The 72,089-nt window shown below is 43.3% G+C and overlaps 1 protein-coding gene and 1 long non-coding RNA gene across 4 annotated transcripts; one reads left to right on the forward strand and one right to left on the reverse strand.

The window, feature by feature from the left end:
* Positions 1-13,487: 13,487 nt before the first annotated feature.
* LOC127395912 (uncharacterized) lies at positions 13,488-21,205 on the reverse strand. 3 transcript variants are annotated; one of them, XR_007891873.1, is made up of 5 exons: positions 21,119-21,205; positions 20,507-20,731; positions 19,769-19,958; positions 18,404-18,520; positions 13,488-14,485 (listed from the first exon to the last, which is right to left on the reverse strand). It is a non-coding gene; the product is annotated as an uncharacterized LOC127395912 (long non-coding RNA). The 3 variants fall into 3 exon arrangements; XR_007891872.1 differs by lacking the exon at positions 13,488-14,485 and adding an exon at positions 17,905-18,277; XR_007891871.1 differs by lacking the exon at positions 13,488-14,485 and having other exon boundaries at positions 17,905-18,520.
* A 72-nt stretch (positions 21,206-21,277) lies between these two features.
* On the forward strand, positions 21,278-26,406 carry TOPORS (TOP1 binding arginine/serine rich protein, E3 ubiquitin ligase). Its single transcript, XM_051643384.1, has 2 exons — positions 21,278-21,467; positions 22,971-26,406. The coding sequence occupies exons 1-2, from the start codon at positions 21,315-21,317 to the stop codon at positions 25,974-25,976; spliced, it is 3,159 nt and encodes a 1,052-aa protein (XP_051499344.1). The 5' UTR covers positions 21,278-21,314; the 3' UTR covers positions 25,977-26,406.
* The last annotated feature ends 45,683 nt before the right edge of the window (positions 26,407-72,089 follow it).

The raw sequence follows: 72,089 nt of genomic DNA on the forward strand, positions 1-72,089 counted from the left end.
GAAGATGGTCTCATGTTACACAGTGGCAGAGTCTCCTCCAGTGAAGACCTGCCCTCAGTCGCTCTTTGCAATTAAATTCTCTTCTGAACAAGGTGGCAAGACCCCAGGGCTGGCAGGTCTGCACCACACAAGCCTCATCAGATCCCAAGTGGGTTCTGGTGGGAGGATCAGCATCATTAGCCTGTCTGGTCTGCACGTGCCAGGCTGATGGGTTTGCTGAAGAGTATGTGGAGCTCAGGCAGCTCATGATTTACATAGGTTTGCATAGACAGCTATATTGCTGAAATGGCACCTGCTTCAGATGAGGTGTCTGCTGAGACCCTTCTGAAAAGTGAGTCTCAAGACTGTGTTTGGGCATGTTTCTCTTTGTCTAAAGATAAAAGCATGATCAATTGAGCTTGCTTCACTTACATGGTTTTTGTACTACTTAAAATTTTTGTACGATATTCTTTCAGCCTAATTGTGGCTTGACTTTCTCTGTTACTTTAATATTATTTTTTTTAAATAGCTCAATTTAAATAGGAAACATACATCCAGTGCAAAATTTGCTGAGTAATTGAGATATGGGTCTGCTCAGTAGCACATGGTCTGACATTAGGTCTAGGTCACTTCTCAATAGACTTCTGAGGATCCACAACATGACAGCTGCCTTCAGGGTAGCCAAAGGAATGAAAAACTTAATGTGTATTTATTTTAAATAACATTCTCACGTTGTAAACAAACTAATAAAAATACCTTAGCCAGATGTGCAACTTTATAAATCAATATAAGCAGCTCAATTCCTCTGATAAAGTCAATTGGTGTATATTGATTTGCATCTTACACTGATCAGATCTGCCCACATGAGATTAACCCACTGAAATTATCTGTCTTTGAAAAGTGAATTTGGCCTATTTCTTTGCAGCATGGGGTAGCTTTTAATAGGAAATGTTAACCCAGCATTCTGGGTTGTTTTGGACAATGAGTTTCATTATGGAACTTCCTAAAATAATTTTTTCCAGGAATAAGCTGTTTTTTTCAGGGTGGAAAAATGCCAGCTCAAGTAATTACACTCTGCTTTCCTCAGTTCCCCCAAAGGTCCAATTAATTCAGGCATTCTTAGCATAAAACTGTTAGATGCTGTGACTGTACATGGCTAAACAGCTGTTGTATTTCCCCCGAATGACGCATACATCTCAGTGGTGCGTGAACGGATTCCCTTACATCACTCTGCTGTGGTGTGCCCAAATTGCTTCAATGCTCACAATCCTCCAAGGAAAAGTGCATTTGTTACTCACAGTTTTATCATGGTCTTCCTAGTCCTTCTAGTGTTGCTCGTCCTTCTTCACTGACTTTCTCATTCAGAAGATGGGAAGAGGCAAAAAAGTCATGCTGGTTGGATTATCTTCTGGATCTTGAGCCACATAGGTGGAGAAGGTCTCCAAGCAAAGGCTGGCATGTTGCCAGAGGTGCCAGGTGCACCAGGAGGTTTTTCTCACATGGCACATGTTGTTCTGAATATCTAAGAGGTCACCTGCTACTGTGGAGTAGTTAGTCATGGCCAGGTTGCTTAACAGACCTGTGACACTGATATGTTAGCTGTGGTCCATCTGTAGTGAAAGTGGGTTTTAAAAACCCAGAGAGTTAGGGGAGATGAAAAGGCTGCAGTAGTAGTAGTACCGGTTCTGCTTCTTCTTTTGAAAGTGTTTTTACCTCTGCTTTTTGGCCAGGACTCTGTGTGATTGTTGCAGTAGGAGTGAAGTGCTTTGATGCCCACTGGTTCCCAGCTCTGCTGATAGATGTGCTTCCCAGGGTTTGTAAAATCGGTTGCAATGCTTGTGCCTGACCCTTGTTGGCACATCTGAGCCAGCTGTCCCATAAGTGGCTCAGAGCTTATGAATGGAGGGCTTTTCAGGCCTTGTCCAGCTTTGGAAAGCTTGCCACCATCACAACTACTGCATTATGAGGCAGTTTCAATATCAGGGTTGAAAGGCACAGTTTCTTGCTTTTGTAGTTTGGACAGCTGAAGAGCAATGTGCTGCCCAGAGGTGCCCCCCAGGCTGCCTGGTGGGACCTGTGCAGTGCTGGGACAGCACCTCACCAGAGAGGGTCTCAGGAAAATTAAGCTGAGCATGAGAAGAACCAGAGGGGGAAATTTTCTCTACCATGTGCTTTGCTGTAGGGTTTCCAGTTTTGTGTGCCAACCCCCAGCAGCTACAGTGGGGTCAGTTTGTTTTGTGGAGCAGCAGTAGGCCACGATAATCCACACTTCTGTCTCTTCTGTGCCTGTGGCTGTGTTTGTCTTTCAGCCTTCTTGCATGGTGTGAGGGATAGGATTTCAACTGGCAGCTTCTGGGTCAGGCTGCCTTTGGCAGGTGGAGCAGATCTGGGAGGGAAATGGTTCCGTGCAGGGTGTCCTGCATTGGTCTGTCTCTGATGTCCATCGGGGTCTCACTCAATACTGGTTTATAGCTTCCTTCCTGCACGGCTAGCAGGGATAGCTATCATCCTACCAGGCCCTTCTTTCAGTGGTGACACCCACACCCTGCAGCTACAGTGCTAGGCACAGGCTGTGGCCACGGCGGTGGCATGTGCCTGGCCACTGGAGTTCCTGACTTTCCTCAGTGTTCTGCCAGAGTCAGCCAGCTCATGTTTCCTCCGAGCTCAGTCTGGAGGTGGACACAGTCAGCACATCCTTCCTGGGGAAAGGCTGTTGGCCTGAGGCTTTGCTTCCTCCAAGCCTGTTGACTTCCAAGGCATGATGGGGAGCAGCTGACCCAAGGGTAGAGAGCTAATTATAGTCATTACAAAAACAGGTTTACATATGTAACTGAGAAAATTTACTCTCTCCAGATTTTGTCACACAAAGAAGTGGAATTATATCATCTTTTTCTTAATCTACCTGTTTTCACAAACACAGATACATACAGATCTTGGGTACTCTGATGTTGCAAAGTCAAAACATTTCTGATATCTTGACACTAGGGATGTGGTCTGTTTGCCCTTGGAGAACTTTGCCCCAGCACCCAAGAGGTGTGAGACTAGCACTCCTCAGGATCAGAAGCACATTTACCTGCCAGGAAGCAAGTTGGCCAAGCTGCAGTTTGGCTGGCTACACTTGTGGTCAGGTCCTGGTCAGGTCCTTTACTGATAACAGTGGTTGTGAAGCTGGAAACAAAGACCTGCCCCTCCTGTCCCTGGGGAGATGCCTTGATGCTGAGTGGTACTGCTGGCACCCGTGGTGCTGAATTCCAGCTGCAGACAGAGACATCTCTGCCCAGTCTGGTACCTCATCAGTCCTGACTCTGACCCTGACCTCTGCCTCTGACCCAAACCCTGACCCACACTGGCCATTCTGCATCCCAGCAAGGTCCCTGCTGGCATCTTCCCTTTTGTTGGACCTGCTCCCTGCTCATCCTGCAGTGCCTTTGCTGCTGCCCAGCTCCCAGCTTTCCATCCGTACCCATAGCATTGATTTCTGTCCATGAAGACTCCCTCATGGAAGTGTGTTCCTGTCGGGGCAACCTGCTGATCCCTGAACATCCAGGGACTTTTACTGGGTCTCTGTGTTTTGCTGTCATGGTTTAACCCCAGCTAGTAACTAAGCCCCACACAGCTTGCTCAGTCACACCCCTGGTAGGATGAAGAAGAGAGTCAGAAGTGTTAAAAGCTGAGAAAAGTAATGAGTTGAAACAAAGGCAGTTTAATAGGTAAACCAAAAACCATGTGTACAAGCAAAGTGAAAAGGAGTTCATCCACTCCCTCTCATCATCAGGCAGGTGTTCAGCCATCTCCAGGAAATCAAGGGTCCGTCATATATAATAATTACTTGGGAAGACAAACACCATCACCCTGAATGGCCTCCCTTTTTTCTTCCCACAGCTTTATATGCAGAGCATGACATCCTATAGTCTGGAATATCCCTTTGGTCAGTTGGGGTCAGCTGTCCCAGCTGTGTCCCTTCCCAGCTTCTTGTGCACCTACAGCCTGCTTGCAGGTAGGGTGTGGTGAGAAGCAGAAATGGCCTTGACACTGTGTAAGCACTGCTCAGCAGTGACTAAAACATCCCTGTATGAGTAAGGCTGTTTCCAGCACAAATCCAAAACATAGCCCCATACCAGCTCCTATGGAGAAAATTAACTATTCCAGCCAAAACCAGTGCACGTGCTGTCTTCTTCAGCTTTTTGTTAGATGCCTACATAAATGATGACAAATGATGGCCTCCTCCCCACACCACCCCCTGGCCCAGCTGGGGCAGCAACTGGGGACTGCTTCTGCAAAGGAAAAGGGGCATGAGGAGCTGATGCTGCATTGCCCTGGTGCTTGGGGTGCATGTCAGGGCCTGACAGCTCTTGGGCTTCAGAAGGTGGCTGATGCCTAGAGGAGATGCTGAGGGCTTAGTTTTGGATCATGGTCTGCTCAGCCAGAGCTTAAATTGATCTTTACCATGTTCCAGATGGGGGATCAGACACTGGAACCAGTTTTTCCCCCTGTGCCAACAGTGTGGGGTATTAAGTTGCCATTTTCAGGATAACCTCCTGCCTCTGTGCAATAGTCATGAGAATCCAGTGGAGACAAATCTCCCCTCATCCTCCTCCTCAGCTTTCCCATTCTCTTGTCTTGGTTTTCTTCATCTCCCTGTCCTCTTCTCCTTTGTCCTTAGCATCTACATGACACAGATCGATGCTGCTTTAACCAGGATATCATTAACTTACAGCACCACAGAAGGCTGATACTTGCTTAAGAACACGCCACTTTCTATTTTCAGCCTCTCTGAGCTACTGGTGCCTCAGACCGAGCTGAGGAGGTCTGACATGCTGCTGTACACTGATCTCTGCTGCTGTGTTCCAGCTCAAGCCTTATCCTGCTGGTGCTCCAGAAGTGGCTTGGAATTCTGGGTTGCATCTGTTCAGACTGGTTCCCTGTTACAAGTTTGTAACAATTCTGTGCCTAAAAACAGTGGGAGGAAACTTGCATTTTCAGGTATGCATGTACAAATGGAGGATGCTGGGAAATTTAAAAAGTATGGGGTTTTGTTCTGTTTCTATATTTCAAAATCCATTCTTCCCCCACCCTCATGTATTTTTTTATCTTTCTGCTTTCACATGTGCTGCAGGAAGTGAGATCACTTGCCTTACGACACTGAATTTGATATGGTGCAACTTGTGTTTCCCCTCCCACCGCACTGTAAGTTTGTCTTGTTTTGGCTTTTTTAAGCAGGAGTCTGGTAATAGTTCATATCATAAGGAAAAAAAAAGGACTCTCCATTTTTGCTTCCCTCAATCTAGGCTGTCTTTTCCTTATTTAGTAGCTGGATAAGAAAATATTTACCTTATAAGCATTAATTTAATGTGGCTGCTCTTCTGCTCAGTAATAATAGTAATATCTTCATTGTAGTACTTCGGTATATAAACCTGGGGGGTGGGTGTGTAGTTTGTTTTACCTTGCAGGCTGATTGCAAACCTTCTAAGCATTTACTAGCCCTTGTGCAGGCAGCCAGTTTAATTGTGCCCATTGTAAGCACTGAAGGTCCAGCACTTCCACTGGGAAGCATGTGGGGCTTTGAAGCTCTTTGCAAACTGCATTGTTGGGAATGTCAAAATAAGTTATTTTGCCTGATAGTTTAAAAAAAGTGTGGGATCCAGCTGGACGCCTAACTTTCCAGACTACAGGAATTGTAAAATTAAAATTTTAACTGAAATAAAATTCAAACTTTGTAACCTTCCCAAGCACCACCTTGAAAGACTGCCTTAGCTTCTCAACTGTCTGAAACTCAAAGTATGGGGATTGTACTGGTGTGACCGAAAAACATGGATTTTGCAGCAGTTTTTCACTTGCATGTTCAAGCTCTGAAGCAGAGAAACATAAGGCATAGAACCAGATTTGGGCGTTTAATAGGACTGCTTACATAACTTAAACGTATATACTCTACACTGTTCATGCCTTGCAGCATCAGCCTGACTGTCAGAGCTCACCACGGTTGCAGAGCACGGTGGCTCCCAAAACCAGGCTGCTCCAGATTGGCTGTTCGTCTAGAATGTAATTCCTTAAAAAAAACACACAAACAAACAAACCTAAAACTAGCAACAACAAAAAAACCCTGAAAAAACCCAAAGAAACAAAAAAGCAAAAAAGAACTAATTGGGCAGGTGGCAGATCTCTGCTGCTTGCCTGGAAATACTCTGTACTGATAGAGAGCTGTGGTTGTTATTTCTGCCATGGTCTAATTGTGCAGAAATAGGTAAGAAAAGGGCTTTTTTTGTTCTTTCTTCAGCTGCAATATAACAAGGTGACATACAACAAAATCTGCACTTCCACTGTGGATGAGGAGATGGGGTGAGCCCCAAAAGCCTTGCTGTGCACAGGGCTCAGCTGCCATGGCAGCAAGCAACGATGCAAGTGATGGCACACATTTGTTTTTCTCTCCCTTTATGTGTCTGTCAGACCTGGTGTATCGTCTATGTAAGGAAATGCTCTTATAGCAGGGTCTCACTCCATCCCTGTTCACAGGTGTCATTTCACAGCTGTTGGTTGTGGGGTTTTTTGCCATAAGATAATCAAGACAGAAGCACAGATAATTTTATGGCTTTGCCTGGCTAAGTCTTCTGATAAAATCCTTGTGCCTTTTTTATTACTGTACACGTTTCCCACTAAATTCTTCAGTGTGGAGTTCTGCTCTTACCTCAGGATCTTACTCAAGCGCTGCAGTCATAGGGATGGAGTGTTTTTTTTCTGATTGCACCCTCTGGGGAAAGCATGGGTGTCTCAGCAGTGTTCATGCTTGCTGTACAGCTCCTACGGCAAGGCACTGTGTTTCTGCAGTTAGGGCTGTGCCTTCTGAACATGTTGCATTCAAGCACCTGATGCTGCCCAAGGTCACACAAAGTGATGCCTTGCAAATTTTGAAGTGCCCTCCTAAAGGCCACTGCAAGGAGCCTTGCAAGTACTGTCCTGCCAGCATCCCTCTTTGAGGAGGCTGGAGTCATTGCCACGTTTACTCCACTCCTTTTGAGGCATCAGGCACAGTCATTGTGTGGGTGGGCTGGCAGCTGAGGTGTTGTGAGCTAGAAGGACAACCTGCATTAAATTCTTGGAAGGTGAAAAGTTACATGTGCTTGTTTTTACCTCTTTGTGGAAGTCTGTCCCTGCTGTCCTTGCCTGCCTTTGAAAGTATGTGATTTAATGCCTTCCCTGTATCTGGATAGTTGCTCTTGCTTTTCCCTCCTTGCTTTCCAGCATTTGTAATATGGCTGCTGTTCCAAATACAGTTATTGCCTGCTTCCTACAACCCTTGCTATCATCCAATTCAAAACTGCCTTTGGCCTTGAGCAGAGCGCACAACCAAAAGCAAAGCACATCACAGCCACAGAGCAATACTGCCTTGTGGAGGAGCTTTCAAATAACAACATTGGTTTCACACTTTGCTGAACAGCTTCTGTTTCAAACCCTTTTGACCCAGTTTTTCCGAGGCTTGAGAACTCATTGCCTGCTTTACTTGGTGTCTGCTGTATGGATGGCTCTGTTCAGTGATTTCTGCTTGACCTTTCCAGTTTCTCTTGCTTCTTTGTGGTCAGCCAACTGAAGGGCAGGTGTTGAGTATGTTTAAGACAGCAGGTTGCTAACGCAGGCACTATTCAGCCGCTAGATGTGCATACCTGCAGAGCAGTGAGAAATTACAGGAGGCTGTACAGCTAGCTGGTAGAAGGCAGCTGATGTCAGAACCTGAAGGGCTTTGCATAGGAGAGACTGTGCCAGGGAATATTAAATATTACTCCATTTCTAGAAGGCAAACACTGCAGATACTATCATGCTGAAAGGTATCTGTCTGTATCATCCCTTTTAGTTGTTACCCAGAGAGCTCCTCAAGGCCAGCATGTAATTTTGAAAACATTCAATCCCTTCTGTAAGTGCCTGCATGCTGTGCACATCTTGTCTTTTTGATTATGATGTGGGCTGTATATAGGCTTTAGTATGTAAAGGCTGTATATGTGCTTTCATATCCAGAAGACTGAATCTGTGTGGTTTTGATTAGAGAATAATAACTTCTAAAGTTAAAGATTAATTCTATTTTTAAATCCATTTAATTTTATCCTTTTTCCCCAGAATATGATTATTTTTAAAGGAATAAATAGCTCACTAGACTATAGGGATGGACCAGCTTAAAGAAGCAGTTATAAAAGTTAAACATTTACTTCCCAAGTTGCTGACTCAATTCCTATTCACATGTTAGTGAGCAATGTTGCCATCTGACAGCTGCCTGCAGCTCATATCAAAATGAGGTGGTGGTTGAAGCCCAGTCCTCAAGGCTGACTGGAAACTGAAGGGAAGCAAAATAAATAACTAATTTCTCCTGCAGGTTGGGACCCTGCGGGGACCCTTGACTGAGTGCCACAGACAGCAATGGGAGATACAAACAAGTCATGCTTGGCCTGGAAAGCCTTGTCACCTCAGTGAGGAAAGTCACCCCAGTCTCCATGGATCAGGATGTGATTCATCTTCCAGGGTGCTTCTCAGCAGGGATGACCCAACTAGACAAATCATTCAACCTTATCTTAGCATCATAGAATGGTTTGAGTTGGAAGGGACCTTCAAGATCATCTAGTTCCAACCACCCTGCATGGGCAGGGACACCTCCCACTAGACCACGTTGCTCCAAACCCTGTCCTACCTGCCCTTGAACACTTCCAGGGATGGGGCCTACACAGCTTCTCTGGGAAGCCTGTCCCAGTGTCTCAGCACAGCCATTGTGAAAAATTTCTTCCTAATGTCTTGCCTAAATTTCCCCTCTTCCCATTTAAAGCTATTATGCCTTGTCCTAGTGGTACATGCCCTTATAGATGTCCTTATAAAAAGTTGTAATCTTAAAATATGGTGCGTGCTTGTGCTTTCTGTTAGCTGAGATGTGTACCTGGTGGCTCAGTTTCTTTGAAAAGACTTATGTTTAAAGAAGCCTGTAATTTCTGCAAAAACATGTAGTTACTGTATCATTCCTGAAACTCCTTGTGTCCTACAGGTGTAACACATTTCAAGGTTTTGCAGGCATAAGGAAACAACATTTGACCTCTTAGATGAATCAGCTTCTATGTTTTCAGAGGCACTACAAGTTTTTTAGATCAATACAGTGCTAACTTGGTACCATTATAAGCCCACATGGTACCTTCAGAGCTTCTCTGAAATCAGATTATTGCTGATTTCATACTTTGATTTCTAGTTAATAAAAAGCTGCATATGCCCTCTAGGAGATAAGATGGAATGGAAAGACTGGAATGGGCAACACAGGGAAGATAGTCAGCAATGCCTGAATTCCAGGAAACAGAAACTGCCCTGGGAAAATGTCTTTTCAATCACTTAGTAGGTAGAGGTGCCCACTGATAACCCCAAGGCCAAGATGAGACATTAGATTATGCCTCTCAGGTATATGGGATGGCACAACCTGGCTGATTCAATGAGTTGTTTCAATAGGTGTTGTACGTGATGTGAATTAATCTCTTCACTGCATGCCTGGATCTCACTGTTAGAAATACGTTGCCTGTTTTGGCAGATGGTGCAGCCTGAAAGATGAGCTTAACAAGCAAAAAACCATATTTTTTTTAGGCAAAAACACGGTTCTCATCTATTCATTCTTTCTCTAATTTATTAGGATATTAGGGGGTGCTGCCTACTCTTCACAGACATACAAAATCAAAGTTTGTTACAGTGTTGGTATTCTCTTGGTGAAGAACAAGGCAGAAAAACCTACCTCGTGGAGTTTGCCCATCTCCTGTGTCCTCACAAGTTTTATTTAGAGCTACACAATTCACATGCCAGCTGTCCCTTGTGAATGGTTAGTGGCAAATGCATGTCAGCCCACACAAGCGCTCCTGACATTTTCTTTTTATGCTGGCTCTGTCCTCAAACAAGGCACCTCTCATGTCCACAGGAGGATTTGGGAGTGGAGGGAGCCACAATCAGTGTTGGGAAGGTGAGGTGTGGGATGAGACCACAAAGCAAAGGACATGCCTTTTTGTTCAGCTTACAGTCTGCTTACTATAGCATGGGCAGACCCTGTTGAAAGAGTAGAAAAAACAAAGAGATTGATTTTTGCACTGTCAGTTCAGACTCTCTTCAGGAAACGATATATTTTATAAAATACAGTTGCATACATACTTAACCATATCTCGCTTGGTTAGTGCTAAAATATACCTTCTTGATTCTTTGTTACCTTTTTTCTAACTGTAAACTAACTGATGAGTTTGTCTTTGAACAACTAAGCTATCTGATGATTCTGCAGCATTAGTCAGCTCTGTGGCCAGTTGCCATTTTTCAAGGTCAACAGGAGGAGATGAAGGACATTGACTGATGCATAACTCTTAGGATCAGGCACCAGAAGCAAGTCAAGAAGGTAAATCAGAAGGCTAAGTTGCTGATTGTACTTCATATATTAAAAATTCTCCTCAAAAAATAAAAAGGCATTAGACATCAACAGGAAAAGTGTTGGTACTCTCACACGATACACAAGTTAAATTTTATGTTGGTCTCTGCCTCTTCACATACTCTGTTTCATAAAGGCCATTGTTTAAGGTTAATTAGAATAGTTTCACACATCTTGAAAGCCATGGATAAATGAAGAGGATCATGCAGATGAGATGCTCTGGAGAACCTCCCTTTCTATTTCTGGCTTGGAGGTTGCCCCATCCAGGTGACATCTCTCTGCCTTGTGTTACTTGTGAAAAATTCATTAAATCCATGATCTTTGCCTGTCACAATACAATCCTCTTGCCTTGCAGCTTCTGCATGAGCAATGTTGGGCAGTTTCAGAGAGAAAAAGTATAGGTGATGGCCCAAACTCAGACAGTGGTTAACAGATAATTTGTAAAACTACTTAAACTGAAATCACTGATATACGTTGGAGTTGACATTGCTCTGGTGTAGGCAGATCCCCTTGTAACTTCTGCCTTTGTATGTCTGTATTCTCATGCAGGCTTAAATGCAGTGAAGATTTATGTCTGGTTCACATTTTTAAGGCACTCCCAAGAAATTATAGAGGAAAGCATTAATTCTTTGAGCCGCATGCCATAAGCCAGCCAAGGCTGTCACATGGGTGAAAACCAGGAAACTAGACCATCCAGAAAAAAATGGGTGGCCTGAGTTGTGGAGGTAAACCTAACTGGCTAATTTAAGCTAGATACCTACGTTTTTGGTGGCTTGTGTTATGAGACAGGAGGCTGGTCTTGACACTCATTTGTTGGTTTCATACCAGAGTATTTAACTTATCCATGCAGGGGTGAGAGGAAAAGGAGGTCTTTGAAGACCTAAAGATTTGTAAACATGGAATGTAATATAGATGCTATATTGTAGCTTTTAATCACCATTTTAGTTCTCTGTATTGCTTGGATGCTTCATTTAAGACTTTTAATAGCAGTAAAAGACAGTATTGCTGTTCTTAAGTGTGAGGCTAAATATGATGACTCTAGAGTAAGAGTTTGTGGCCTCTTTCTTACTGGCATTTGAAAGCTTTTATTATACTATTTTCAAAGGAACATAGTGTGGATTCAGCAAAAGCCTGACTTCAATTTTAGTTTTTAAATTTGAATTTGTGGCAAGATGTGCTTAAACTTATTATAATTGAAGCAAAGTAAGGAACTTTTTTCTCCTAAATCTTTTCAAGGTGTGATGTTGTATATGCTGAGCTAGTCATGTCAGGAAAGAGAGTCAAACTTTATCTGGTTGAGGTGGCCTCATTTTCCAAGTGGCAGGTGGTTTCAAAAGTCTCTACTGGTGCACTTTGTCCCCTAGCAGAGACAGGGAATTTTAATTGCTAATTTAATTCTGACACTTCTCTACATTCATATGCATACCATCAGTCTTAATATTTCTTTGTCTGGGCCATTCACACAACGTTAGCAGGGAAAGACATGTTTCTTCAAGTGAAAAATGTGATTGTGAAAATGTAAATTACCAGCAGGCTGCAGGCATAGCTTGCTCTCTTCTAAAACTAATTGTAATTCACTTTTGTTTAGAGCTTGACATCAGTTTAATTCAGCACTGAAGTTTTAAACAAGTTCTTAAAGTGTCACTTACAGTTTGATTATCTGACTTAAAAAAGCAATATAGGTGAGTGATGTTTAACCCAAAAGAAGCAATAAAATAACATACGCTTATAACCAATAATAGAGAAATTCTACTAAACTGTTTCTAAAGTTCCTTCCCAAACTAGAAGTATGCATTTGCTGAATAAGTACTGGGAACTCTTTTCCCAGAAGGAGCCAGTTAGTATTTCTTATCAACAGTAATGTGGCTGAGAGAAGTATTTTGGCCAATAACAGACTGCAGTATGAGCAAAGTAGTTATGAGATGTAGTTAAGTATCTTCCTGTGGGATACAGTCTTCCTAATCTGAAATTATCTAAAGAAAAATTGACTGAGCAATCAATGTATTTTACTGACAAGCTGTGCGTGAATCTTGCACAGAAAACACAACCAAGAGTTTATATCAAGTTCTACTGAGATCTGTGTTTAGAAATGTGTTTTTCTGGGCATTTACTATCTAGAGAAAATTGAAAATTATGTTTATTATCCATTCAAATGAAGAGTTAGGGATCTGAAATACAACCACCTTATAAAACATGTTAAATTACATATTTGTACATAGAATTTGTGCTAATATACATAATACATCCTGCTCTATCTGAAAAAACTAATGAAATTGTTTCTGAATTCTCAAATCTGTGCTAATGTTTGTTGTAAAAAATTTCTTTTTATCCAGAAACAAAATTCCCTTGGCAGCATTTTTTTTTTTTTTCCCCTGCTGGAAGGAAGAATTAATGGACCATTCAGAAGGAAACAATCTCTGTGAGGAAAGATGCAAATCCATCATCTATGAGTGGCTGATGTCCTGGCACGCTCACTTGTGCTGGACTGCCTAGGGGGATGGAAGAATAGCTCTCTGCTGACCTGCTTCACCCTGAGGAAGGCAGTTTGCCATTGCCTGCCCAGTGTTGTCTCCCCTCTTATCCTACCTCTCAGACCAGGACTGACCCTCTGTCCATCTTGCTCTCCAGTGTACTACGGGCTCAGAGTGAAAGGCAAGGAATATGTTAGCGGAAAAACTCACTGTGGGCAGAGAGAACACCAGGAGAGACAAAGGACTGACAGAAATGTCATGTTATTACATGGGTGTAAAACTCCCTAGGATTTACAGACAAGAGAACAAATATTTGCAAGAGAAAAAATTTGCTCCTTTCTCCATGAAGTGTAGGTGAGCTGTCTGTGGTAAAAGAAATTTGCACAAGTTCTTGAGGAAAAGGAACAATTTGTCAGTGGTTGTGAGAAAATGGTTACACTGGTCTTGGGACAGCAGGATGACTTTCCTGCTACAGATTGCTGGTTTAGGAGCAAAATCTACATATGCTGTCATAAGCTGACCCTGCTCTGCTCCTGTGAGAGCTGGGTGGAATGATCACAAGCACTTGTCCCCTCGACACTTTTAAAGAAAGAGGCAGATGGTTGCATATTTCAAGGCAACAAATTTATTTCTCTGTTTTTCCAGTTTATTGCAGTGGTAGCCATCAAATACTATTGCCTCAGTTTTTTAAACATCAGACTCCTTGCCTTTCAGTCTGGGGAAGTCCACTGTGACACTACAGGTTTTTTTCCTGTTAATCTCTACAGTCCTCCACTGCCATCCATTTGTAGCCCACCAATCCCATCAGCTGTTGCAGTTGCAGTAAAGCTTTAGAAGGCTTTAGTCAAAAGTATATGTTAGCTGTTTATTTTAAAAGGCTCTTTGAAACCCTCTCTGGCCTGGAAAGATGCTCTGGCATGGAACCCTTGGGAAGACTGCTGTCAGCTGATAGCTCCCAGCTTGCTTGTGAGCACAGCCAACTCTCTCCTCAGCTACTGCTCAGGGAAACAAGTATGATGGGATTTCCCTTCACTTCTTTTGGCAGCGCTTCTATGTAAGGCTGTAGACGCTATGGGATGTATGCTGTCTTTACACTCCCACAAAAATTTGGCTCTCAGTGTTACAGTTACTCAATGCCCCCAACACAAGAGTGCTGATGGACTTCCTTGAAGTCATTACCTGCACTGTGCTTTGGATCAAGGCCCAGTTGAACTACAATTTTTTGAGGAGGGGTCTATTATGAAACTGACTCCTTTAACACTAGACCAAATCCCCGAGTTCTTTTCTGAGGCAAAACCCTCCTGGTTGCAGTCAATAAAATCTGTAGCCTGTGGCTGGATGCTGCATGTCTGAAGCAAAACATAATAGTTTAACTGACTACCTTTTGAATAGGTTCTAGTAGGTGCCATCAGCACAGAGATGGAAACAAGGGCTGAAATGTTAACATTGCTTAGTTTTGTTCTGTCAAGGTAAAATACTCCAAAACTTTTCTCTGTGGGGAGGAGAGCTCAGCATTTCCAAGCAGAGGTTGTTGAAGTCATGGACCTTCTTCTTTTAGTCGGTGGATGGATAATAATGGACAAAAGCATTCAGCTGCAAGTTTCACACAATGTTGTCCACAAGCCTGTGGAATACAAACACTATAAAAAAACAGTTTGAAGTGAGTTTGCTGCAAGCAGAGCCCAGCTGTCAGGGCCTTGGGGCCCACTGCTACATGCAGGACTGTGCACTGGAGCGCACTGGAGCCCTTCAGGGAGAGAGGAAGTACATGGGCAGATCTTGTTCATACCTGTGGTTTGATCCTGCAAACAAGGTATGGCACATGAATGTAAGATAACCAAGTAGAAGGTACCTCAAAGTGATACGCAAATATTGATAAATAAATAGCAGCCCTGCCAGGATTTTAGTCTGGAGCTGGAATTTACTCTCCTTGGGCAAGTGTCCTTTTCAATTCCTTCCCACTTTCTTCTGCTACAGATTTCTTCTTGCATTAGGCATTTTTACCTGCTGCAAATGGTATTGTCCACCCACAGTTACATCTGAAAATGTCAGTAGGGAAGACAGGGCATGATATCCTGTGCTTGACAGCCTCTGTAGAAATGTGGAGCAGCTTATGAAAAATGGTAAGGTGTGGTCATCAAGCTGCATAGCTAGAAAATTATTTCAGTAATTTCAGTTTAAATCTTTTTTCCTTTTGGGCTCTATTGCTGGCACTGAGTCTTTGGTTCATGATACAATACATACCTAGTCTTAATTACAGTTAATCACTTCATTATTTTCATAATTTTGATTCCTTTGCTATTTGAATCTGCACCAGGATAGAGTCAAAGTATCATTTGGAGTAGAGGACTAGGAAAATAACTAGAAAAAACTATTATGTTGGGTAAAAATATATTGGTGTTTGGACTGTAACCACTAGCATCCCAAAGTGTGAAGCAAGTAAATGCCGTCCCTGTCTGCTGGCAATGTTGTGCTCTCAGGTGCTGTTTTAATTTCTAAATAATCCTCATCTGAGTGGAAGATAATTCCTACTGCTTTTCCTTGGAGTGGCTGTTGTCCTCCCATTCTTCAGTGTGATGTGTGCCGTGGAGGAAGGAACTAAAAGAACTTACTGCACATCTTGCCAGGTTGAAAAGTGACTTTCAGAGCAATCCTGTCTAGTCACAAAGCTGTATCTAGCTAAGATTATTGTGACATTATTATTAGAAGTCGCTGCAGCAACAACTTGCCAAATGAACTGTTAAAAGGAAACCAGACTCACTGAGCCGGAGTAAAATTCATTAAAGGCTGCTTGAGGCAATACACAGTCTTTGAAGGTCTTTATCTTTTTAACCGTCTATGCCAGTATCTGTGGCAGAGCCCTCCACTTCTTTTTATCTCATTTGAATGCAAATAGCCATTTAAAAAACTGCAACTTCCTTTTAGTGACAAGCGGTGGTGTGTCACTGTTAAATTGGGCAATTTACTGACAGGCAGAAACATGAATTAGGAAGGAAATGCTTTTTTACTATTAAAGAAAAGGATATGTTCCTGTTTTGGGAACTCTGCCGTTGGGAGTTTTTGGCTGTTGCTTTCCCCCATGAATTCTGAGTACCTCTTTGGTGGTTGTTGGTAACGAGGCTTAAGTTTCAGAGATGCTAAACCGTTTTTTCTTCAGGTGACAAAAAACAAGGAGGTACAAAACTGATTCCTGTAATCAGAGGACCCACAATTAGAGCCCACCGTGCAAAACAGGAGCAGTAGCTTGCCTGTGCCTCAGCGCATGAGCCAACACTGCCGTCTAGCTTCTGCAAAGGTTTTGTGTGGTTTTGCTTCACTGCAGTTGCTCACATTCATGCGCTACAGAGCTTTGTCAAGCCTCTGATGGTGAGTCGAGGTCCTGTAGCACTGACTTCTGCTCAGATACGTGTCCCTTTCCCCAGCAACGTTTGAAGTGGTCACAGCACTGAAGGAGTGATGGCAGATGGCTGCAGCAAACAGCAGAGGAGGCCCTGAAGTGGCAATCCAGCAAGAAAACTCCTAGCCTGTATTTGGAGATAGGGAACTGAGACCTGTCTATCCAAACTCTCACGGGATTTTTGGCAGCACCATTATTGAGACAAATGGGTCCTAGGTCTGTTCAGTGTTCCTCATCACAAAGCCCTGGTAATGTGCTTGGACACAGTCCTCTGACATGTCACTCTCCTTTGAGCTTAGTGCTGTCTTCTGCTTTCCTGTGTCTCTCTTTTACCCTTACCTGTCTGTCTCATACTAAACATCCATCTTTCGTCCTCCTTAACCACAGAATCTGTAGCTTTTGCTTCTTGGTCTGTGGTGACCTGGGAGCTGCTTGTACGCTGAAGTACTGTCTTTAGTTTTTATGTAAAACATCTGGTCACCATTAGGATTTTGAAAGATTGTTAGGTTTCCGTTTACCGTGAACTTGCATGTATTTACCAAAATCTGTATTTATACAGCTTTTAATCTGTATTTATACAGCTTTTAGGTTACAGGTGGCATTGCATAAACAATACAGAAGATAATAAAATCACATGGTTATTACTAAGCAGGCAGAGGGCTCTACTGAACTTTTAGTTTGAATTTAAGTAATTCCTCCATTTTCAAACAGCATGTAATGCAGAAATGAAGAAATTATTTTGCAACTTCCTTGCTGGTGTAATCTAGGAGAAATTGATTATCATTGGTATGTTAAACTGAGGTAAATACAAATTTAGCCCAGTTGTCTGGCTATTGATTTTGTTTCTGACAGTTTCCAATAGCCTTCATTAAATAACTCAGCTACATTAGCTATCGTTACATATTCTTATCAACCTTATAATTAACATGTATCCGTGGGTACTACCTCATGATAGTGAGGCAAGGTCGTATTTGAAGAATCTTTTTTATCTGTTGAAGCAGCTGTCAGTGTGGCTGCATACCTGGTTGAATTAATTAATCATTTCATTAAACAAAACTCCTCTTAGCTAAGCTAATCAAAAGCATGCTGATCACATTTTCCAAACAATGCCCTGAAACCCAAACAAACAAACCACTTCAAGACTAATAAACCAGCCTTGCTCTAATAAAAAAAAGCTATGCCTTATTAAAAAGGATTAAAAAGAAAAAGAACAGATCTGAGGGGCATATCATCAGCCTTATGAATATATTACTTTTGGGCGGATTGCAGTGGCAAAACAGCCATCTCTGGTGATCTCATCTGAATGGTTAATGCTGCCTAAACAGTTATTTGCTGTACCACGTTGAATGTGACATGAAACACATGCTTTCTGTTCTTCCCTGCATCTTTGTGGTCAAGGAGAGGATGATGGATGTTGAGTGCTAGGTTCAAATCCTTCTCACAACATCCCAGAAGCAAGCTGAGGTTTGCATGTGCTTCCTGACTTTCATGAGCAAGCACATAAGCACAACAGAGTTTGAAAGGAAGGGGAGGTGGAACATACAACATAGGTGATAACATTGTAAGTCAACAGCTTCAGAGACAGATTCTTCAGAGGGAGGTAGCTCGATGTATTGGGAAATGAGACAACTGGCATCAAAACTACATAGGAAGTACATTTTTAATACTGCTATCAACAATACACTGAGCTTGTATTCTTATTTCTTGTGACTGGATATCTACTAGAGATCTTAAATTACTTTCAATAAATTACTTTCTCAGGAGCTTGGTTCCAGACAGGCATCCTTATGGCCCTGTCTTCAAGACAATGCACAACTTCTGGGCAGAAGAATTGGAGTGAAGATTTAGTTCAATGTGGAAAACTGAGCTGAATCTAGACCTCAAGTTTTGGAATTCCTCTGCTTTCCTGTAGGTCTCCAGTGCATGTTTTATGATTTTAGTGGCACAAGGCAGAGACTTTCTCAGTTTCAGATCCTTGGGATGCACATAATTTTAATTCTTGCTTTCCTGAAAGAGCTGCTGCAATTGGGAAAGTAGCACAAGGGTGAGCTGCAGACAGAAGCTGCAAGCTGTGTCCTCTCCACTAGAATAGAAGGAGGTATTTCCCAAACTCTGTGGGGGTCTTTGATCCCACTTCCACGTTACCTGGGAGAAAAAAGTTGCCTCTTGCTGCCACCACCATCCTGACAGGGCTTCAGGCAGACACCAGGATGTGGAGCTGAGGATGTTTCTTAGACCCTTGACATTGTCTTTGGCACGGTGCTGTGATAACAGGAGAGAGAAGAGGGAGAGTGGCCAGGGCAGGGCAGGGAAGAGAAGAAAAAGCTCTTGAGACTCTCAGTTCACTTAATACATCTGCAGAAACATCACATGATTTTCTCAGTTAGCCAAGGGCCATGCCAGAAAAAGCAAGGTTTTTTTTCTGCCTCTCTGCTGTCTCAGTGTGTGGTCCTGGTCAGCAGCAGGGACATTTTCAGATGTTTAATCTCTGCTGGGAGCAGCTTTAAGCTCTCCCTTGAGCTTCCAGTGATGAGACACAATGGGCAGCTCTCGCTTCTCTGGAGGCCCTTGGAGAGCTGGCAGCACCGGAGCCAAAGGGAAGGAGGGAGATGCAACCTGCTGTGCTGCTTCCCAGCAGCCTGCACAGCTCCAGCTCCCAGGGCTGGCAACCAGATTTGGAGTAATGCTGGGGTGTATTTTGACATCTCATGGCAGCTTCCGGGTCAACCAGCTGTGTCAGGATGAACACTTGCTATCCAAAAGGAACAAAGTCAAGAGAGGGCAATTCCCATCATGGTGGCTGCAAAATGGCATTTGGAATGTTTGCAGCAGAGTGGAACAACCCAAAACCCTGCAGTGATAGACATGTGCCCACCTATACCCCCAGCTGCATGCTGGTGATGTGCACCTGAACAGAAACTGCAGAAGCTAACAGTGAGAGGCCACAGCCTTGGGCAGGCTGGTGGTCAGAGTGTCACCAACACAGCCAGCCATGTCACTCCTGCTTCTAGGACTGTGCTGCTGGAGGTACCTGGCTGGCCACAGGAGGGGGAGGACCACTGCACCTGGCAACTGCTGGAGCAGCAGCACAGTGAGGTTAACAGTGCACCAAAGCTGAGCTTGTGCTGTCTGGACAGCAAAGAATCACCTGGCCGCTCAGCTTTGGCTCAAAGTCAGTGGAGATGCAGAGAGCCCCTCTGTCAGCATAGGAACGCTCCTGGGGCACTGCCAGGGTCTGTGACAATGCTCAGGTACTTGCAGGGTGATACAGTTAAGACGGGAGATGCTAAAAACACAAAGGGATCGAATAGCCTTAGCCTCTGCTGACCTCCATCCCTGGAGAAGCTGCCACTGCCATGCCCCAGGCCATCATTTTTGGTGGCAAGGCAACCCAGAGAGGGGTGAGGGTTGCCCCCCAGGGGCACTGCAGGTCCCACCATTCCTTGGGCACTGCTGGTGCTGTAAGTGCTGCTCAGGGGAACACAAGGCATGGCCTCCATGCTCACATACCCTCAGAGTTCCTGGTGGGAAGAACTCCTGCTGCTGACCACAGGACCCTGGAAGACATGACAGCCCAGGAAGCAGGGTCAGGCTCCCCAGAGGAAGACTTTTCCTCAGCTTCAAGAGGTCTGTGGGTTGAATGTGCTGCTGATATGTGCAGGGTGTGGGAGAGGAGTCACAAGACTTCTGCTCTTCCTAGCTGTGTAGAAAACCAGTATCACAAAACAGATCCATTTAGGTTCCAGAATTGCTTCAACTCCTAAACTAAAATCCCTCTCTGAAAATCCTCGGGCACCTTCCATTTTCCCGCACTGTTCACTCAGGGGGTTTCAGAGGTACACTCTCAAAGGTTATCCCACCTGGCCAAAGAGTCAACACAAACACACAGCACTGAGGAGGTCCACCAAGTTGGACCATCCTGGATATGGAATCTACCTACTGTGCCAATGATGGGAGACTGTAGGGGTCTTGGTGTCAGCAAACAGTGCAGGTGACAATGAGGGTCTGAGGTCCAGCTGCTGCGACAGGACTGGCATGTGTGCCCCCTGTGCAGCCACTGAGGGAGCCGGGGCAAGCAGAGCAAGTTGAAGTTATAGACCCAACGCAAAGCAGGACTGCAGGTCACAGCCCATGTGCCTGGCAGAGGCAAACACTTTCCCCACACATCAGGAAAAAGATATACACTAGTACAGATCAGTAAGAAGAGCTCTTTTTATCTTTCCTAATAACTGTTTATACCTTAATTACCTTCTCTTTCCTAAGAGCTATATATGCTTTATTTGCCCAAGCAACCACAGGGCTCCTCCAGCCTTCAGACAGATCCCTCCGTGCCCTTCAAGACAACGCTGAGCTCCTGGAGGTGGCCTAGGGCAGCCTGGGAGCAAAGAGGCCGCTCTCCAGCTGCCGCTGGGCAATCACTCGTGCCCCATAGAGAACGAAGCCCCAGGTAAGCAGAACCACAGTGGCCACTACCTGGGAAACAAAGCAGATGGTACGTTGGCTGTGGCAGCACCGGGACTGCCTGCTGCCTCCACCAAGGGGCACGCACAGCCCTGCTACCCCCAGGGGTAAACCCGCCCTCCAAGCCGGACAGCTTCGGGCCTGGAGCCCCAGCTGGCATACAGAGCCTGGCCCCCCACAGCCCTGCTCCCCCTGAGGTAAACCCGCTCAACAGGCCGCGAGGCCAGCCCTGCTGCCCCTGCGGAAAACTCGCCCTCCAGACCAGGAGGCCTCGGGCCTGCCACCCCCCCCCCCCCGCCGGGCGGCTTCCGAGTCCCGCTACCCCCGAGCGAAACCCGACCGCCAAGGCCAGCTCCCCCGCCCCGCGGTTCCCCGCAGCCCCTCCCGCTCCCGGCGCACCAGCCGACCCAGCCGGCCCGGGTCCCGCCCTGGCGCCGCCATCCCGGCCCAGCTCCGCCTCGGCCTCCGCCCGCCCCCCCGGCGCGGAAGTGGCGCAACGCAGCGGCGCCGCCTTCCGCTCCCGGCAGGCAGCGCGGCGCCCGGCGCGGTGCGGCCGGTGCGGGGGACGAGCGTTCCCCTGGCAACCCCGCCGCCCATGGCGGAGCCGCTGCGGCGCCTCTGGGAGGCCGCCCGCCGCCGCCGGCCCGCGGGGGAGGACCGGCGGGGGATCTCCGGCTCCGGGCACTACCGGACGCGCCGTCGGCTGAAGACGGCGGCGGCCCGCACGGGGAGCCAGGGCTCGGCGGCGGTGAGTAGGGGTCCGGCTCCGGGAGCGAGGCCGGGAGTGGCCCTTCGGGGGTTGGTGGCGGCGGCCGGGAGCCGCGGGGGAGGAAGGTGGGTGGGGAAGTGAGGCGCGATCCCGTTCCCCCGGCGGGCAGGCCTTGTGGCAGACGCCCCCGGGGTGTGCGCAGCCCCGGCCCGTGCTGCCGGCGTGGCTCCTGGTGCCCGAGTGTCCGTCCGTCCGTCCCGCCCGGTCGGCCCCGCAGGCGGCACGGCCTGCTCCCGTGCTGGGCGGGAAACGGGGGGGCTCGTGGGCCTGGAGGCAGCTATGCACCTCACTGCCACTGAATTGCAGCGCCTTAGGATAATGCTGAAACCCAAAGGATAAATAGATAGGTTTATTGCTAACCGCGGTCACGTTGGGACCTCCGACACAAGAAGAACACGGAATGAGGCTGGGGGAGGGCCAGAAAGATGATCGGAGGGCTGGAGCGCCTTTGCTGTGGAGACAGGCTGAGAGTTGGGATGGTTTAGCCTGGAGAAGAGAAGGCTCTGGGGAGACCTTATAGCGGCCTTCCAGTGCCTGAAGGAGCTACAGGAAAGCTGGTGGGACTTTCTACAGGGGTGTGTAGTGATAGGACAAAGGTTAATAGTTCTAAGCTGAAAGATGGGAGTTTCATATTGCAGAGCAGGAAGAAATTCTTTGCTGGGAAGGTGGTAAGACTGGAAGAGGTTGCTCAGGGAATTTGTGGATGTCCCTTGCTGGGGGACAAGGCCAGGTTGGATGGGGCCTGAAGCAACCTGATCTCATGGGAGGTGTCCCTGCCCGTGCAGGGGGATTGGAACTAAATGTTCTTTAACGTCCCTTCCAGCTCAGACCATTCTGTGATTCTCTGACAGCCTGACTCAACACAAAAGCAGTGTGTGGCTGAGGATGGGTATGGCAGTCACACTGGGCTGTTTCTTCATTCATTGAAATAAAGACTAATTTAGGCTGGAAAACATCCCCAGAGGTTTTCTAGTCCAGCAGGTCAAATGTGGTCCAGCATGAGTGCCCAGCAAAACACAGGTAGAAGGTACAGGAAAAGGACATGTCCAGTGAAACTTGGGAACTGGTATTTTAGTTTGAGTGCAGGTACTTATTTTTACTCTTTTTTCCAAAAGCACGGAACAAATTGTTGTCATATTTTTCATGTGTAAACACTGGTCTCTTTTGAAGTGTTTTCTGGAGGATACTGTGCTAATCATAAACCTTTACTCCCCACATCAAAGCAGTTATTTACGAGCAGGCAAGAAGATAGTGTCCTGAAAGTTTCCTTCATGTATGCCAGCCTGATTCAGGCTCTTTTTAAAACCTAAAACACTGAAGAGCCAGGTTTCACCGTGGAGAGAAGCAAAGCAAAGCGGTTAGGTCTTGCTGCCTCCGCTCGGTGTTCTCTCAATGGTAGTGCTGAACATTAAAGGTGGCTGCTGTGGGTTTCTGCAGCTTAACTGTAATGTTTTTCTCTCTTTTTTTTTCTGTCTTTTGTAGAACATGACCTCAGCAGGCAAGGAGTTTTTGGAAGACTGCAACTTTTCACCAAAAGCTGGCACCAGCAAGCTGCCAACAGATGCATCTCCTGACTCAAAATGCCCCATCTGCTTGGATAGATTTGACAACGTTGCATATCTAGACCGCTGCTTGCATAGGTTCTGCTTCCGCTGTGTCCAGGAGTGGTCCAAAAACAAGGCAGAATGTCCCCTCTGCAAACAACCCTTTTTTTCCATTTTCCACACAATCCGTGCAGAAGATGACTTTAAGGAGTATATCCTCAGCCCTTCAGAAAACAGTTCTTTTGCCAGCCCAGATGGACGGAGGTTCCGTTACCGCACCACCATGACAGGGGAGCGCCGCACCAACAGTTCCCCCTCCCGAAGGACACGGTCCCCTCCGGATAATGGGATATTGTTTGAAGGGCTGTCAAGTGAGCCAGTGCGGCAGAGGGACGGAGAGATTCAGCAGATGATGCGGAGGCTGGCCTCAAGGAGGCAGGCGAGCGCAGAGGGCAGAGCTCTGCGGCAGATCCAGGAGGAGGACATGATCAGCTTCCGCAGAGCTCTGTACCGCACCGGCGTGCGCATCCGCAGCATTCAGGATGGTGGTCGCTATCGTGACATCTCTGCTGAGTTTTTCCGCCGTAACCCTGCTTGCCTTCACAGGCTGGTTCCTTGGTTGAAGCGAGAGCTTACGGTCCTGTTTGGTGCCCATGGATCTCTGGTTAATATTGTGCAGCACATTATCATGAGCAATGTGACGAGGTATGATCTGGAAAGCCAGGCCTTTGCTGACGATTTGAAGCCTTTTTTGCTGAATCGGACGGAACACTTCTTACATGAGTTCATCAGTTTTGCACGTTGTCCTTTTAACTTGGAAGCATATGATCAACATGCCAATTATGACTGTCCTGCGCCGTCGTATGATGAAGGAAGCCACTCAGACTCATCAATTATTACCATATCTCCAGATGTGGCATATTCCCAAGGGCCAGATAATAGTTCCTCTGTGACTGGTCTTGCTCAGGCCCCCTGGGATGATGAAACCCCAGGGCCTTCCTATTCCATTTCGGAAGAGGCTCGTGCAACCATATCTTCTCCTCTGGAGACATCAGAAAGTTCTGATGAGGACTCTGCTACAAAGAGTCAAAGAACCAAACTGCAAGCTCAGTCACAGGCTAATGCTGACTCAAACGACAGTGACTCTTCCTCAGACAATTGTGTTATTGTTGGGTATGTTAAACCATTAGCTGAGAGGACACCAGAAGTGGTTGAGCTGTCCTCGGACTCTGAGGAGTCCACTGAGGAAGAGAAAAGGGAAGATGTGAAGAAACAGCAGCCAATCCAGTGTCGCAGCTGGAGTGACAGTGAACCAAGCAGGAGTTTCTCCCCACATTCCCCCACATGCAAGGAAGATGTAGGTAGCTGTAGAAGCTGCTTATCTCCTGCAGTTGAGAAGACCGAGTCAAAAGATGATGAGAAGAGCAAATGTAAGGTAAAAGATCTGTCTCCACAAGATGTGAGCTGGAGCCCTTCTTCAGGGAGTGACACAGTGTGTTCCCCTTGGAATCACAGATTGTCTAGAAAGAGGAAGACCAGGAGCCCACAGTCCTGTTCACGGAACAGCCAAGGCAGTCATGGCCATCGGTCTAGGAAGGAGCATCGTAGCAAAAGCCAACTGAAAAGGAGACGATCGAGAAGCAGAGATAGCAGCAAGCATAAGAGCAAAAGAAGCAGCAAGAAGTCGAGGGCTCATGACACCAGGTCCTCTCTAAAGAACCAGAGAGGCTCACTAAGTCATGAGAGCACTCCATCCAGAGAATTGAGCAGATCACGATCACGCAGCAAAGGCCACAGCAAAAGGAGATCAAGAAGCAGAGACAGTGATCATTATTATGTAAGAGACAGTTACCAAAGCAGATACCAGTGGGGTTATGCTTTCTGTAGTCGAAAGACATTTGGAGATGGCTATGAATCCTCCAGCAGGAGGAGGACTCAGTCTAGTACTCTCTATTCGAGGCAATCTGCTAGTCCAGAATACAGGATACGATCATTTATTGAAAGAACTCGCCCACATAGCCAGAAGGGGGTCCATGAGAGACACTATTACTGCTATGAAAGATGCAGGTCAAGGAGTCGATCAAGCAACAGGTCAAGGACACCCTCGGGAGGAACTGACAGAATGAAAAGTGAAAAGCCTGGAGGAAAAAGGAAGTACAAAACTCGTCACCTGGAGAACACTTTCATGGAGAGCACAAGTCTAGAAAGAGAAAATGACTCCAAGAAGACTTCCACAAAATTCAGAGACTGCTGCAAAAATGAAGATAGCCTCTCAGATAATCGAGCAAGCAGCGAGACAAAGCATAGGAAAAAGAAAAAAAAGACAAGGAGTCCAAGTGTAGAGATAGTTTATGAAGGAAAAGCAACAGACACAGCAAGGCATCTTAAAAAGAAAAAGAAAAAGCATAAGAAGAAGCACCGGAAACACCACTTGAGTAATTCGGCACACTCTTCTCCAGTGGTGATCACCATTGATAGTGACAGTAGCAAGGAGCCTGAAAGTACCGAATGTGACAGCAGTGTTACTTGGACAGGCAAAAGCCAGATAAATCAGGGGGGAAACGAGTCCCCATCTTCTTCACTAGGGAAGACAGGATGTGGAGATGTTTACAGAGTTGGTGAGGAAACTGGGGGAGCAGCTAGGAAGAGCAGTGTTCCTACCAGCAGAGGAGACTTAGATGGGGATATTAAAAATGCTGCTGTGAAACCTGGAGAAGCAGCAGCTGATCAGAGTCTTTCCATGGTGGATGCTGGCAGTAGCACCCCTCACACCGAAACTGTCACCAGCCACATTCCAGAAGCACCAGAAACGCCTTCCAGTCCACTGCCTTCCCCCAGGACTTCCTTCCTAGAGTGTCCAGAGAGACAACCGTTGATACTCAGACTGCCAAAGAGACTTGTCAGCAGATCCTCCTGGTTTGATTTCCCAGAAGAAAAAATGTAGCACACTTTCCATGGAACACTTCTTAAAATTATTTGTTTTAACTACCTTTTTCCCTTTGAGAACAAAACCACCTGATGTTATTTGTGTATATTAAAAGACGTTTGGGAAATGTGTGAAACCTTTGAATGTGTATGCACTTTTAAGTCAAAGAAGACAATATTGCTAGCACGTAACTTGTAAAGTTTTTCAGAAGACTGTTTAGAAGCTCTAATTTCATAAAGCCATCCTTTATTGTTGTAGTATGTAAAGTATTTCAGAGTATTTCAAAGTTTTGTTTAAAACCACAAAAAAAGGACCCTAAACCAAAACCCAGAAAATGTGTTTTATGAGGACTGCTCTTCCTAGATAAAGGAAATCAGTTTGTAAGAAATTATTCAGACTGAATGTTAAAATTTGAATAAAGCAATAAGACTTTTTTTTTGTAAATGAATTTAAATGTGTGGACCATATACTTTTCAAACAGAATGTTTATGTTTCTGTTTTGGGTGTCTTGGCAGTACACACCATTGGCTGTTGGTGTGTCAGGAGTAGTCCAGGTTGGAAAGAACCATTGGAGGTTGTCAGGTCCCAGCTGTCACTGAGAGCAGGAAAAACTGATCAGAGTGCACAGGATTTGTTCAGGTTCTAATATTGCCCAAGCTGATGGCCTCTCTGTGCTACCTCTGTTAATATTTGAGTATTCCCATATTTCCACATTTTTTTTGGGTTTCCCTTGTTGCAGTCTGTGTCTTCTACCTCACATCCTATTGCTGTGCAGTTCTGGAGGAGCCTATTTTCCTCTTCTGGATGCCCTACCACTACTTACTTTAAGATACCAGTCTTGTCTGGAGCCTTCGTAATAGAACAGCTCCTCCTGACCTGGCTTTGGGCAACTCTTACCGAGCTCAGTTCACCCAAAATGTCCTGCTGCAGGTATGTGCCAGGCACAAGTCAGGCTGGGTGGTCTTCTCCAGTTTTGGGCCTTCTCTGTGCACAGCAGCTCCTTTGTGGGCTGAATCGGGAAGCTGCCTTTTGTCTCTTCTATATGACTGCCTCCATGAGTGGTGGGGTTGACCTCGGCTGGTTGTCTGCCAGATAGCCACCCTGCTGCTCTGTCACTTCCTCTCCTCCACAGGATGGGGGAGACGGTAAAATGGGAAAGCTCATTGGTTGAGATAAGGACAGGGAGATAATTTAATTATTACTGTCACAGGGCGAAGAAACATGGGGACAATTAAGTTTATTGCTGAATAAAAATTGAGTAGGATGATGAGAAAGGCAGAACTAAAACCACCTTCTCCACCCTAATTCTCAGGCTCCACTTCTTCATCCCTCAATCTTCTACCACCTCCCTCCCAGCAGTGCAGGGGGATGGGGAGTGAGCATAGTGGTCAGTCCATAACATCATGTCTCTACTACTCCTCCTTGCACTGTTCCTCTGCTCTAGCATGATTCCTTCCTACAGGGTGCAATCCTTCATGAACAGGCTGCTGCAGCATGGGTGCCCCACAGGGTCAGAGTTCCTGCCAGCACAGGCTGCAGCTCCTGCTAGGGTCCTGCTCCTGCGTGAACTGTAGATTCCTCTTCAGGGCATCTTCACTGCATCTGGCATGGTGAATTCCACAAGCCATGGATATCTACTCTGCTTTGATCCCCCATGGGCTGCAGCACGACAGCCTGCCCCACCATGATCTCCAGAGGCTGCAGGGGTATCTCTGCTCCAGTACCTGGAGCACTTCCCCTCTCCTTGACTTATCTGCAGGGCTGTTTTGCTCCTGTTCTCATTTTCCCTTCCCCAGCCCCTGACCTGTAGCTGCCCCCAAACCTCTGACCCACATTTACCCCCCCCCAAATCCCTGCCCCACATTTATTCCTCAACCCCAGACCCATATCTGAACCCTCAATCCCTGATAGAGGGATTTGGATGGATATAGGTGTCTGGGCTTTCAGCTGAGTGGAAGGTCTATCCGTATCTAGGAAGATGTGGGCTTCTTCATTGCCAGAAGTGACTTGTTAAGAGTTTGGGAGTGTGGTGCTGTCTTTCTCCATCCCAGAGTTGAGATAAAGAATGGAGACCAGCTGCAAAGCCCTGCTTGTCAAGAGATCATAGACTCTTTTGCAAGGTCCATGTACTTACATCACTTAATGACAACCTTAAAAATAAAATGACAGTTCTTAACCTAAGCTCTGACACTTTCCAAGAGTGGTCACCAGGTCTCCATAGGTACTGAAACAAAATAGATTAGATGGGAGTTATGCAAGAACATGCATATATATGAATATTTTACAGCTGGTAAGTGAGCCTACCAGGGATAGTGCCATACATGCTGGACTTACTGCTAACAAACAAGAAAAGGCTGGTGGACGATGTAGTGGTTGGAGGTTGTCTTGGGCACAGCGACCATGATATGGCAGGATTTTCAATACATGGTGAAGTTAGGAGGGTTGTCAGCAAAATCTCTACCTCAGATTTCCAGAGGGCTGACCCTGGTCTCTTCAGGGTGCTGGTTTGGAGAGTCCTTTGGGAAGCAGCCCTCAAAAACAAAGGGGCCTAGGAAGGCTGGGCTTACTTTAAGAATGAAATGATGAAGGTACAGGAGCAGCTGTCCCTGTGTGCCAAAAAAGGAGCCAGCGAGGGAGAAGACTGGCCTGGTTGAGCGGGGAACTATTACAAGAGCTCAGAAATAATAAAAAGAGTGTATCAACTTTGGGAAAAGGGACAGGTGAATCAGAAAGTATTTAAGGATATTGTAAGGGCATGTAGAAAGAGAATTAGAGATGCAAAAGCTCAGCAAGAACTTGATCTGATCATCTCTGTAAAGGATAATTAAAAGTGCTTTTATAAAGACAGTAATAACAAAAGGAGGGTCAGGGAAAATCTTCATTCCTTACTGGATGAGGGGGGAACTTAGTAACAAAGGACAACGAAATGACTGAGATGCTTAACACCTTCTTTGTCTCAGTCTTTAACAAGAAGAATAGCTGCCTTCAGGACAGCTGGGCTCCTGAGTTGGTAGACAGGGATGGGGAACAGAATCCCTCTCCTATAATCCAGGAAGAAGTAGTTAGGGACTTGCTGTGCCACTTACATCCCAACAAGTCCATGGGTCCAGATGGAATTCATCCTAGGGTGCTGAGGGAGCTGGCAGAAGAACTGGCCAAGCTGCTCTCAATCATTTATCACCAGTCCTGGCTGACTGGGGAGGTTGGCCCAGATGACTGGAGGTTGGCCAGTGTGACACCCATCCACAAGAAGGGCTGGAAGGAAGATCCGGGGAACTACAGACGTGTCAGCCTGACCTCAGTGCCTGGCAAGGCTATGGAGCAGATCATCCTGAGTGCCATCAAGCAGTAGAAGACAACCAGGGGATCAGGTTCAGCCAACATGGGTTTAAGAAAGGAAGGTCCTGCCTGACCAATCTCTTCTCCTTCTATGACTGGGTGACCCACCTGGTGGATGAGGGGAAGGCTGTGGATGTGGTCTACCTCTACTTCAGCAAAGCCTTTGACACAGTCTCCCACAGCATCCTCCTGGAGAAGCTGGCAATCTACAGCTTGGACAGGTGCACTCCTTGCTGGGTTAAAAACTGGTTGGATGACTGGGCCCAGAGAGTGATGGTGAATGGAGCTGCATGCAGCTGGTGTCTGGTGACCAGTGGTGTTCCCCAGGGATCAATACTGGCCCAGTCCTGTTCAACATCTGTATTGATGACCTGGATGTGGGGATTGAGTTCACCCTCAGCAAGTTCACAGATGACACCAAGTTGGAGAGTAATATCGATCTGCCAGAAGGTAGAAAGAAGCTGCAGGAGGACCTGGATAGGCTGGGTCAATGGAACAAGGCCAAGGGCATGAAATTCAACAAGAGCAAGTGCAAAGTCCTGCACTTTGGCCACAATAACCCCAGGCAATGCTACAGACTGGGGGAAGAGTGGCTGGAGAGCAGCCCAGCAGAGAGGGACCTGGGAGCACTGGTTGACAATCAGCTGAACATGAGCCAGCAGTGTGCCCAGGTGGCCTGGAAGGCCAATGGTGTCCTGGCTTGTATCAGGAATAGTGTGGCCAGCAGGAGTAGGGATGTGATTCTCCCCCTGTACACTGCACTGGTGAGGCCTCACCTTGAGTACTGTGTCCAGTTCTGGGCCCCTCGTCAAGAAGGATATTGAGGTGCTGGAGCAGGTCCAGAGGAGAGCAAGGAGGCTGGTGAAGGGACTAGAGGGAAACTCTTATAGGGATAAGCTGGGGGAGCTGGGGTTGTTTAGCCTGGAGAGGAGGAGACTCAGGGGGGACCTTGTCACTCTCTTCAACTACCTGAAAGGAGGTTGTAGTCAGGTGGGGGCTGGGCTTTTCTTCCAGGCAACTAGCAACAAGACAAGAGGGCATGGCCTGAAGCTACTCCAGGGGAGCTTTAGGTTGGGTGTTAGGAAGTATTTCCTCATGGAGAGGGTGATTAGACATTCGAATGGACTTCCCAGGGAAGTGGTGGAGGCACCATCCCTGAATGTGTTCAAGGAAAGGCTGGATGTGGCACTTAGTGCCATGGTCTAGTTGACGTGGTGGTGTTGGTCATAGGCTGGACTTGATGATCGTAGAGGTCTTTTCCAGCCTTGGTAATTCTGTGATTCTGTGAATGAGGCAAGTTTATGGCATCCTGGGCATCTGCAGCACAAGAGCACCCCAAACCAGAGTTATGAAATGCAAATAGATGAATAGCTGTGGTGTGCTTATCACTCTGCCTGGGGTTTTTAGTAGCATCTGACAGATTTTCTTTCTATCAAGGAAAGACGAGGTTCAGGCAGTGTGTTACATCCATCCAGGCACTGTCTCCATCTGTAGGATTGTCACTCAGAAGAGGAAGAATCAGCTTTCTTTGCTGGCTGAGATGTGGTTGTGACCCTACCAGAGCTGGCAGAGCCACAAAGATGATTAAGGGAGTGGAACATCTCCCTGATGAGGAAAAGCTGGGGGAGCTGTATCTCTTTAGCTTGGAGAAGAGGAGACTGAGGGGCGACCTCATCAATGTTTACAAATACATCAAGGTTGAGTGGCTGGAGGAGGAACCAGGCTTTTTGTCAGTGATGTCCAGTGACAAGACAAGGGGCACTGGGTGCAAACTGGAACATAGGAGGTTCCATGTAAAGATCAGAAAAAAATTCTTTACTGTGAGAGTGACAGAGCACTGGAACAGGCTGCCCAGAGAGGTTGTGGAGTCTCCTTTGCTGGAGACATTCAAAACCCACCTGGACAAGTTCCTGTGTGATGTGCTCTAGGGGATTCTGCTCTGGCAGAGGGGTTGAACTAGATGATCTTTCAAGGTCCCTTCCAACCCCTAAGATTCTGTGATTCTGTGAATATCTACAGGCATATGCTTTGCACAAGCTAGTTTTGCAAGGATGTAAAAACCTTCAGTCATTTTCCTAAACACAACTTATTTAAAGTCCATATTGCATCCCAAATTAATAGAAATTGTTGAGAATTATGCCTATTATGAATACTTTTGAAATTACCAGGAGTACAGATGATGGAAAGTTTGGACTGTAGAAGGAGAAGTAGAAGCAGCATCTCCCTAAGTGTTCAGGTGAATGAAATGAGACCAAAAGCTGTGGCACATTCTTACATTTCTAGGGATAATAAACTGTTTAATGGTTTTGATAGCCCCTTGAATTTCTTTCAGAAATATATTACAAAAAGTGAAGGAAAGCTGGCTAGCAATTTTTATAAAAATGAACAGTGCCGGAGTTTGTATGTGATTTCTGTGTGCTTGGAAACCTTGAATAATCTTAAATCTTAAATTCATCCCTCTCTTTGAAACACATTATTTGCCCAGATCAATCATTGTTTATTTTAGTCCTTCAAGCAGCCCATACCTGCAGTAGAGAGAAGAAATGATACCATGGAGTCATCCTCCTTTGTCATGTGTTACAGTGCCTTATCTGAAGATTGAAATCCTTGTCTAATTGGGAAGGCTCGGAGATTCTGGATAAGATGGGTGTAGGAGAGCTGAGAGGAATTAGCCACTGGTATTATGAGGGTGAAATTTGTGTTTTTAGTGTTGGACAAAGCCTAATAATATATAAATAATGTGCTTTCCCACCAAAAGCTTCCTTCATATTCTGTGTCATCTGATCTATCTTCTTACTTCTTCAGGCTGCAAATGGTGGGTTGAGAGCTATGAACTTACTTGGTGCTTAAAAAGTGTGCTGCTCATTCAGACTGTGAATATGATCACCTATGTCAAGTGCTGCCATAAGCTGTATTAACTGCACAAATATTCCAAAAGGTTAGCATTCGCTTTTTCAGAAAAGGTAGAAGCCAAATGTATTTACCAGCATTATGCAACGGGTTGATAGGCATAGTGTAATATTTTTTTAAAACCTCATCATAAGAAGATGTTAACTTGGCACAGAGGAAAACACTTCGGATTTCCACATAGCTAATTGGACTATTGTGATAGGGTGAGGTCTTAGCAACTAGAAAAGGACAGTATTTAAATTACTAGCCAGAAGAACTAACAAGCATGTACTAAATCTGGCAAGTATGCAAAGTTAATTTCCAATATTTCCATTGCCTCAGGTGAGGATTTTTGCTGTCACACACCCACTCTTCCAGGGCTCTTAGGGACACTGGAGCTCCACTGCAACCACCTTTTAAATGCGTACTTTAATCCAGAGTGAAGCTCTCTAAAATTTCACAGTGTGACTGGCAAGCAATTTACTTGAAATTTTCCCAGGATGTGCAGTGTGTTTTTTTCAGATAATTACCTTCTTTCTCTCCCAGGATGAAGACATATAACATAAGTAATATTTAGGATGCTTCTTAAACATTCCATATACTTTGAATTATTGTGTTATTTTTCGTTATAGCACAACTTCTTAATAAAGCAAGTGGTTTATTTCTAAAATGCACATATGAAAACAATTGCATTTGTCATGCTCTTATGAAAGCAACATACAGCTGTTGCTCTAGGTCCAAAGATTGAAAGAAAAAGAAAGTTCTGACGATCCAGCAAACTCCTATAAAGTGGTAGGCAGTTTTGTTTAGTAACTACATCAGCCCCTTAAAAATCATGTGTCCTTACTGAGATGACGTTTCATGCCTACTGCGGTTAAATGATAGTAAATGTGCTGCCATCTCGTGGTAGCTGCTGTTTTTCAAAAGCAGAAGGCACAGCTGTGTGTGCTCATGGCAGGGACCGTGAGAAAGCTACAAGGGTATCTGTGGTTCTGGAGCTCTGCACTTCCCTTCTACCTTGCAGTACTAAAAGAAAATACTATTTATTAAGGTTTCTTTGCAAAAATTCTGACATTTTTTACTATATTCGTTGTATGTATCCAAGTTTTGGCAGAGGTGGGCTGCAGAACCGATCTCTGAGAACAGGATATGGTGGTGGCAGTGGGTCCACAGCAGGCCCACTGCAGGACACAGCTGAGCCCATCAGCCAATACAGTGGCACTTCTATTAAAATATGTTTAAGAAGGGGAAAAACATCTCAGAGCAGCGTAATAAGTGAAGGAAAAAGTGTGAGAAACAGCCCTGTGAACACCAGGATTAGAGACGAGAAGAGGAGGAGGTGCTCCAGGTGTTGGAGCAGGGTCAGCTCTGCAGCCTGTGAAGAGACCATAGTGGAGCAGGTGTATCCCTGCCAGCCGTGGAGAGACAACTATGGTGACACAGGCATTTCCTTACACACCATGGAATCACTGCAGAAACAAGTTTTTCTGGGCTATATCTTATTTTTTTTCTAGTCTGTATGGATTCAAAAGGTATTGGAAGAAGTTGCTTGAACATAAATCTAAAAGTATGACACATCACCACAAAGGTTCTTGCAAATAAAGTGGCAGAAGATTTTCTATAATGTCTCAAAGATCATAGTGTAATTTTTTGGGAAGACTCAGTTCTAAATTCTTCCATGTCCCATTAGGGTTTAACTGGAGTGAACTGCACACCACATGGCCCACTCCCAGAGTCATAAAAGTAAGCAGCAGGTGGCATCTACAGCATGCCCCTTTTGTTTCCTGTGTACAAGAAATGCAACACTGGAATGCCAAATAAAGGATTTTGAGTCATCTTGCCACAGACTAATCCACAATAACTTGGAGACTAGGATGTTTGTTTCTTCCTTTCATTTCAGATGTGGGAAGAAGTGTTAGCACAAGGCTGCTGGTGGTTTGCTAGGGACTATGTAACTGGTGCTGAGCCTTCAGTGGGAACAGCAAAGTGAGATGTAGCTCTGGTGGGTACAGTTGATGGAGCAGTTAGTTGTACTAAGTTTTCCAAAGTTGTACTCCTTGCTTTGGACACCACAGAAGCATGGTTTGCATGTCACTGCTTTGTCTGTGCTTCCTGCCTCCCTCTGGAAAAGCTCTTGGCAATGCTTTTGCTGATTGCTGGATGTTGGTCCTGAGGCGTCTGCCTCCTGGTGAGAGAGGCCCAAGAAGCAGGGCAACAGCACATGGTGTTGGTGTTCGCAGAGGGACTGCAGGGTGCAGAGGTGCACAGGTGTGCTCCTGGAGGTGGGGCTGCTTGGAGGCTGCAACATGATGGTCTCAGTACGATGCAAGCCATGCTGACTGCCACCAGTGCTGCAGGTGCCCTGGCTTCCATCGACAGCACGAAACCTTCTGCTCCACCTGTGGAACTGCAACTGCAGAGCAGGCAAGGTGCCCTAGCACTGCTGAGGACAAAGACTCAGGAGGGGAGGCATCAGAGCCCGCTGAGACTGCACCTCAAGTCTGCAAAAACTGGGAAAGGCAAGTAGCACTGATGGGAGGTTTCCTCCTGCCAGGTATGGAGGCATCCACCTACTGACATGAACTGGTGTCATGGCGGGGGGGTTGTGTCTCCTGGAGGCCAGGATGCTTCAGAGAGTTTGTCAACACTTGCCTGGCCTTCAGACTGTTACCCTGCTGTTCCTCTACATGGGCATCAATTATATCCCCAAGGAAGTAATGAAGTGTATCTAGAGTGCTTAGAGAGCTTTAGGGGAACCCACAAAGGGCCCTGGTGGTGTTTCTTTGATACTGCCAGCAAAGAAAAAAAAACACTTGAGTAGAAATGGACTCATCAGGTGGGTCAGGAACTCACTGCATGGCTGATTTTGCAGGTAGGACCTTAGCATCAGTGACCACAGGACCCTCTTTGAGGAGCAAGAGCTCTACCTTCTAAAGGTGGAAAATAAGAAAACATGGACAAAATGTATAGCAATATTTTGCCAGCAGGTGTTGTCTGATTCTGAGTCTACATGTTAGTATAATGTAAAAAATATTTAGGTTTCCTGTGCAGACTTGCTGAAGCGGAAACCCTGAAATGTTCTTTGTCAGTGCCTTGCAGCTTTCCTTCCCCCAGGATAACTCTTATGAAAAATATGGGATACAGAGCAGAATAAGAAAAATTCATAAGTATATGATGACAGGATATTTGGACAGCAGTGTGATTTTTAAGCCTCATCATTTTTTTTTTTTGATGAAGCTACTATTTCTGTGAATTTTCATTGAGTGTCCCTTATGTGGACATTTGTGTGTACAAAATTAGATCAGATTTATAAAACTTTCTTTCTACTGAAAGTCTGTAGCATTTACTAGTGAATTATTTTATTTCTACAGATTTTGAAAACTATCCTATAGAAAAACATTTTTTGTTAATGTAGAATTCGTGAATAGCTTAATGCAGAGGAATAAAAATGTAAAAATTCTAAAGGCCTTTGGGGTATTTCTTTCAAAGTCCAACTAAAAGTAGATTTTTCCTGAGACTTGATTTAGGGCAGAGGTCATTATAGGTAAGCCACTCTTTCTGAATTACAGCCTCTTATGAGAATGTTAAGAGTATTTATTTCATTTCAGCACTTTCTGAAGACTTCAGAAATTCCCTCTTTTATGTATTTTCCTTTGTCAAGGCTCTTCCAGCCTCTTGGCCCAAGACTCCCTCCTCCCCTGACATGTCAGGGAGAAAACCTCAGCATTTAATCACAGCTACTGATGTGAAGAGTCTTCAGGTAAGCTTTGAGCAAGGTGAAACATCTGAGAGTGCCCTTAGGTCTCCTGGGGCATGGATAAGTGCCAGACATGCCCTGTGCACCATTTGCAGTACCAACATTTGTCATCAGCGACGGAAGTTAATCAAAAGCTTTTGATGGTGTCTACAAAGCCTGGAGATTATGTTAGTCAGACATTTTTTTCTCTTTCTCTTTGCCTGCCTGGGATGGATTTCTGCCTGACTTTGGGATGCAGAAAAAATAAGGTAAATGTAGAAAACACTAAATCCTTCTACTGCACCTCATCATAGCATTAAATGACCTCTTGCTCTTGTGTTTAAGTTGACATATGACCTGAACAGAAAACTTGAAAGGCCTTTTTCTTTAAGTTATGTGGAATTTTATGGCATTTTTGCAGGACATTTTCTTCTCTTTCAGTATCTTGTGTGATATTTGCACAACGCAAGTTAAACATCTGCCTCCTCCATTGTCACACCTTTTTCTGCTGCATAGACACAGACACACATGCATGCCTACCTTTATATGCAATTTTCATCTCTGTCTCCTTCTCTCAAGCCTGCTCATGTTTCCATTACAGCCTCTCCATGACTAACTGTTCCATCTTCAAAAGGTTTCCATCCGATTAAATGATTGCCACATAGTGATTATGGGAAACTAGCGTTTTAAGACATGTTGCACACACACGGATTTATAATCACTGCTTTTTATAACCATCTTTATTAATCTTTACTCTGTTTGGCTTTGTTTTTTTTTCAGGCAAACAATAAGCAAGCCCGAGGGCCTTAGCTCCTGGCTAGTTTTGAGCTCCTTGCTTCCATGGTTTGCAATCTGAGTGTACCTGTGGTTATTATGTGTGTAGTCCAGGTATTTGGCTAGTGAATTCTGGCAAATTGGCTATCTTGGAAATTGTAGATGCCTTTCAAATCCATTTTGTGTGCCTTTGGCTTTACTGGTATGCAGACTTCCAAGAATGTGTGGGAGTATTTTGACTTTTGTATGAGGTCTTCATGGTCATGGGCTAGTAACTGGTGGATGATTTTTTGATGGTTCTGTTGTAGTCATGAACAGAGCCCACCCAAGGCTGAGAATTCTGTTTCCCACCAAGAGGTTTCCAAGTTTGGTTTTCTTATACATTTGAGAAAAACTGATTTTTTGCAGGTCCTTCATCTATCTGAGTAGTTCAGCTGTGCAAAGATTCAGACACCAGCTCTTCTTTTGCATTCTGCTGTGTGCTGCCTTCTGCATCACTTCTGTGCCAGGACAAGGAATGGGGAAACAAGAAGGCCATTCCCATTCATAAGTCTCTGAAGGGGTCGCAGAGATAGATGTGGACCAAATCCATGTCTCAGCTCAGGGAAGGACAAAAGGGAGCTGATATCTTAGCCAGGCCTTGAAAGCCTGCTAGCAGGAGGGAAGGCTGGGAAAATATTACTTTAACATGGAGTCAGTGGCACCATCTCCAGCCCAGCCCTGGTTGAGTCAGGAAGAAATCCTCATCCCAAATTTCTCACATACAAGGAAAAAAGCTCACATTTCCTCTGTGTCTTTCCATGGATTAGAGAGCTATGACTTGGCCAACTTCACCAGGACTGCAAGGATGCTTACATTGCAGCTTTTACATAATTTTAATTGCTTTGAAAATGGTCTTGCTAGTTCTGATCACTCTTGAAATTGTAAGCAAACACTGGCATTTTCTGCTGAAACAAAAGTCAGCCATTCAGCCTCTCATGATCAGCTTTTGCTATCCAGTCTGTTGTGACTGTCACAAGTTGTCAAACTGTCACAATAAACGACCCAAGTTTAGCATATTTTGTTTAGCCATTGTAGGAAACACTTCTAAGTACATTTTAGTAGTCGCAGAATATAATTAAAACATAGTAAATGATTTCCCACAGAGGGGAAGAAGTTACATGGTAGTTAAAAATTACTAGATCATGATTTTGTATGTGGTTTTTGGTTACTTGGAGTGACTGTAAATTACCACATTTGGTTCCAGTTGGAAATACTGAGCAAATAAATATTGATTAGGAACTTATTGCCCGAAACCCAGAAATCTAAGAATGTAGAGATTTCATTTGTTTAATCTAATGACTTAATTGATAATTACTACTCTTATGCAAGTTAAACTAATGCAGCCTGCCAAATATTCACCCCATTAGAGGAAGAAAATCTGGATTTTTTTCCAAGAAATTACAATGCCTAATCATTACTGTATTTTTCATTAGATATTCCTTTTCCGTCTGATTTTCCACAGAGATCTGTTGCTTCTCTCTTTCTCCTTTTTTACAGCCTAGAGTTGTCTCTGAGCAGAGGTGTTAATTTGGTTTAATTTCTCACATAGACAGTGGTGGAGACTGCGGCCCTTAATGAAGTCTGTTCAACCCTCTGCATCAACCATCTCTACAGTAATCACTTTTTCAACATTTCATCATCATCATCACATTTCAACATCACTCAGCATGGTCAAAACCAACGCCATACTGCTCAAGCCTGTCTTTGTCTCCCAGACCATCGGCATCAGCAGCATGGGCCAGTTGTCATGGAGACCTATGACCTCAGTCATCCTTGTCCTCTTCTCATCTTGAATCATAGCTACTTTTTGTTCCAGTCAAAGGCTTTCAGAGGTAGTGTCCTTTCCCTCACCATACACAGAAAATTTCCCACTCATTTATTTGTGTTTCTGTACTTGGCTTTTCACATGCACATTTTTCTGTTGTGTAGGAGATAAATGCCCACCAATTTCCCATCCTTCTTACTGTGCCATTGTTAGTGTTTTGGAGAATTTCATTACCTTCCATCTCATTCTTTTCCTTTGACTTCTTCATGACCATGTCTCCCACTGAAGTGCTTGTCTTGATCTGACCTGTCTGGCACTCTACTAACATGCAAGGGTGCCAATTTTAGTGCACATATCTCATTTTCTTCTTACTCAGTTTTCTATCCTAGTACACAAACCCCTAGATTATAGTGCTTTGATTAAATTTCACTGAAATTTTGAATTTTCCAAGATGTGGGCAAGATTTCTATATCAGAAAGTGGCTAAAATACAGATTATCAGAACATTGGTAGACTCTGACAGAGTCAAAAGGGTCACTGCATGCCTGGCCCAGTCTTTAACTCCTTCCCTAAATGTCAACTTCTAAGCACTTGCTGAGAAGAGCCATCACTGAGAGCCAGGATGTCCATGTCACTATAACCAATGACAAGGCCAGAGGCCAGACAGAGAAAGCACTGCCAACGGTGTCCAACTGATAGAGTTGGAGAAGTGATCTGAACCCTCTCCTCAAACACTGGCATTTCACAAGTGGCAACCAGCCTGCATGCAGTCTGAGGATGGAAAGCTTTTGCCTTTTAGGATCTGGCATGTTGAAGAAGTTACTAGAATTGAGGAAATTACAGTATTTTGAATGGAAAATATTATCATTTATACTAGGTTCTCATATACACTCACACTGCAGAAGCAAGCATAAATTATGTTGTTTTTCAAAATTAAATAAGATATATTATTAATTATTTTTATATAAGGAAGGAACTAGTGAGTGCACCATATAATGTAGTTAACTTTAAAAATCAATGCAATTTGTTTTGAAATTATCATAAGCGAATTAATATTATAATTATTTATTTATATATACACAGACATTAATTTTCTAGCCACACAACTGCATCACAAACAAAGATTTAGAGTTGCCTTGGACATTTTGTGTTCTAGGAAAGAACAAAAATGAGGACTGGATCAGGCAACCTGTATACACATAGCTCTGTTAATGAGCCTACTCATGCCAGAAAGGTTGCTTCCACAAATAAGTTTGCAGAGGCTGGCCACTAGGTAAAATTTGTGAAAATACCTCCCCACTGAACCAAGCCTGCCTGCATGGGTTAGTGTACAGGATAGACCACCCTGTTCAGCACTGCTGCAGGCATCAGAAATTTGTACAAATATTTCCAGGGACCTTTTGCATTTTGGAATCTCTCCTCACTGAGTCAAACAGCTGCTACATGGTTTCTTCATTGATATGGAGAGACCTTAAGATTATTTTATTTAAGATCTTACAGGTCGTATTGTGGCACGTTCCATACCAAAAGTGAGGTGGTCCATATTGAAGATATGTTGCCCTCCTGACAGGCAAGAACGAAGGTCAGCAGAAAAGATGTAATATCACTGCCATTTTGATGATGGAGATCTGAGGGATGAAAACCATGCCAATTTCCTAAAGTCAACAGCAGTGACCCAGTGAGATCCTTCTGCTTTCTTGACCAGGATCTGAACCAGAAACCTTCCTTTTGATAGGTCTCAAAGAGAAACTACAGCCTCCTTGGAAATGAGGGCTAGCAGAAACACTGGGATTCAGCTTAGTATAACTACTACACTTAGTAAAATTATTTCCACTGCCAATAATGTGCTCAGTGTCACAGAATAGCCAGAGAAAAACATGATTCGTCAGTGAAGGAATCTGAAGAAATAGGCAGAGAATAAAATAACAGAATAAAAAAATGGCAGAGGTTGGAAGGGACCTCTTGAGATCATTGAGTCCAACCCCCCTACTAGAGCAGGATCACCTGGTGCAGGTCACACAGGAACATGTCCAGACAGGTCTTGGAAATGTCTAGAGAAGGAGACTTCATAAGCTCTCTGAGCAGCTTATTCCAGTGCACTATAACCCTCACAAGAAAGTTTTTCCTCATGTTTTTTCTCATTTTCCTCAAAAATCTATTAACTTAAAAATTAATGTAAGTTAAAACTAACTCATTTCTCAGGAAAGGAAAGGAAAGGAAAGCATTACAGGCAATGGCATGGTATCTCCAGTGGTGGTGGTTTCTATGTGTTAAGAAAGTGTTTGACTGAAAAGCTTCAATGTTCAGTGGAAAGGCAGAATGGCTCTTCAGGACTGATGCTTAGATTTCTGAAATCAGTGGAAAGGGTGCTATTTACTAACTACTGTGGTGTTGGCTGTGACAAGCAGTGTGATTAAAACCTGGCAGAGACCCAAAAGCTCACAAAACCCCCACAGACCATTCAGGTCTTCACAGGTATTCAGCTCACATCAGTGCTGCAAAACTTTTTACAACATTAGAGTCTGACTAGTTCCCTGTGTTAATACTTACAGGGTTTGGATACTCAGTAGGACTGTCTTCCACACCTGAAGTCTTTATACAATTCCCATGTTATTTGTCAGACATGCTTGTAGAGCTGCTCTACGGTGCAGCCAGTGTGGTCTGTTTTACCAGTCTACTAACAATATTAGCCTCATGGTGCCATGTACTAGAGTTCAAACTGACACAGTTAGCCTTAGATAAACGACAAGGCTTACCTTCCTAGACAAGACATTATTTATAGAAAGACACAGAGCTCTGCAGATATGCATTGTGCTGAGCAGGGTTCAGCATTCAGGAGAGCTCCTGTTGTTTACATTTGCTGAATCATTAGCTGCCATGAAATCCCTGGTTTCCTTCTTCTCTACTAGTTTTCTCTCTTTTAAGCAGATAACCCCCCACCCCATACTTTCTTCCTACCACCACTGAGGCATATGTAGACATGACAAGGCAGAACAATAATTTAAATATTTACTGTGATTCAGTTGTGCTTATTGTCTCTTGCCCTCTCACTGGATACCCCTGAGAAGACCATGTGTCTGTCTTCTTTATGCCCACCTGATTTATATACACATACATGTTTGTATATAAAGCCACCTCACCCTGTCTTTGGCAGATTAGACATTGCAGCTCTTGCAGCTTCTCTTGGAAGACAAGTTAGCTAAATCACTGCACAAGATCATGTATAATTTTGAAATTATATTAACCCAAACTGCATTACTTTAGTATATGTGTGTTATAAACCCTGTGAAGAGACACCAGAATAAGCCACAGTCATGTTGAAGAATGGTGGGATGACCTATCTGGATATCAATCCAGATTATTTTGGATTAGGACTCCTCTGTTTAAATTAAATTGGTGCAATTTATGTAGTTTGAATTGGCCCAAATTTGCATGATTTAATCCTTTAAACGTGGCTTCATTGTGACTCTGTCAGAGACCTGGACATGGTGGGTTCTTTTCTGTGTTCCTCACATGCTCCTTGCATAGCTGTGATAACGGAAAATAAAATGTTGTCACTAGGAGTGATTTTTGTTTCACTTCACAAAGGTGAAAATTACCGGCCAATATTTTAAGAAATTAAAAATTAAACACTTTGCTCATTTTCTTTATGCATGATCATGAAAACAAACTCAGGGACATACACACACTTCAGTCAGAAGCTGCTACATTTGACCCAAACTTTTGTTTTATTTCGGTTACTCCAAAGCTTTCTTTCCTTTCTATTAAGATACAAGATACAATTCTTAGCAAATGCAAATGAAATATTTAACTCATAAATAATATTAATTCTTTTCATAAGAAGACAGGAGAGCTGATCTCAAGATAAACTACTCCTTAATCAGTGGCTCAGCAGAACTCTAATGGATGACATAGTCCAAAATTCAGGGTCTGTGGAATGTGTAAAGAAACCGATGTCCTAATTATTCCTAACAACTCTGACTGACAACCTCATTAATATTGGCGTCCTCACCATACTCCCTTTGAAAGTCATGTGTGAGCTTGAAAAAGCCACTGGATTATTTCTGTGAAATACAAAGAATTTAGACAAACTTCCCTGAATTATGAGGACTAGTAAGGTGCTACCATTTTAAAAGTTCCTAAAGTTAGTATTAGCAACTGTATATTAATAATAGCATTTTTATTTTTTTAATAAAAGACACAATATTTTTTTCTGTATTATTATTTTAATTAAGTTATGCTGGTAAGCTATTGCAAAGAACCATTGCTAACAGTAGCTTTATGCTTCTTTACATTCCTCTACCTGACAAAACCCATAACATGAGGTCCTTTTATTTTCTAGGTATGAGCCTGCTCTGTACAGATAAGAGTGAACCTAAGTGGTCCCCAAGGTCTATGATGGGCTTGCAACAGCTAAAAATCCTGTGACTAAATGGGTATGAACTTCAGCCTGGTGTACTATGATTTGATTTGTGAGACGTGCAGCATCAGCCCTGTGAGAGTTGCTTAGGGAGAAAAGAACATCTGCTGTGTAACTGGCTCTCAAAACCTTTTGGTAGTTATAATCAAGCAGCAATTATTTTGTTGGAGGGTAAATGAGATAAGGAGCCTGTGAATTAGCAACTGCAACATGGGTTCTTATTTCACCACTGGAGATGTATAGCAGGGCCTAAAATACATCTGCTGTTTGCTTTTAAAGCAGCTCTAGTGCAAGTTGAACCAGAAGAGCCTCTGCTGGGTTCACAGGAACGAATGCTTTTACTCTTACCTCTACAGATTGCAGAGCCTGACAGGAGCTCCCCCCTGCCCTTTTTCAGCTTGCATACACCTCTTTCAAACTTTAGGGTCAAAACAGTCCCTCTGCTGACCCCAGCAATTTCTGTGCAGATTATTTTGAGAAGAATGCAGTTTCCACTGTGTGGCTTTTTCAATCCATGCCCCACTGAGAGGTGTTTTCTGTGGCCATTGGGCACTAAGTGGTTGTGAGCTGCTGTTGTGCCATGTCCCTCAACTGACTGTGGTGCTGGTGATCTGCCTGAAGAGCACAGGGCTCCCTGCAAGTCCTTGCACAACGACAGAGCCACGGACAGCAGGTTCAAATGGCAGTCTTGAGGGACACTTAGAAGTTTAGGCTGACCTCTTCACTTGGGTAGTTAAAACTGCAGCATGTATTGGCTTTTCATCTGTTTCAGCCCACTGAATGTCTTTTTGGTGTATTTCTTTATGCTCCAGATTTGCTGAGGATCAACTTGAACCTTTTGCTTTGACTGCACAGACAAATGTTTTGGTATGAGTCATCTGGTACTTTAACACATTTTATTAATACTGCTTTGTAAGTGTGTAACTCCTTATCTGCCACTAGCAGATCTCCCCTTCTATCTTTTGCTTCTTTTGCTTTATTTTGCTTTAAACTTTCTCTAGTTCTCACCTTCTGCTTTGTATTATTTTCCAGCAACATGCTTTTTCTTCCAGGTAATGCACATGTATTACACCTCCCACCATCTACAGCTTTCTCCATTTCTTTCTTCAGTTGGGTTTTTTAACTGCTTTGGCCTATGAGGGTGTAGCACTTTTAGAAGGTGTTACAAGTGGGTCTTGGAGTGGATGTTGCAGATGTGCCATAACCTTGTTTTACAACGGAGGTTAAACTAAGTGAAATAATGGTCCCTCCTTGTCTGAGTATGTGTGAAGTAAGCACAGGGGGAATAAAAGCATTCAGAAACAAAATGCTGTACATCAGCTGGCATGATCCACTAACTTTTCAGGAGCTGAACAATTTACCCAAGCTGAGGATGGGACCTAGATGGTTCATTTTCTGAAGTGAGAATCTTGCATTCTTAGAAGCATGCAAATTTGAGTAGGTATTTTAGGCTATCAAGTGATACAGTGAAGCATTTTTGGATGAATGAACAGCCCAGGGACTAGGCTGAGGAAATTGTCCACTAAAAAAGGAACAGATTCTTCAAATTTACAGTATTATCAAAATTTAAATTTTTTGCACTCTAATTGGTGTCATATGCTCAGCTAATATTTAGTTATTAATATTCTAATTATGATGTTTGATTGTGTTAGAAAACTCTAATGCATTTTGTCCCTTAGAGGAACATTTAACAAACAAGTATCTTGTCATTATCACCAGAATTCCTAGTTTACCTGCTTGTAATGTCTAACAGGCTAATCTTCTTTGAGATTAAAAGATTAAAAATGCAGAAGAAAAGATGTTTGGGTATGCCTTGGGAATCAGCTAGAATTTGCTCTCTATTTTACTAAAATAGGTCAAAGTTTTCTGAACCAGACAGTTCTTCTGGTACAGATCCTAGGAGCACTGAAGGTAAGGGCAGTGACCCATCCAGCTTGGTAATGTGTTCCCAAATCTTGGCACTATCAGCTGCAACAGAAGAGTGTAAAAACCCATCTCACTGCAAAAATATGCTACTACATGAAGAATGTTTTGTTTCATCCAATCTGATTTGATTATGGACAGTAGAATGACAGCTTGTTGCCTTTGTCATTTTAAGAATGGCTGTGAGTGTTCTTACAGCCCAAAGAGATGAGTGCCGTTGAGTGCTGCAAACCTTCTGACCTCAGCAATGCTTCTTAGCAACACATTTCACAGATTAATTATGCACAAACAAAATGCATTTCCTTCCATTAGTCTGAAATGTAGTGTTTGTCAGTGGCATAGGTTATTTCCTTTCCTTTTCTCTTCTGCCCTTGTTGGTGTAGATGGTGGTGGTTCTGCTTCTTTTTCCTGTCTGTGCCTGCCCAGGCCACCAGAGACCCTTTTAGGGGTCTTATGAAGCTGGCAAGGAAATGGGCACTATTAGCCTGTTGATTCCAGCTGCCTTTTATGTGTGTTGAGTCATGATATAATTGCTTTGTACTGTAAAGTTGTTTGTATCTTACCTGCAGAGTCTCTGTGTGTGGAGCAAAATGCATCTGTGCAAACAGACCCTAGAGAAAACCAATTCCCAGAAGAAAATATTTCTCTGAAGTAATGTGTTGCTACTATATCTGTGGAAATGAGATGCAAAGATATCTGAAATTGTATTTGGCAAACAAACACTTAAAAATATGAAGTAATCTTGAGGTGTGTCCCATGGAAAAAACAAGCAATACCTGCTGTACAAACAGGCTTCAAGCTGATTGAGCAGCACTGTGGCAAGGAAGTTCCTCTTGATGTTTCCTGTTGAACCTGAGCCATCTGTGACCACCATACTACTGTTGGTGTACTTACTGTGAATCTCTTCAATGTAATTCTGTAATTCTGCATTTCATTATTTTTTTTTAGGATTAGAGGAGATAGAAAGAACAGTCCATGTTTCCTTCTGTGTGCCGTTGTTGTACTGTAGTCACTGAGTAACTGTTGCAGTACTTTTAAGTTGGCTGTATTCTGCTTGCAAAGTATCTTTGAATTATTAAATTGGCACAGAAGATGACCTTATTAAGCCCTTTCACCCCATCTGTTTGTCACAGCTATTTGGAGTACTTTGGCAAGCGATGGTAACAACACTGATGCCAAATTTCACAGTTATTGTCTGTGCCATGTGCTGAAAAATGCCAGGACAAATAAGCCTGAAAACAGGAAAGACAGTCAGCATTAAACTTCCTGGTAAACCAGAAGCTTCCTTTAGGTGTAAATAGTTTAGTCATAGTGAGTGTAGAGGAATTGAGAGAACTATGATTGTTATGGGGTCCAGAAATATGTAGAGTTTTGTGCTTTATTCTGATTACTGTTAGTTAAATGGTGTCATGTAAGTAGTGCCACATACAAGAAACTGATAGAGATGAGAAACAGTGATTTGTTCAGTGCTGGGTCTGTATGGACAGATTTTTTTCACTGACCATGTAGATTCCCAGTATATTTAATAAATTCATATTTCACTCAGGGTGTATTTTCCTCCCTGACCAGTTCCACTGTTCCTGTTCAGTTGTGCTGATGGAAAACAATGAAAAGTGTGTAAAAATTCTAAGGCAAAATGCTCTGAAATGTCTTTTACAAAGTAGTTAATAAATAGTTTGTTCTGAATTTTTATATGGAAGATCTAACTGCTTTTTGAGGAGTTCAGGTGTCAAACTCAGAGACTAGAAGTCAACACTGAAAAGATAGCTAGTCCAGAATTAGGTGCATTTCTCACAACATTTATCGTATAGTTACTCTGACCATCTCCAATACTTCATTACTAGAACAATGTCCAAGGTGCCTGAGTCAAAATTTAATATCTGTGATAGATCTGATGCTATGCCTACAAGTAACTCTGTGTAAAGTCACCACCAATATAAGACTCCTGATTTGATATAAGAGAGACAACAAATGCAGAAAAAGTAATAAAGGAGTTTCTGACAAATACATGGAAAGTAATCTCAGTATTTTATTGCATTTACTTTAAATTAGCTGTCACGGGCCACAACATGATCTTTGAGAGTCCATTATAACTAGAATTTGGGAGGATATTTACACTGTAATAATTACTGACAACTGAGATATGTTTCCTTCATGTTCTCTAATCTGCATCCCAAACAGAAGGAATGAGTATATACAGGTACACTTACCACTAAAATATATCATACTTCTGTAAGTAGTTATTAAACAAAGATACCTAATAGCCTCATTTATTATGATGATTCTAGAATTATCTAACATTCTCTGTAAAGGAGAAGTCTTGCATTGTCTTAGATTATTGTGAAATACTGAACTGTTAATGCATAGCATCACGAACAATCTGTTAATAAATACAAACATAATCTCTGTCAAATATTCAGTTAGGCAACTGATGTTTCTAGCTTGCTGGATTTAAAAAACCCCATTGCTTTTATAAGCTTATAATGGTTATTATTTATTTAAAAACAACTTGATGACTTGGAGAAAAATGTTCTCTTATGAGCATTGGCAGTTGAAATATCCCACATACTGGTTTTGGATGCTATCTGCAAACCTCCAGAATGACTTGGTTTTGTTAGGGTTGATCATGCCATGCAGCTGTGGTGGGACTGACTTAGGTGGAAGAATTATTATGAGGGGTGTTTTCCTTGCTTAAAATGTCCCACTCTTATAGTGAAAGTGTAATATACAGTTCTATTTGTAAACAAGTGAAGCATAATATCTGCAATACATCATGTAAAAGTATAATCACTGTCAGAATGACAAGGCAACATATCACAAAAAGTGACTGCTGTAATTGACAGAGTTGGTGATCACGTGCTGAAACTGTTTTCTGATTGCATATTCATGATTCCTCTCTGTAATATGCTACAGTTACTGTGTGAGTTATTCTACACTGATGTTTTAATATGACTAAACTGACACCTTTTACTGTCAGATTTGCAAGTCCAATCTTTAACACTGTTCCGACCACCTTTTTCCCCAATGTCTAACTTCTGACATGCCAGCTTAGTTCTGGGACACATTATGGAACATGAGTATGCAGAAGTATACCGAGCAGTTGCATCCATGCTGCCACACTCCTGATGGGGCTTTGATAGTAAAGCGAGACCCCAGCATTCACACCATAAAGCCCACCCCACCAGTAGCTGTGAGTAGCTGGGGAACAGTCACTCAGTTGTAGCTTATATACATAATCGAGCTTTATAGTGGCCTTCCAGTACCTGAAGGGCCTAGAGGAAAGCTGGGGAGGGACTGTTTACAAGGGTGTGTAGTGACAGGACAAGGAGCAATGGCCTTAAACTAGAGCAGGATAGATTTAGATTGAATATCAAGAAGAAGTTCTTTACTTCTCCAGTGGTGAAGCACTGGAACAGGTTATCCAGAGAGGTCGTGGAGGTCCCATCCCTAAAGATATTGAAGGTCAGGCTTGACCAGGCTCTGAGCAACTTGATCTAGTTAAAAGGTCCCTGAGCACTGCAGGGGGCTGGCCTAGATGACCTTTAAAGGTCCCTTCCAAGCCCACACATTTATGATTCTATAGTAGCAGAGAAACACACTCTAATTTGTGCCTGTGAGCCCATGATTTGTCTGGGTTGCTCTCTGGCTCTTTGTAAGTTGTTTTTTTTCTTATTTGCTAATGGTTTGACTTGTTTGGGTTTTAGGCAGCTACTCTCAACGTGCTGCGCCGTAACCACAACAGTTACTGGTGAGCAAGTAGTAAAGCTGTGGAGACTCACAGAATGTACTGTCTTGTGCATAATTACAAGGCAAAGATCTCACTCCTGCTCTAATGATGAATATTAGATTTTCATTCAAGCTCAGAGAGAAGTTTGGAGGGAACAAGGCAAAGGCATTATCTGTTCCTATTATTCCTTTAATCATTTGAATTTCTAACATGTTCTGAAGAGATGGGCAATTTTTAAAGCAAAAGTTGTTTATTTTTTTGGGTTTTCTGTTCGTGAGTTTAATTTGTGGTTGGTTTGGTTTGGTTTCCTCAGGAAGTGACATGAAGCTTTATACGAGTGCATTCCTGGAGTTACTGCACGTTGTATAATTACATACTCAGTAGGCCAGAAAGGAGGTGACCATAAGGGGCATTTGTGAAGAATGTAAAAGAAGATGGATGAGGGAATTACACGTTAACATCTGTTGGCTCCTTCTTCTGATCCTACTTTTAAACATACAGAGAACATTTTAAATTTTATTTCCATGCAAATGAAGAAAGGTTATGTTTATAATATTTAAAATACTGTGCACAACTAATTCCTACCCACCTCCATGCAGGAGCAAAGAAAGTGTGAACTAAAGGGTGTAATTTAAGATTCAAATGAATGTAAGAGATCCCAAATTTACTGTTGCTTTGCCCACTTAATACCTTATTTTATCTTTGATCTTCCTCATATTACACCATCAGCTTCTCCTGGGTAGTTCTGCCTTTGTTTCCATAGTAGGAAATCCAGAAATGAGCATGTAGGCTCATTTATCTGCATGCCTTTGGAGAGTTGGATGGGGCCCTGAACAACCTGTTTTAGTGAGAGGTGTTCCTGCCCATGCAGGGGGGTTTGGGCTAGATGATCTTTAAGGTTCTTTCCAGCCAAAACCATTCTGTGATTCTATGATTCTATGATATAACACAAATCAGAATTATATTATGGCATAGCTTCAGTACAGTAACTGTTGCACCACATGAGGGGGCATCCAGGCCTTTATACTGCAACCCTGAAACAAACATGAGGACATTCTTTCCCCTGTCTGCATAGTCTAGAAAATACTTGCAATCATGCACATTTTGGGAGAGATGACAAAAAGAAGGCAAATTTAAATGCCTTTTAATGCATTTTTGCATTTCTACCACATTTTAAAGACATCATACATTTATATGAAATATGGTAAAATACTGTTTATGAAAAGTTGTGATTTTTTTTGGCTAGGGATTTTTTTTAAAAAAAAAAAGTCAAGAAATAAAAACCTTATAGCTTTTTTTTTTTTTTTTTTTTTTTCTTCAGGTTTCTTAACTTAAAGCATTTCATAAACTTCAAAACAGCTATAACTTCAATTTATAGTGTAAATTGCTGTGATGCTTTTATATATAATATGTTGTTTTAGCATAGGCTTAATACTCCACCTTTAAAGTTTTATGAGATGTTCTCTTTGAGAACAAAGTATTTTTAATGGTGTTGGGAAATGCATAGAAATGTATGAAATAATTATTTTCCTGTTTTAATTTCACGGTAAACATATTTATCTTATGACTTTTAGTTTCTATATGAAGTAATATTTTTCAACTAACTGTTAGCAGTGTCCTCCGAACACAAATTGTTATTTAATGCGTTTTTCTCGCTTTTTTGTGGACCTAATGATGCAGGGTTTTTCCCACAAGATGGCAGTGATGAGTCGTGAAAAATCACGGGGAAAGCGTCTTGATGGCACTTAAAAAACCTCTAGTGTAAAATGAAGATGCAGGTTTGATAAACCGAGGAGAACGAGGATGTTCCGGTCACAGGGAAAGCTCCAGCTTCACTTCACTCTTTTTTGGCCAGACTAAGCATTCTGTTGTAAGTCATAAACCATTGTGCTTTTAGATAGCAAACTAAAATTGGCTGCAAAACCTAATTAAAATCTGGTAAGATATTTCTAACTGAAGTGTGTGTTTGTGTACAGATTTCTCTCACACATCCATGTTTTAATACTCATATTTTCACAGACTTCATATATTCATATATGAAGTCTCTGTTAACTGAGTAGTAAGAAAACATAAATTATTTTGCAAGGAAAAAAAAATCAAGCAGAAAAAAGGAAATATCACTACAAATATAGTGGCATATACTTATCAGGAAAGTGGTGTTTCATTAATAATATTGATAATTTATTATGCCAAAACCTTGCTCTGAATCTCATGCAAATCAACATTCAAAAATCTGTAAGTCGTTATTACATGCTGCACAACAGTGAGTTGCCATAAACATTCAATAAAGAGCCTGCTCAGTCATGATGGAAACCATGACCAGAATGAATGCAAAAATCTTACATACTCCTAACTGAGAAATGCAAGCAATTTTCCTAAAATCATAACAAAAATTCCATAATTTGTTTTATCTCTGATTTAATAAATCTTTGTGTTGGGTTTTTGTTGGTTTCGCCCCCCTCCCCATTCTCCTAGGAAGCAAGACAGCTTGAGCTGTGTGCCTGTTTGTGTGCACGTATATGCACATATATGCACATAGACACACACACTCCGAGTATTTCCAGTTTTTTCAACCCTCTCTCCCAGTGGAATGTACACTTATACTCTTATGGATGCATACTGCTTTGCTGTGACAAAGCAAAGGATGAACATTTCTGAAGATGTGGGTAGAGAGCAGGTCTCCATCTGACCAAGAGCAGCAGTCTGCAGATGCAGGAAACAATGCCAGCTTGTGGTTCAGGAGCTGCCTATGAGATTTAGTCTGCTACTTAAATCAGAGCCTTTGTATTTACTTTGTAACATAAAGCCTCCCTGCAGGATTTCTGTGAGGAATCAGCTCGTCCAAATGGAAACCAACTAAAGTTAAGAAATCGTTCATTTGGGAATCATGGCTTGGCCTCATCCAGCACATACCTCCCCCTGAAAAAAGGTCACATTCAGATACCTGTGCCTTTCCAAAACATGGGAGGGTGGCTGAGTAAATCTGCTTTCCAGCATAGCAAGGAATCGTAGTTGAGACAAATGACAGACTCTTGGTATTTTCTTCCAACATTGCTAAGTCAAGTTTTTACTTAGCAGCTACAAGAAGGGTTTCAAATGAGGTGACATTATTACAGTGTCAAGTCAAGCATCAGCTTGCTTTTCAGAAGCAAGAGGATTTGTCAAATGCCAGCAATGCCGCAAAATTGAATGGAAATGACTTATTTTCTCAGCTGCTGTAGAGTGAACAAGGAGAAGCATGGTGAGTGCAGGGGGCAGGGAAATCTTGAGCTGAACCTTTGTAGAACCCTAGGTTGCCCTGACTGCCCCTCTGCAACTATTACTCTGTATGGGCTTTGAGAGGACTGTGATTTACAGAAATGCACTATCCGATGTCAAAAAGACTGTGGAAGTGGTCTCCTTATTTTTAAGAAAATATGGATTATCCTATGGTTTCAATCACTTGTATAAACTGTTGGGAAGAAATTCCAGTGGGAAAGATAGTGCACAAGTCATCCAAAATGTTCCTGCTCTGGCAGTTCAAGAGCTTTTGCTGATCTGTAATATAGCTTTCCTTATAATCTATCATCTGTATTTGAGATCTCTTGTGCTGCCAGTGACATACCAGAAGAACAAATTATCATGGTCCTCTTTATAAAAAAGATGCACTTAATTCTTGAAAATTACTTTATTCTTCTACCTTACTTGTATTTTTTAAAAAATTATTTATTTACATTAAATGAAATCTAGTGTTCTTCCAACTCTTTGCTGTCTTTTTGGTTTTGAAGCCAGTTCCAAACTCTTTCCAGTTTATCACTGTATTTTTTTTCAAACATTGTGCCTGGAAATAGATGTAACATTCTTAGAGTTAGTGCTTCTGACTTTGGTGAATCAGGAGTTTACAACATTGTTTTTGCTGTAATGGCATTTACAGTAATTTGGGATTGGTGTGGTTTTTTTCCCCACTACTTTCTAATGACCAAATTCTTGCTTGTTGTGTGACTGCTACCTCCACTGAAGACTTTGAAAGATTATTTTTATTTCTTGTAGATCTCTTTCTTGGTCTTAATCACAATAACTTCTTTATTCTTCATGATATTTTATGGCTTTCCCAGTCAGTGCAAATTTTTTGTCATCTCCATTTGCTAAGACTTGGATCCCAGCTCCGCTGAAATCATCAGGAGTTGTACTGTTCTCATTAATGAAAGTTAAATCAAGCTCTGAACGCCTAAAAGCTAATTGATGCATCTTTTAAGTATTACACTGGCAAATGTAAATAAGACACCGGCTGTATCCTGGTCTTTTCTTGGAATGCTTGATTTTTACTTCCTACTGAACAAAAGTGACTGTAAGATACCGTTGTTTTCTGAAGCACTTTGTTTCAACACAGAAAGACTGAGGAGGTTTTGCTTGCTGCAATGAAAACTTGCAGCAACTTTATAGTAAGTGCAGCCCTCTGCTCTGTTGCAGTCCTCTGACTACTATCTACTGCTGTTTTTTCAGGTTGGCAGTGATAAAATTGTTGCAAGGAGCCTAAGGGCAATAAAAAGAGACTTCAGGGATCTGGGATGGCTGGTTAGAAGGTCTGGAGCGCAAGTAGTGTTTGCCTCCATCCCTGTTGCAAGAAAGGATGAAGAGATAAATGGGAGGATTCTGCAGATCAATGTATGGCTACACAACTGATGCCATAGGCAGGGCTTTGGGTTTTTTGATCACGGGCTGCTATATGAGACACCTGGCCTGCTGGTGGCAGGCGGGATGCACCTGTCCCAGGGGTCAAAAGGCTTCTGGGGCAGGAGTTAGCAGGGCTCATTGACAGGGCTTTAAACTAGATATGAAGGGGGAAGGGAGATAACTGGGCCTGTTAGGGACAAGCCCAAGAGAAACATGCCAGGGCTTGAAGGATGATGGACTAGGGAAGATTCTCACTCTGTTGTTTCATTTGAGAGAAAGGATCGATGTTTAGAAATCATGGAAGCACCTGAGAAGGGTCTGGTAGGAAATGGGGCCCACAGTGGAAAAAAGTGTTTTGGGATCCTTAGCTCATCTGAAGTGCATCTAGACCAATGCATGTAGCACGAGCAACAAATGAGGAGCTTGAGGCCATGATACACCAGGAAAACTATGACATAGTGGTTGTCACAGAAATGTGGTGGGATGCATCACAGACTGGAGTGCTACAATCAATGTCTACAAGCTCTTCAGGAGGGATAGAAAGGGAAGGAGGGAGGTGGAGTGGCCCTGTATGTTAGAGAATGCTATGAGAGCTTGGAAATCAGGTATAGTCATGATGAGGTTGAGAGTGTTTGGATTAGGTTAAGGGCCAGTAAAGCTGATATTGCTGTGGGAGTCTGCTGCAGACCTCCCAACCAAAGCAGTGAGGTGGATGAAACTTTCTATAAGCAGTTGGGAGAAATCTCACAGTCACTTGTTGTTGTTCTTGTGGGAGACTTTAATCTCCCAGACATCTCCTGGGAATACAACACAGCAGAGAGGGAACATTCCAAGAGGTTCCTGGAATGTGTGGAAAAAAACTTCCTCACACAGCTGATAAGTGAGCTGACCGGGGGGGGGGTGACCTCCTGGACCTGCTTCTGGTGAACACGGAAAATCTTGTGGGGTAAGTAATGGTTGGAGGCCATCTAGGGCACAGTGATTATGAGATGACTGAGTTTTTGATCGTTGGAGAAACAAGGAGAGAGGTTAGTAAAACTGCCACCTTAGACTTCTGGAGGGCAAACATTGACCTGCTCAGAAGACTGATTGACAAAGTCCCTTGGGAGGCTGCCTTGAAAGATAAAGGAGTCCAGAAAGGCTGGACATACTTCAAGAAAGAAGTCTTAGAGGTACAGGAGCTGCTGTCCCTATGTGCCAAAAACCCAGTAGTGAGGTAGGAGACCAGCCTGGCTAAACAGGGACCTTTGGCTGGACCCTAAGAACAAAAAGAGAGTCTATGACCTTTGGAAGAGGGGACAGGTCACTCATCATAGAATCATAGAATCTTAGGGGTTGGAAGGGACCTCAAAGATCATCTAGTTCAACCCCCCCTGCTAGAGCAGGGTCACCTAGAGCACATCACACAAGAACGCATCCAGGTGGGTTTTGAATGTCTCCAGTGAAGGAGACTCCACAACCTCCCTGGGCAGCCTGTTCCAGTGCTCTGTCACTCTCACAGTAAAAAAATTTTTTCGCATATTCACCTTGAACCTCCTATGCTCCAATTTCCACCCATTACCCCTTGTCCTATCACTGGTCATCACTGAGAAAAGCCTAATTCCATCTCCCTGCCACTGACCCTTTACGTATTTGTAAACATTAATGAGGTCACCCCTCAGTCTCCTTTTCTCCAAGCTAAAGAGACCCAGCTCCCTCAGCCTCTCCTCATAAGGGAGATGTTCTACTCCCTTAATCATCTTTGTGGCTCTGCGCTGCTGGACTCTCTCAAGCAGATCCCTGTCCTTCTTGAACTGAGGGGCCCAGAACTGGACACAATACTCCAGATGCGGCCTCACCAATGCAGAATAAAGAGGTAGGAGAACCTCTCTTGACCTACTAACCACACCCTTTCTAATGCACCCCAGGATGCCGTTGGCCTTCTTGGCCACAAGGGCACATTGCTGGCTCATGGTCATCCTCCTGTCTACCAGGATTCCCAGGTCCCTTTCTCCTACACTGCTCTCCAGCAGGTCAGCCCCCAACCTGTACTGGTGCATGGTGTTTTTCTTCCCCAAATGCAGAACTCTACACTTGCCCTTGTTGAACTTCATCATGTTTCTCCCCGCCCAACTCTCCAGCCTGTCTAAGTCCAGCACATCCTTCTGGTGTGTCAGCCACTCCTCCCAGCTTAGTGTCATCAGCAAACTTGCTGAGGGTACATTCTATACCCTCATCCAGGTCGTTGATGAAGATGTTGAACAACACCGGTCCCAGTACCGACCCCTGAGGGACTCCACTGGTCACACACCTCCAACCAGATTCTGCCCCATTGACTACAACTCTCTGACTTCTTCCTTTCAACCAGTTCTTGATCCATCTCACTACCTGATCACTCATGAAGTCTGTAAAGATGAAGTGAACCTATGCAGAGCAAAAATTAGGAGAGCCAAAGCACAGCTAGAGCTCAAACTAGCTACAGCTGTTAGGGATAACAAAAACTGCTTCTTGCAAAAGGAGGATTAGGGAAAATCTCCATCCTTTATTGGATGCAAAGGGAATCTTAATAAAAAAGGGTGAGAAAAAAGCTGAGGTGCTCAACACCTGCTTTGCCTCAGTCTTTAGCAGTGGAACTAGCTGTTCCATGGATATACAGCCACATGAGCTAGGAGACAGGGAGGGGATGCAGAATGAGGTCATCACAATGAAAGAGGAAGTGGTCAGAGACCTACTGCACCACTTAGACACACACATGTCTATGGGACCGGATGGGTCACATCCAAGGGTGCTGAAAGAGTTGGCAGATGTGATCACCAGGCCACATTCCATTATTTACCTGAAGTCCTGGCTAACAGGGGAGGTCCCAATGAATTGGAGGGTAGCAAATGTAAAACCCATCTATAAGAAAGGCAGAAAGGAGGATCCGGGAAACTACAGACCTGTCAGTCTGACCTCAGTACCAGGGAAGGTCATGGAGCAGATCATCTTGAGTGTCGTTAGAAGATATATAGAGGATAACCAGGGGATCAGGCCCAGTCAGCATGGATTTATGAAAGGCAGGTCCTGCCTGACAAACCAGATCTCCTTCTATGGCCTGATGACCCAACTATTGGACAAGGGAAAGGCTGTGGATATTGTCTACCTGGACCTCCAAAAAGCATTTGACACAGTTCCCCATAGAACTCTCATAAAAAAGCTGGCTGCTCATGGCCTGGATGAGCACACCATCTGTTGGATCAAGCACTGGCTGGACAGTTGGGCCCAAAGAGTGGTGGTCAATGGAGTCAAATCCAGCTGGTGGCCAGTCACAAGTGGTGTTCCTCAGGGCTCAGTGTTGGGACCATTTCTGTTTAACATCTTTATTGATGATCTTGATAAGGACATAGAGTATATTATCAGTAAATTTGCAGATGACACCAAGCTAGGCGGGAGTGTTGATCTGCATGAGGACAGGGAGGCTTTACAGAGAGACTTGGATAGATTGGATAGTTGGGCTGATGTTAATGGTCTGGGCTTCAACAAGGCCAAGTGCTGGGTCCTGCACTTGGGCCACAACAACCCCAGGCAATGCTCCAGGCTTGGGGAAGTGTGGCTGGAAAGTGTCTGGCAGAAAAAGACTTAGGGGTTGTAATTGACAAGTGGCTGAATATGAGCCAGCAGTGTGCCCAGGTGGCCAAGAAAGCCAATGGCACCCTGGCTTGTCTTAGAAATAGTGTGATGAGCAAAAGCAGAGAGGTGAGTGTCCCCCTGTCCTCAGCAGTGGTGAGGCCATACCTGGAGTGTTGTGTCCAGTTTTGGGCACCTCAATTCGAGAGAGATCTCGAGGTGCTGGAGCGAGTACAGAGGAGGGCAACAAAGCTGGTGAAGGGCCTAGAGAATAAATCTTATGGAGCATGCTTGAAGGAGCTGGGAATGTTTAGTTTGAAGAAGAGGAGGCTGAGGTGATCCCAAGGGTCTTTTCCAACCTGAATAGTTCTATGATTCTATGATATTAGATGTGCTTTTTGTCTCATTACACTGTCAAGTTGACACTGGCATTTGGATGACTCAAGAATAGGAGAAGTCTGATTTCCATAAATACCCTGATTTATTACATTGGAGTGAGCTGTTTTGATCTTTTTTTCATTAAGGTGTTGTTTTTGCTGTTTTTTTTCAAGTGTCTCAACATCACTTGTGAAGTTATGTGTACATATTCTCTCCCTTTGTGAGCTTTTTAGGCTCACTTTGGACCTTCAGATGCTGCTAAAGGCAGACAAAGCAAGCCATTGTAGTGCAATTTTTCTGTGTGATGGCTAGAAACCAAGCAGGCCATAGCTTCTACACATCAGTTTATCAGAAAAAAAATTCATCATGGCTCCTGAAAGGGAGTGCCTGGAATGAAAAAAAAAAAAAGTTGTTTCACTTTTTTTTTTTTTTTTTTTTTTTTTTTGCCATGGTATTAACTCTTTGATATAGGTTTTATCATATCCAAATTCAGGCTTCTAAATGGAAATCACTAGTGCTATACTATAAGTGAGTAACTTTCTTACCTTTTCCATGCCTACATTAAAGCATCCTGAACAGTATGGAAGTTTTACCTTCATTGTGAGTTAACTTAAACTCTTTTGAGTGCATTGTCACAGAAGAACAACCTATTAATAAAAAAGTCTCCATAAAGCTTTATTCGGAAACACATTTTTACAAAATCTGGATTCCTGACAAACTTAGTGTAACATCTGTTGCAAATTACAATGCAGGAATATAATTATCTTTGGTGCTTTTAATTCTTCTAGTTGTGAAAACAGAGTGCTTCTCTGATGTGATGGTTCTGTTGTTGTTTGCACTCTCTTCAGCGTGTTTTGCTTGTGGTTAAACAAGATGGAACAAATGGAACTGGCATTTTCCTCTTCCAAATTTTGGATGAGGAAGCTGGATTACAAATTGAAGGGAATGGTGATGAAAGGGATGATAGAACTAATTATATTACTTATAATATTTGCACAAGCATAAACAAGAACAGAAAATGCTCAGTTTTCCACATTGCTGGATGATATTGTCTTGTATGTATTACACTGTAAACACTCAGAAAAGCAATATGCAATAGCTTCAATAATTTATGTTCACTGCTTCATTTTTTGAAGGAGAAGGCTTAATCTAGGGTTTGAATCAGGCTCACATTTTACAGAGTGTGAACAAAATAATTTAAAGCACTATTCTGCTTCATAATAAGTAGAATGTATGGTCTCCTGGACATTTTATTTATCTCTTAATCATCTCTTAATTTGGGTCATTTACAAGTAACATTAAAACACTTTATGACAGATGGCTCTGAAGTTCTTGGAATTTTACAGTTTGCCCTCTACATTTCACCAGAAATAAAGATTCAGAGATCATCAGTTTTCCACCTATTCCGTTACTATTCCCCCATATATGTTCATATATATATATATATATATATATATATGTATGTATTCCCCCATGTGTTCATATACTGGTGGGAAACGATTGAAAGTATTTGTTCAAATAATGCTATCAGTAAGTCTCTGAACACAAGCAAGGATTAGAGCTATGAGTAGTTTTATCATCACTTTCTAAATTAGAAGTTTTATAATTAGCACAAACTAAAGATGGAGGCAAAAAAGAATGCATTTGGTATAACCTGGTGGATTCAGCAGTGCTGTCTGACTTCTTTGCTGCAGCTGAATTTAAATGGTTTGTCTCTCAGTTGAGTATTCTCAGAGTTTCAACCTGCATTTGAGTGAATCTGAGATTTTTCCGAAGTCTACCTCCCACATTTTAAATTATTTCTTACAAGTTGAAGATATTCACCAGAATATGCAAAAACTCGACAAGGTTCACAGAAACACAGAGCAAAAAGACAATGCTGTCTTCAAAAGAGATTATTGCCCTCTCTAAGGAATGTTGCCTGGAGTAACTTTAATTTTTATTATTTAAATAAAATGTACAGCTAAAATTCAGAGACAAATTCACCTTTTCCTTTTGTTATTTTGTGGGAAGTATTTCCACTTTGCAAACAACTTTGCTATCAGGTAAGGCCACTCTGAAAAAGTCAAGAAAAAAACCAAAACACTTGTATATAATAGTTACAAACCCATGTTTTTATATCTGCCAAGTTTTGCCTTTCACATTGAAATCATGTGAAACTACACATTTCTTACAGTGCCACTCTTCAGAAAGACACTCTCAGAGGAATATTTTAGACAAGAGGAGTGAAATGCTACGTACATGGGTTCTCTACCACTATCCTCTCTTGAAAGGTTTGTTTTAACAGGTTTCCAAGAATTTGTTTTCATCTCTCTGGACTTGTACAGAATAAAATATTTCAACCCAAAAATCTTCAATTGAGCACCTGGTCATGGAATTCTCCCAAGTTTTAATCACAGTACAAGGGCAGTAGTAAGGGGTTTCTGTCACTATTGACAAGGAACTTTGCCATGGTGTTATCAACATACAGTTAATTTTTGTAAATCCGTCCTTCGCCCTCTTAGCAGAGTAATTCTGTACTCTGCTTACTAATCATAGAATCACAGGGTTGGAAAGGACCTCTGAAGATCATCAAGTTCAACCCCGCTGCTGCTGCAGGAACACCTAGTGCAGATCACGTAAGAATGTGTCTAGACAGGTGGACATGGGCATCCTGTAGCTCTTCAAACCTGGGGCACTGTTGGTGGCCAGCACAGCCCTGTCCCTCTCTGCAGATGGAGGGGCATCCTCCTCTGTGCCCCCACCCCCAACCAGTTTTCTCTGCAGATCAACTCTTGACCTCTGCAAGACTTCAGCTGTCTGTGATATACACTTGAAGCAGGTTTAGATGCCCCTTAAAGGCTTCATATTTTGCAGATCCTTGCAAGTATCTGTCATGGTTTGGCCCTAAAATGATAACAAAGAACCAGCCAAGTGGCCACTCACTCAGCTCCCCCTCCCGACACACACTGGGATGACGAGCACAAAGGCCAGCTGAAAGCTCATGGGTTGAGACAAGGACAAGGAGAGTTCTTCATTGATTAAGGTCACAGGCAAAACAGACTCAACTTAGGGAAAAGTAATAATTTAATTTAACACTAATTGAATGCCCACAGGACACAGACAATACAAAGAGCATTGCTTACAAATATTATCCCCTCACTTCTTTCCTGGGCTCAAATCATCTTGTTCCTGGTTTCTCTCCCTCCTTCCCCCCAGCAGCACAGGGGGACAGGGGATGGGGTTTAGAGTCAGTTCACAGGCTGGTGGTTCTTTATCCGCCATCCTCCTCACAATGAAGGATTCCTTACAGTCCTTCCCTGCTTCCTCACAGGGTCCCTCCCATGGGAGAGAGTCCTCCATGAACCAATCCAACATGAGTCCTTCCCACAAGGTCAGGAGCTGCTCCAGCCTGGGCTTCCCACAGAGTCACGGGCTGCTTCAGGAACAGTCACCTCTCCTGGCATGGGGTTCTCCATGGCTGCAGGTCCAAGTACACAGGATGCAGGTCCACATCTGCCCCCCATGGCACCATCAGGGAATGTTCCACTGTGCTCCTCCATGAGTGCAGGGTGACAGTCTGCAGAGGAACTTCTGCTTGGGCACCTTCTTCCTCTCTTCCTCATCAGCTTTGGTATATTCACTGGCACTGCAATCACCTCTCCAGCACAGCGCTTCCTGTCTTTCTCTTTCTGGTCTCAGGTCTTATGTCCATTTTTCCATCTGTTAATCACATAGGCACATCTCTTATCTCTGTTCATTTGGCCCTGGCTACCTGAGCCTGGGAAGCTTTTAGTAGGTTCTTACAGGAGCCACCCCTGGAGCCCCTCCCCCACTACCTAGAGGTGCAACAAACCAACCAGCACACTATCTCAAAGGAGCTCAAGATGAGCACATTGATAATGACTGGAAACCTCCCCAGAATGGCTGGTCATTGCCTGAAGGGCAGCAAGGGACACAGTGTGCTTGATTTTAAATGTGAAACTCCTTTCTGTTTGCTAAGGTTAAGAATGTTTATGTTTTTGTCACATTTATTTTACAGTGCATAGTATTCACATACTGATATTTTATTATTCCTAAAGAAGTAGATTTTCTTATACTCTGACTGATAACCATGGCCAGGTTCTCAAACAGCTGACCGGCACATTTGAAAAAAGGAATTAGCCATTGTCTCCCTGCTGTGAATTTTCAGTGTGGCCATCTGGGCTTTCTGAAATATGCTTTAAGTCTGTCCTACTGGTCACGTTTGGTCTCTTGTCTCAATTTTCTCGTTACTTAGTACTTATATAGGGTTTCAAATGTCAGTTGGTCAAATCCAGTGTCCTGCTGCACTTGGGGGCAATATAAAGTACAAAAGTGCTTTAACCTCAAAATAACACATATGTTCTCTAAGCACCCTATTAAAATAAAATGAGTTCTCTATTTTTATTTACCTGGCAGCCCAAGCCATCAGTATCCAACATTATTTGCAGTGCTGTAGCATCTTCAAAAACATCCTAGTGAGTGAATCTTGTTTCGGTGCTATCATAGTGTTTATGAAAGAAAAACTAAAAGACAAAATCGCTTGAAAACTGATTCAGATTTCACTGTCCACAAAATACTTCCAAGAGACAGACTTGGATCTTGTCCAGGAGCACCATCGGGGTGCAAATCTCCAGCACTGTTGAGTCTAAACTAGTATCTTGCATGGACAGTTATCCTACTATGGATTTCTCTTAACCAGAAGAAGGAAAGAACAGTTTCAAGAAGCATCAGTATCAAAGTCCACACCGATATATTGATAAGCGGGAATAAAAAACGAAGGAGAGCAGTTGCATATACTATGCTTGTATAAAATCTGTCCAGAGCACATTTCAATGACCTTGAAAGTACTAACTGCCCACTAGCAACATATTAGCTGTAGTTGTCTTAGTGTTTAAAGCCCTCACCTTAAGAAATGTTTCATACCTACAATGCCAGTAAGTGAAGCAGTTCTCCAGCGTATCTTGAATTATGTTCCAGGAAATTAGTCTTCTACTGTTAGGGGTGAGGAACCCAAATCAATCAGAACTTTGATGTCCTGCACTTGCACTTGCACTCAGGTAAACATGATTAAAAAATGATAAGACAAGCAGAATTAACTTTCATTTGGAAAACCTCCCCATGATTTCCCCCATAAAAAAGATAAGATGAAATATATATTAGCATGCTTTTTTCATGGACATAAATACATATTTAAGTGAGAGGACAGTAACAGCAAATTGGAAAGGTCATTTGCAGTGAAAAACCTGTGAGAAATAAATGTGGGGGTAAAAGATAGAGACAGAGGAGAATGTCTTATTCTGTAGTGCTGAATTATAAATTGCAGCTCTTCACATTCATTTTCATGTACTGTTCAATATCATTCAAAACCTAAGATTTTTATTGCTGCTTCCTTTAAATAACACATATTTAGGCAAAAGAGACCCCAAGGTCTTTATGAGGTTGTAGGTAGTTAGATTCTAATGTTGGTTTCAATACCATGAAACTGAGATAATTCTATTAATTCAGTTAGCTCCTGTATTCCAACATACTGTATGTGGGAACTTCCTTCTGCATGCCTATTTACAGCAGTGAGCCTGAAGAGGACTCTTTTCTGATATCTGATGCCTTACAGGAGCTTTTTTTCCTTATTTTTCAGCTTTTACATCAAATTAAGTAAATGTAGCATAAAATAATGAAAAGCAATATTTGTATTAAGCTGTAGTTGCATTTATTGATTGATGCTAATACTCAGACGTAGTTCCTTTCAATTCGGGAAAGAGATGAAATAGAAACACCTTGTTGAGATCAATCTTTATTCTTTTGACAAAACCAAGAAAATTTCTTCAGTGTAGTATGAAAACTGGGCATCTGTGTTGGCCTCCAAAGGAATAGGAAGTTAATTCAGTGTCTTGGTTCTCTTAAAGATGTTTTTAGCCTGGGTTTAAAGTCCAGTCCTTAATTACACTTTTGCAAAGAGCTTTATTGAGCATTTGCACTCCTCACATGCAACATTGCATACTGAGGCACAACCTGTATATTTAACATAAAAAAGGATTAATATACATGTGCACAACAAGATGTCTTAGAATGAAGGGCCTCTGCACATCTCATCATGCTTTGCTACAAGTTCAAGGAGCATGGCTTGACTTCTGCAAAATAACAAATTAAAGTTGTGAACTTTCTTTCATCATCTAGGATCAGGAGACAGAGGAAGTAAGAGAAATAACAAGGCACTGGAGTCACCTGTATTCTGCATATACCCAGCACCTCTGGGAGTGGAAATCGTACACGAGCCCTAGGGGGAGCATAGGCTTTACTTTGTTGAACCTTTTATGTTCTGTACAGTTGGCCTTGCTCCCCTCCTAGAGCAAGAATCTGGTCTTCAGAATGACGTTTTCAGCCTTCTTAAAATTGTCCTTTCTTATGAGGTTTACAGAAGATATATAATAATTTGGTATCTGAAATCACTGCCTGTCTTACTGTCCAGTATTTTCTCACAGTTTCTGCCTGTATTATTATAATCTGTGAAAGTGATTCAGGAGAAAGATCACTGTACACAAACACACCATTTATTACACTTGCCTCACTTCTGGCTACTTCCAGTGACAAGACTATGGTCATATATTCTCACTCAGAAGGGCAAAATTTTGGCAATGAGTTAGCCTAAGTTAGTGATGAGCCAATATCCTTTTGTGTGTGTGTGTGTGCTTGTACAGCAGCTATCAAAATATCGATATGCTATGTGAAAGTAGTTCTCAGGCATTTGATTAGCAATCAGTGATATTTCAAATAACTGCTGGTGCACTGTTATCATAGAGGTATCTGCATTTCCAAGTTCTCCATCTTCCTGGTTTCTTTTAATTTCTGCATAGTGCTTAACTAACTTTTTTTTCAAAGGAAAGGTATATTTGAGGCTCAATTGCAGCCTCAAATGCAATATTGGTTAGGAGTAAAGCTCAGCAGTGAAGTTCTTCCAGCAGGTGGAAATAGGACAGTTCTGTGAGATCCAGCTGTAGTTCCTGACTTCACTAGAACATGAGAAGGGAGATGCTGTGGACCCACTGCTGCTCGAGGACCATCAGCTTCTCATGAGCCTGAGACATCTTGACAACTCTTAGTGGGTTCAGTGCCCTACTTGGGGTGTGGATCACCTTCCTGACCCTATGCAAAATGTCTTATGCCATGAGGGAGGAGGGAAGAGACACAGCTGAGCTGAACATACAAAGAGGAGGCTGCCTCGACGTCTGCAATTCTTGCCTGCCATGAGCAGGAGTCTGGTTTCCCAAGGTCCCTCTGTTAGCAGGGCCCTTGTCCTGAACTGTATGCTATGCCCAGGGATGGAGCAGGGCTTAGGAGACCTGCAAGCTACATACTGTGCATGTTCAGCTGGGCGCTCACAAGAGGAAATGTCTAAAAGCCAGCCTGCACCTCAGTGAAGGAGTCTGCAGTGCTGGACAGTGTCCTGGCCAGTTTCTGCTCCCTTTCCATCCTGGGTGAGAACCTCTTGCTCCCTTTTGGGCTGCAAGGTTTTGTTTTCTATTTCTGGTTTATACATCGCACAGCTCTGCTGAGGACCTGACTGAGATCTGCTACCAGGTGAATAATAAAAAAATCTTAATAATAATTTCAAGCTGTCCCTACTAAAATACAGTGTGGGCATTGCACTGCACAGATAAACACAGAGGACCAGGCAAGAATTACCAGTTCCTGTTCCATTTGTGATCAAAACAAGTTCATCTTCCCAACTAGTTAATTGACCCCGCACTAAATAGACCTCACACTGATGCCTTGTGTGAGTTATTTTTCATGCTGAACCTGCTACTCCAAGCAAGAAGGAGGTTTGTGTCCTTGGAGCTGGAATTAGAGAAAATGTCATTGCAATTTAAGCAACAGTGATCAAAAGTAGATATCTCAAATCAACAGGACTCAGTTCCAGCCCTTTATAATAATCTGAAGTAAGTAAAGAACATAATGTTCAAAGAAAGGGCTTTTGTAAAAGACTTGACTTTTAAGTCTGTGTGAAAATAATATTCTTTTTGATCTGAGTTCGGTGATTTCCCCACGTATCTAAACGGATTTAGCAGAGTAGGTAGTAAATTAAACTTGAATGTAAAATAAAAACAACACTAGACAACTGTTTCTTTCTGATTTTACCAGCTCAAGAAAGAGCTGTGTTAAGAAATTATTAATAATGCTTTCGGAACATATAATTTATTTGATTATTATGACAAAATGGTGGCAGAGAGGTTGTGGACTCTGGGCCATGTTTTGCCCTTCAGGTTGAACTCCTGTGACTGGCAACATTTTAGGGCAGTGATTCATTTGGCTCATACCATAGATGCACTTAAAAACCATTTGTGATTTCTCTACTAATGGCCATTTGCCTGACACATTTGTAATTCCATACAGAGTCCAAAGAGGTGATATAAGAGTTTCCACCTCTTCCAGCACCTGTGGTGCTGAAGAACCAAAATGCTGGCTGCATTTCACAGGAAATATAGTGTGTTGGAAAATATGCATTGCATGTAAGTCCCTGTGACAGCTGGAATGTTTTAAATGTATTACAAGTTAAATCTCTGTACTACAAAAATCACTGAGTAGCAGAATCTGCACCATTGCTGATTGCTAATGAATCAATCCACACATCTCCAGATGCTCAAGAATAGAAATGGCCACTGAATTTAAATATGGTGGATTTTGTAAACTGACAAGTAGCAACGAATTTCAGGATTTTGGGCTCAATCCATTTTTGGTCAGTGGATGTTTCTGTTATGTTTGCACATTGCTACCAAATATGGTTGTAAAGATAGGGAGTGAATTAGGAATAGGTTATAGCTAGACTTCTCTTTGATTCTTTGTTACATCTCTAAGTCTGTACATCATAATGCCACTTCTTCATTTTAATCCAGTCTTGCCGTATTTAACCAAGTAAACATGTGCTCTCCGAGTTGCGTAATTCCTCCTGGATTTGCTCTGATTTATTAACTTTATATTTCCTCTAGGATTTTGAATCAGAAGGGGATATACAAATCACAAAAAAGAGTTTTTATTCAAGACAAATTTTGGGCCTGTCAAGGTAAAAAAACCCCAAACATTTGGAAAATATTCAGAAAAGGACACATGAAATTTCACAGTAACACTGATCTGGAGAGGGTGGAAGTGTTTGTTTTTATAGTGAAAAAATGGCAATACCTGTGCTGTGTGATCTGTACTCTGGATAAAACACACAGCAGAAATACTGTCATACCCAGTTATTTAACAGGGAAGACAGCAATAATTTCCAAATGGACTGCTTCTTTATTCAGCCTGTCCTCCATTTTGCATGTGATAGTTCCAGCTCTCTGAATTTCCAGCAGCAGTCTCCATGCAAACACAGTGCTCTGGGAACTCCTTACTTGCACAGCTCCCCTTCATGAATAATATACCAAAGTTCTGTTTCAAAGAATACGAGAACAGCTGTCAAAAGAGCTGAGATTTGTTGACAAAGAGAACAAGAAGTAAATGCATGAGGTAGAAGAAGTGGGAAAAGGAAGACTCATGTCTAAGACATATAGAGAATACATATAAAGGATAACCAGGGGATCAGGCCCAGTCAGCACAGGTTTATGAAAGGCAGGTCCTGCCTGACAAACCAGATCTCCTTCTATGACCTGATGACTTGACTATTGGACGAGGGAAAGGCTGTGGATATTGTCTACCTGGACCTCCAAAAAGCATTTGACATGGTTCCCCATAGAACTCTCATAAAAAAGCTGGCTGCTCATGGCCTGGATGAGCACACCATCTGTTGGATCAAGCACTGGCTGGACAGTTGGGCCCAAAGAGTGGTGGTCAATGGAGTCAAATCCAACTGGTGGCCAGTCACAAGTGGTGTTCCTCAGGGCTCAGTATTGGGACCATTTATGTTTAACATCTTTATTGATGATCTTGTGCGGGAAACTGTTCTTTTCTTCCCCACGTGAGTCTAAACAAAATGTTTTTTAAGCCAGCAAAGGCCTCTCCTGATTATCCCCAGCTAACGAACTAAAATAGACTTGCTTCTCAAGGACAACTGAACCCAAAACAACAGATGTGGTATGAGACAGAAGGGATGAGTGACAAGCCATCCTGTGCCCCTGGCAGTCACCGCCCTAATGTGGGGCTCATGGACTCTCATTGGCTCTGGGCAGTGACACTGACTGGACCGGTGGGTCAGGGGGTATCAAAAGCTGCGAGGGCAGCAGGTGGGCCCTTCCCTCCTCCCTGAGGCCTGTTCGGACGCTTTCTGCCTGGGACACCCCCCTGCTGCGGACACTGGTGCTGGGACCCTGCCTGCCTGCCTGCCCCGGGTCCAGCCTGAGCCTCAGCGCCGAGCGTGCCGGGGTCCCGAGCCCTGGGGTTGGGGCCGGAGCCCCCTCCCCGTGTTGCTGCCGCTGGAGGGGAAACCAACGGGCGCTGCACCCGCTGCCGAGAGGCTGCCCCTCCGACACCACGGACCTGCCGTCCTGCCTTCCGACCACCGACCGACTCTGGACAAGCCGCCGGAGGGTAACATCACCTCACACACACACACACACACTATATACATATATGTCCCTAGTAGCCATTTACATTTGCATTGTCCCTAAACATCATCCCTTGGTTTGCGTTAACCCTTAATAAACTGATTAGCTTGTGGAGTAAACCTTGGTTTTAGAGACAATTTCTGAGTGTGGGGTGGGGGTGCTCTCTAGCTACCACCCTGAAATACGGTCCCATGGTGGTCATTCCTCCGTGAGAGGCAGCGCCGCGTGTGACCCTCGGTCTCATTCACAAACCCCTCCACATCGGGGGCGGGGGGGAGTCGCAAAAGTATCCTGACAGCCGGTAGCCCCCCGGTACCGGCTTGTGACATCTTGATAAGGACATAGAGTGTATTATCAGTAAATTTGCAGATGACAGCAGGCTAGGTGGGAGTGTTGATCTGCATGAGGACAGGGAGGCTTTACAGAGAGACTTGGATAGATTGAGTAGTTGGGCTGATGTTAATGGTCTGGGCTTCAACAAGGCCAAGTGCCAGGTCCTGCACTTAGGCCACAACAACCCCAGGCAACGCTCCAGGCCTGGGGAAGTGTGTCTGGAAAGTGTCTGGCAGAAAAGGACCTGGGGGTTGTAATTGACAAGTGGCTGAATATGAGCCAGCAGTGTGCCCAGGTGGCCAAGAAAGCCAATGGCACCCTGGCTTGTCTTAGAAATAGTGTGATGAGCAAAAGCAGAGAGGTGAGTGTCCCCCTGTCCTCAGCACTGGTGAGGCCATACCTGGAGTGTTGTGTCCAGTTTCGGGCACCTCAACTCAAGAGAGATCTCGAGGTGCTGGAGCGAGTACAGAGGAGGGCAACAAAGCTGGTGAACTGGTGAAGAGCCTAGAGAATAAATCTTATGAAGAACACTTGAAGGAGCTGGGAATGGTTAGTCTGAGGAAGAGTAGGCTGAGGGGAGACCTCATCAGCCTCTATAACTACCTGAAAGGTCATTGTAGAGAGGTTGGTGCTGGTCTCTTTTCACAGGTGATTAGTGATAGAACAAGAGGGAATGGCTTCAAGCTGCAACAGGGGAGGTTTACACTGGACATTAGGAAAAAATTTTTTCCACAGAAAGAGTGGTTAGACACTGGAATAGGCTGCCCAGGGAGGTGGTTGAGTCACCATCCCTGGATGTGGTGTTGGTGGATATGGTTTAGCAGAGAACTTTGTAGAGTAGGGATGATGGTTGTACTCGGTGATCCCAAGGGTCTTTTCCATCCTGAATAGTTCTATGATTCTATAATTCTAAAGGTTAATGCAAAACGGAACAAAATTTCTAGGGTGCATATCAGGGAAAAAATTTAGAGGCATTGAATTACAAGAAGCAACATCAAAGGAAAAATATTAATCACTAGGTTATGTAATATTTGGAATATTTGCAGTTCTTGTAACAGCAGAAATGTGTCAAAAGATACAAAAGGGAGTCTAAAGTATCAGTGAAACCTATCTTTTAACAACCCACTGAACTGATGGTTAGTCTTTAAATTTACGATTATTTAAGCATTTGCAATAATTCAATGTGGTGCAAAAGAGGCTTGTCTGGGCAAATGGGTGAGCAAGCAGCATCAAATAACATTATTGAATCCAAATTAATTATTATAAATTTCTGATTTGGTAACTACATAATTGATTTACACATAGGAAACACAAGTGCTGGAAACAAGGAACCAAATCCATGGCAACTTTATGTTCAGTTTTTAGCTTTCTAACATGCAGGAATGTAATTAGATTTTCTTTATGTGTTTATGATGTATAATAGCATTAGTGATCTCTGGTTCAGGCATTTCCTGGCAGCTAATGATGAGCTGGGTTAAGAGCCCCTGGTTTATCTTAGACCTTTTACTCTTCCAGCCAGTCATTAGATGACGGGAGAGGTTTGACTCAGAGGTCATTATTGCTTAAATATTGCTTCTAAAATCTTCTCATTACTATCAATTCATCTTACTTTTATGCTGTATCAGCAGGCCTAAGTAGTAATACAATTAACTATAATAAATCGTCAGGCAAATAATAAAAGTTCTGCAGGCCAGAGATGGGGCCAAGACAAATTACTTTATTTCCTAAGTATTTCTGGTTTAGGGCTGGATATTGACATCGTAATAAATCCAAACAGGAAGAGTAAGTATCGAGTGACCTACTAGAGGAGAGGGAAAAGAAGGACAAAGGAGAGAAACAGTCTCATGGGAAGAGGAAGACAAGAGAAAGAGAAAGAGAAAGAGAAAGAGAAAGAAGGAAAGAAGGAAAGAATAACATAATGCCAAAGTTTTAAGTGAGGAATTTTGCATTTCTGCCAATGAGAAAAGGCTGAAGGACTTAGTGTGCTATGCCAAATAAGTGAAGATATTTCACCAGTAAAATCTCTTCATCCTTTCAGTGTCGTGTATGCAAGCAGTGGCATGCAGCTTGAGGGCACAATGCAAATATTAAACATGGCAATTTTTGATTTTGTCACAAGTTTCCTGCAAAGTAAGATCTCATCTAAAAATCCGAGAAAAAATAAAAAGGAAATGTTGTCTCAGCATGAACAGAAGATTGTCCCTTTTTCACCTGGATTTAGATTGCACCTCAGTTTCCCATCAGCCTGCATCCATTATAGTGCATATTCCTTTTTATGATCCTTCCATCAGCCATCATGCAGCACAGTCTTTATTCTCTGTAATTCAGCTTTTCAAACTGAAGCTGCATGAAAACAAATACCAACAAATAAGAAATTATTTTTGCTGAAAAAGTCATAGGGAAAGAATTGTGTTAGAATGCAATTGATGTTGAGAGAAAATATGAGTAACTTTAAAGAATAAAATAATTCACAAATATAAGTATTCCTAAAGCAGTGTCACAATGTATTGCAGTAGCTGGTGGTGATGGCCATTGCCAGTGTGTTGTCTCAGTAATTGCAATCTTCCAGCTAGAAGACTTTAAAACTTGTCTTGTGATGTATTGTATCTTTTTCTGAAGAAAAAAGGGGCTAATTCAGTAGCCAGATTTTACTGACAGCCAGATGTGGTCCAAGCATGCCCATTCTGACCAGGCGTTACTTATGAATGGGTGTGGGAAACATGACAATGACACAAAAATATACCCTTGAGAGAGTCATAGAATCATTTTTTTGGAAAAGACCCTTAAGAACATCAAGTCCAACCATTAACCTAGGACTGCCAAGGCCTCCACTAAACCAAGTCCCTCAGCATCATATCTACACATCTTTTTAATACCTTCATGGATTATGATTCTAATTCCCTGGACAGCATGTTCAAGCACCTGACAATCACAGAATCTTAGGGGTTGGAAGAGACCTTGAAAGATCATCTAGTGCAACCCCCCTGCCAGAGCAGGGTCACCTAGAGCACATCACACAGGAACTTGTCCAGGCAGGTTTTGAATGTCTGCAGCGAAGGAGACTCCACAACCTCTCTGGGCAGCCTGTTCCAGTGCTGTCACCCTCACAGTAAAGAAGTTCTTCCTGATATTCACATGGTAACCTCCTATGCTCCAGTTTGCACCCATTGCCCCTTGCCCGATCACTGGACATCACTGAAAAAAGCCTGGCTCCATTGTCCTGACACTCACCCTTTACATATTTGTAAACACTGATGAGGTCACCCCTCAGTCTCCTCCAAGCTAAAGAGACCCAGCTCCCTCAACCTTTCCTCATCAGGGAGATGTTCCACTCCCTTAATCACCTTTGTAGCTCTGCGCTGGACTCTTTCAAGCAGTTCCCTGTCCTTCTTGAACTGAGGGGCCCAGAACTGGGCACATTATTCCAGATACAGCCTCACCAAGGCAGAACAGAGGGGGAGGAGAACCTCTCTTGACCGACTAACCACACCCTTTCTAATGCACCCCAGGATGTCATTGGCCTTCTTGGCTACAAGGGCACACTGCTGGCTCATGGTCATCCTCCTGTCCACCAGGACCCCCAGGCCCTTTCTCCTACTCTGCTCTCCAGCAGGTCAGCCCCCAACCTGTACTGGTACATGGGGTTGTTCTTCCCCAGATGCAAGACTTTACACTTGCCCTTGTTGAGTTTCATCAAGTTTCTCTCCACCCAACTCTCCAGCCTGTCTGGGTCTCACTGAATGGCAGCACAGCCTTCTGGTGTGTCAGCCACACCTCCCAGTTTATCAGAGAGGAGACAGGAACTCAAGGGTAGGCTAGGGGCACACTATTGTGCTGCAGCCTGCCAGACCTTCGTGGCATCCTATGGACAGAACAAAGGCTGAAATCTAACTGTTCTTTTAAGAACAGAGAGCTGAGACCCCTGTCTGCAGCTGAGGGTAGCGCTGAGCCCAGCCATAGCAGACACCTTCTAAATCACCTCCCTTTACCATAACAATCTTCACCTTATCAGTGGCTTGTCTACAGTTATATATTTGTATAT

The sequence above is a fragment of the Apus apus genome, chromosome Z (assembly GCF_020740795.1).
Source record: "Apus apus isolate bApuApu2 chromosome Z, bApuApu2.pri.cur, whole genome shotgun sequence".
Taxonomy (NCBI): Eukaryota; Metazoa; Chordata; class Aves; order Apodiformes; family Apodidae; genus Apus; species Apus apus.

Coding starts and splice junctions, on each gene's coding strand:
- TOPORS (XM_051643384.1), top strand. CDS start 21,315: ATGGCGGAGCCGCTGCGGCGCCTCTGGGAGGCCGCCCGCCGCCGCCGG. Junction 21,468..22,970: donor GGAGCCAGGGCTCGGCGGCG/GTGAGTAGGGGT, acceptor TGTCTTTTGTAG/AACATGACCTCAGCAGGCAA.